This window comes from Phragmites australis, chromosome 12, assembly GCF_958298935.1.
Source record: "Phragmites australis chromosome 12, lpPhrAust1.1, whole genome shotgun sequence".
Taxonomy (NCBI): domain Eukaryota; kingdom Viridiplantae; phylum Streptophyta; class Magnoliopsida; order Poales; family Poaceae; genus Phragmites; species Phragmites australis.
Window position 1 is genome coordinate 402,841 of NC_084932.1, and position 70,437 is coordinate 473,277.

General features: G+C 43.3%; 6 protein-coding genes across 8 annotated transcripts; 3 read left to right on the forward strand and 3 right to left on the reverse strand.

Moving 5' to 3' along the window:
- Window positions 1-4,575: 4,575 nt before the first annotated feature.
- Window positions 4,576-10,973, reverse strand: LOC133887489 (uncharacterized). Of its 3 annotated transcripts, XM_062327464.1 has the most exons (13): window positions 10,723-10,973; window positions 10,442-10,502; window positions 10,076-10,231; window positions 9,744-10,000; window positions 9,581-9,649; window positions 9,288-9,426; window positions 9,026-9,117; window positions 8,308-8,466; window positions 6,966-7,659; window positions 6,512-6,872; window positions 6,327-6,438; window positions 5,705-5,785; window positions 4,576-5,532 (listed from the first exon to the last, which is right to left on the reverse strand). In XM_062327464.1, exons 2-13 carry the CDS (start codon window positions 10,500-10,502, stop codon window positions 5,452-5,454), a joined length of 2,262 nt encoding a protein of 753 aa, XP_062183448.1. In that variant the 5' UTR covers window positions 10,723-10,973; the 3' UTR covers window positions 4,576-5,451. The 3 variants fall into 3 exon arrangements, with proteins under 3 accessions (XP_062183448.1, XP_062183446.1, XP_062183447.1); XM_062327462.1 differs by having other exon boundaries at window positions 6,512-7,659; XM_062327463.1 differs by lacking the exon at window positions 10,442-10,502 and having other exon boundaries at window positions 6,512-7,659.
- A 10,258-nt stretch (window positions 10,974-21,231) lies between these two features.
- On the forward strand, window positions 21,232-26,283 carry LOC133886783 (protein argonaute 2-like). The gene is made up of 3 exons (XM_062326618.1): window positions 21,232-21,705; window positions 23,263-24,415; window positions 24,503-26,283. The coding sequence occupies exons 1-3, from the start codon at window positions 21,288-21,290 to the stop codon at window positions 25,950-25,952; spliced, it is 3,021 nt and encodes a 1,006-aa protein (XP_062182602.1). The 5' UTR covers window positions 21,232-21,287; the 3' UTR covers window positions 25,953-26,283.
- Window positions 26,284-29,134: 2,851 nt separating this feature from the next.
- On the reverse strand, window positions 29,135-32,855 carry LOC133886716 (protein FAR1-RELATED SEQUENCE 5-like). Its single transcript, XM_062326510.1, has 6 exons — window positions 32,782-32,855; window positions 30,332-32,360; window positions 30,131-30,249; window positions 29,962-30,039; window positions 29,824-29,883; window positions 29,135-29,615 (listed from the first exon to the last, which is right to left on the reverse strand). The coding sequence occupies exons 2-6, from the start codon at window positions 32,268-32,270 to the stop codon at window positions 29,505-29,507; spliced, it is 2,307 nt and encodes a 768-aa protein (XP_062182494.1). The 5' UTR covers window positions 32,271-32,360; window positions 32,782-32,855; the 3' UTR covers window positions 29,135-29,504.
- Window positions 32,856-34,944: 2,089 nt separating this feature from the next.
- Window positions 34,945-38,417, forward strand: LOC133886718 (asparagine synthetase [glutamine-hydrolyzing]-like). The gene is made up of 12 exons (XM_062326512.1): window positions 34,945-35,433; window positions 35,547-35,645; window positions 35,791-35,932; window positions 36,023-36,213; window positions 36,405-36,566; window positions 36,667-36,747; window positions 36,825-37,046; window positions 37,140-37,274; window positions 37,358-37,438; window positions 37,545-37,631; window positions 37,732-37,839; window positions 37,919-38,417. Exons 1-12 carry the CDS (start codon window positions 35,218-35,220, stop codon window positions 38,171-38,173), a joined length of 1,779 nt encoding a protein of 592 aa, XP_062182496.1. The 5' UTR covers window positions 34,945-35,217; the 3' UTR covers window positions 38,174-38,417.
- Window positions 38,418-48,620: 10,203 nt separating this feature from the next.
- Window positions 48,621-51,616, forward strand: LOC133886719 (fatty acid desaturase DES3-like). The gene is made up of 7 exons (XM_062326513.1): window positions 48,621-48,907; window positions 49,050-49,139; window positions 49,336-49,402; window positions 49,968-50,060; window positions 50,459-50,644; window positions 50,785-51,000; window positions 51,119-51,616. The coding sequence occupies exons 1-7, from the start codon at window positions 48,621-48,623 to the stop codon at window positions 51,320-51,322; spliced, it is 1,143 nt and encodes a 380-aa protein (XP_062182497.1). The 3' UTR covers window positions 51,323-51,616.
- A 2,820-nt stretch (window positions 51,617-54,436) lies between these two features.
- Window positions 54,437-60,075, reverse strand: LOC133886720 (protein DWARF 53-like). The gene is made up of 3 exons (XM_062326514.1): window positions 58,784-60,075; window positions 56,807-57,050; window positions 54,437-56,678 (listed from the first exon to the last, which is right to left on the reverse strand). Exons 1-3 carry the CDS (start codon window positions 59,935-59,937, stop codon window positions 54,702-54,704), a joined length of 3,375 nt encoding a protein of 1,124 aa, XP_062182498.1. The 5' UTR covers window positions 59,938-60,075; the 3' UTR covers window positions 54,437-54,701.
- Window positions 60,076-70,437: the final 10,362 nt, after the last annotated feature.

Sequence of the window (70,437 nt, forward strand, 5' to 3'; positions counted from 1 at the left end):
ACTTCTCCAATTCAGTCTAACTTTGTCCCTACTACGGTGACTTCTTCATATATTACATCTATGAGACCTACTAGCATATATTTTTGACAAACATGTTAGTCTCATTGACTATATTATCATTAATCATCAAAATCACAATCACGACCTAATAGAATTATTTTCGCTGCTAACATATTGGATTAAAAGAAGGGCTTGATCTATACAGTTGGATCTAGATCTAAAGATCTAAAAATGACTTAGTCAAATTAGGAGACATATCCAATATGGTATACTTAAGAAAGATTAAGATCATTGGTGATAATAATAGGTTGTTGCTGATGTTCATCCTTTCAAGTGTTCTTTTTCTACTGAATTGAAGGGATTGAACATGAATGGCTATCTATGTGGGGGCCTAACTTGTACGTGTGCATGGTGCACTGCAGTACAGTGCTCCTTTATCGCTCTTTCCTTCTTTTATATCTATAATATATCACTGGTAATGCGTCAACTGTTGTGCTTAAGTTAGCTAGTTAGATTAGATTGATCAAGAATTTCCAACATGCCAATGCTGGAAAAGAAGAAATTGAAGAGATAACGTAGGAAAGTTGAAAGTGGAGTGGTGGTGTGCATGCATGCTTTCTAAGAAAACACACATATATATACATAAATATTATTGTGTACGATCCATGCCGTGATTGCAATATCAGTGCATGATTATATAGTTGCATGCCAAGCAACTCCCTCTCTGCCTTGCTTCGCAACGATCTAGATCTACATCGGGAGAATAAAGGCAAGAAAGGGATCTTCCCCAGTGTCCAGCTACCCATCGCTCTATCGGATATGTACAACGCACACATCAGTTGGGTACGGCACACACGGTACATACGATCTCATAGGAAGGCATCTTCACTAAGATGTTGATGGAAAAACCTGTTGTGGGAATCTAGAGTTGCATTATGCACCTGGACAACAATATCTTATCAAAGATCTCGCTATTACATAATACTTCATTTCAGATGACTCTACTCCCTCTTGCCAGATAGTTTCTCTTACGTTTCACGTAAAGCGTCTGCAAAGACCCTATCTTTATTCAATATTATCATTTTCTAATATGTGACCTCATATCATCGGCCCTTTTCATAATAAGGGTGGAGAAACAAAATGCATAATAAAAATATCACCAATAGCAAAAAAATTAAATAAAAATTATTCAATTGTGTCTCAATTGTTTATTCCAAATTTAAATATGATAGTATGGCTACTGAGGTTTCGACAATTTACCTAACCTAAACCCATATACCACAGGATATCTGCGTTTGTGGTCATGCATGATGGTAAGTCATCGTGCATCACATTTTTGTTCATTTGCATGCGTACATGAGAGTCTGCCAGCTCATCAATCATATCGCCATTAGTTGGTTAGTTATTCTTCATTTGGACCATTTTATTTCCAGTGGATTTCCTTAATATATCCCTCCTCTTCTTTTGTTAACCATGGTTTTTTTGCTTCATATGTTAATCCTTCTTTTAGTGTAATGATTTTGTTGTGTACATATATTAGCTTGGATCAAGATGTCAGTTTAACCCGTTTGATAGCTAAAACCATATATAGTATGAGAAGTGCTATCTCTCAGCCTCCTATATTTGAATGAAATTTCACAAAATTTAGGTGTTATAGTTGGGGAATTGAGGGTTTGGGTGGGGATTTACCTGTGCCCAGCGTGGTTAGAAGGATTGACAGGGTGGCCCATAGGCCCGTTGGAGGTGGCGATCGGCGGGTGCGATGGTGAGGCAGTAAGGGCACTGCCCGCCGCGGTAGTGGAGGATCGCTGGTGGGTAGTGACGGGCGATGGGGATCACAAAAGTAGTTAGTGAGGCGGCAGTCTATGCCGCAGATCTGGTGGTAGGAGTCACAGGAGATAGAGGAGGAGGGTAGGACAGAGGAGCTTTGCCAGTGTTGAAGAAGAAGGGGTGCGTCCGCAAGGGAGAAGGAAGAAGACACGCCAGAGTTCTAGAAGGGGTGGAAGGAGGCAGCTCCTCAAGTGGATGTGGTGGTCGTATCGGGAGGAGTCTTGCAGAAAGAAATGAGAGAGATGGGGGAGGGATAGGGTTAGAGTAAGAGATTGATCTGTACGATTGGATCTAGATCTAACGGTCTAAAAAATAACTCAATCAACTTAGAAGGAGACCCAATATGGTATACTTAAGAAAGATTAAGATCATTAGTGATAATGATCGGTTGGTGCTTATGTCCATCCTTTCAAATTTCCTTTATTTTTTTTACTAAATTTGAAGGGATTGAACATGAATGGTTATCTATGTGGGAACCTTACTTTTACGTGCATTGTGCAGTATAGTACGATGCTCTTTTATCACTCTTTTCTTCGTTTACATGCCTTGCTTCCCATCACTATATCACATATGTACGTGTACATCACACACAACAGTTGGATACGTCACACACAGAGCATGTTCACTAAGATATGCTGATTAAAACACCTTCACGTGGAAATCTTAGTAACATCTCCCTTCTACAGGATGCTTCATTTCAGACAACTATAAACCCTCACGCCAAACGGTTTTCCTTACATTTGAGTAAAGTGTATGTGAAGACCCCATATCTGATAACAGATATTATGGACAGTTCTTATGAAAAGTACCGTCTAAGATATGTCATAAATTGTCCACTTTGTATTCATGTTACATACGGTTCTACATAGAAATTATCTGCTTTATGTTTCATATCACAGATTGTAGCTCATTTTCATAGCCGATTTAAGAATAAAACCGATTGTATTATGTTTAATAGGAATTATTAAAATACACATGCATTCATAACAAGTAGCAAAAATACACATGCAACATATATACACTCCGCTATTCATTGCATATATAGATTCATCATGGTCAAATCCAAAATGATACAAGCTAGCAAAATAGTTATTCATTCAGTGTGCAATCTATATTTTAGATCAATTCGTAGCAAAAACATTAAATTATAAGACAGAGCATTACAATGATATTACTTTTACAACCAATTTATATGGCTCCCCATCTCTACTACTACTTGAATTGAGAAGGGTTGAGTCAGAACGCTTGTAAAGCATCTACATGATTTCCATACATTATATAACAAGCATCTGGGTAACCATAAACATGTTCTTGACATTCGAGTCCAAGTTGAGTAAATCTTAGATTTTCGGCTGTAAAATACAACATACATACCAAGCCATGGATCTATACATAGGAAAATGATCAAGTTTCAATATTTGGAAGATGACAGTGTAATAGGTAAGGAGTGCCCCATCGGATGGGCCCACGCTACCATGTGTCAACCAGTGGATGAATACCCTTAAAACCACAGCCTTACCTTACGACCAAGACAGGATTTCGTCGACCAGCCCCCTGATGGTGTACAAAACCCAAGGCAGATACTCACCTAAACGGTCGAATCACATTTAATGACATTCACTTAAGTAGTTTTCTTCCCTAGGCACTCCCTTTCAGCGAGCAATGCATGGGCAGGTGAGTGTGCAGTGTGACAATGTTCTGTGGATGGGACAGGGCTTACAGGACGACTAGAGCAAGATGGGCATGCCTATCCCCGGTCATAAGGAGCTAGGAGTAGTTGGTTTCATCAGGTGTAGATCTGCCATAGTGTTTGGCACGGTCCGTTTATATACTTTTCTTTTTCCCCTATTATATAAAAGGGAAGGACTTGGTTTGTAATGGACATTTGATAACAAGTTCATCCAAACTATAAGAAAATAAACAGGACATAAGGTTATTATCTCACGGGAGGTTTGAAACTGGATAAATCCATGTGTTATTGTATCCCTTCGATCCAACCGCAAGAAACATAGATCAACGCGTCCATCGACATGTATACCCCAAATTCATTGTCAAGTATTATCCCCCGATAGGAGCACAAAGTACATCTAGCTATCCAACATCCTCATTTTCTAATGTGACCTCTATCATCGGCCATTTCATAATATTGGTAGAGAAACAAATTGTGTAATAAAAAAATACTCAGTTGTGCCTTAGTTATTTGTCCCAAAATTTAAATGTGATATTATTGATACTAGGGTTTAGGCAATTCGCTAGACCTAAATCCAAATACCACACAATATCATGTTTAAATTTGACTGGACACTACCATTATTGGCAGTTAAAAAAAACCCTAAACCATCTAAAATTTAACTAAAATTGCTATAAGAGGCAACTAGTCCACTGAAATCTTAAAATTAAAAGTCGCTGTCGGCAAGAGAGTAGAGTAGGTAAAATAGCTACAGTACCTTGATAATCCTATTCCAGTACAAGAGCTGCTTTCGTCGTTTAGATTGGAGGGGGAGTGAATCCACGTCATCCTCTACACGACAGTGATATCGGCGCTCGTCGCCGCCGGGGACATGGAACGCCGTGCTGGACGAGATGGCAGCAGCCGGGGTTCCCGCCAACCGGGTCACCTACAACGTCCTGCTCAAGGGCTACTGCCAGCAGCTGCAGATCACCAAGTCCAGGGACCTCTTCGAGGAGATCACCCTCATGGACGGGTGCGTGCTCAGGGACGACAGCGCGGGCGCGCTGGCCTTCTTCAACGAGATGCGGTCGCGCCGTCCACGGTGAGCTACACGACGCTGATGAAGGCGTTGGCGGCATCGGGGCAGCCGAAGGTGTTGGAGGAGATGGAGAGGGACCCGAGGGTGAGGGTGGAAGAGTACTGCCGGCCGGCTGGGGCTGCTGGAGAGGATGAAGGAGCGCGGGGTGCAGCCTGGCCAAGGGCATCGCCGTGGCACGGAAGCCGGGGGAGGCGTTGGTGCTGTGGAACGAGGCGGAGGAGGCCGACGAGGAGCTGCTGGAGATGGTGGCGTGCATGGAGGAGATCCAAGGGCATCGCGCCCAACAAGACCAAGTACAAGAAGAGGTACATCGAGATGCACTCGAGGATGTTCACCAGCAAGCACGCCTCGCAGGCGCGGCAGGACTGCCGCCGGGAGCGCAAGCGCTCGGCGGAGGCCTTCAACTTCTGGCTCGGCCTGTCCAACTCCTACTACGGCAGCGAGTGGCTGGCGGATTGATACAGACGACGACCCGACCTGATGCTGATGCTGATGCTGAACCACCAATCTCTACTAGTAGGAGTAATAGTAATATTCCGCAGTCAAGTCAGCATTGCATACAAAATTTTGGCAAATTCAAACTCACAAAAAGGGCTTTTCTTTATTGTGTTGTTGTTTACCAAGTGTTTGCTTGGGGCGTGATCTGAACAGTATGTTACAATTAAAAAGAGGAGAATGCATGGTGAGATCAACAAGCTAGGCTGCAGAACTACAAGGCAGTCAAGTTAGCTAGGACGAAATGAGAATCAGTGGCAGATAACAAGACTCCGTGTTCAGCTCTGAGTCTCTGCTGACCTTATGCGCCGTGGCTGTACCGCGACAGACAGAATGTGAAGGCCAAGAACTGCAGTTAAGGGGTACCAGATGTTGGGACGCTTTTGGAGTACTTAGTACAGTCAAATGGTCCGACATCTTGGGCTTTCCGTTTAACCTGCAGGGAGAGATAAAAGCTGTTGCATTATACACTGAACGACTCGTAAGAGAATGCATGTTCCTCAGTTAATTAAGCTACTTTCGGTCTTGGTTGCCTTCCTGAACAATAAAGCACCACTCGATGCATGTTTGAGAAACTGTATCTCAAATTTGCAATTACAGGGGCATACCGGTGACCATGGACTGGATTCTGGAGTAGTTTTGTCAGGAGGAGAATTTTGCACAGCGCCAGTCTTCTGTTCGAGAACTTCCTGACAAAAATATGTTAATAACACTCAGGTGTAGAGCTCAGAATCAAAATTCCAGAAATGGAACTTGCAAGTTGCAACAGGTTACTAGTTATATTCCTTTCTCGGCTGTTTGGGCAAAATAGAAGGAACAAAATGGTTGGTGCACTAGATTATCTTATTCTAACAGCTTATCCGTCCAGTTACTTGTTTGTAAATATTGTTGCTGATTGCCCTGATGTTCAACAGTAACTGTATATGCAGCATACACCAGGAGATATGGCAATGCAGGGCCTAAATTCACTAGCACCAGGATAATGAATTAGTGTCTGGGCATAAAAAACATGCAACAAGCACCCAAATATACAAAGCGAAAGCTGAATTGCGCTGTCTGTACTAAAGAATTGCATGGACATAGCGTGTTTGCAACTTATAAAATAAAGGGGGGAAACACAATAGACTACAGTTGTACACGACAGTATGTACTTTTAGGTCAGAAAACCATATCGACTATTTACTAATCAAAATGTGAAGTCTGAAAGTCACTTATGTCAAGTGAACTGACCTGCCCACGAGCCTCCATGACAGCAAGCCATTCTTCTGTAAATGGTACCAAGTTTTTCAGATGATCTTTAAGGATAGTATTTGTTCGTGATCTGTCCAGTGCTTTAGTCTTTCTGTAAAAGATGAGAATGAAACACTATCAATGTCAATAAACTGTATGCAGTCAAATATTTGATGCAGACTTACTCCATAAGTGATGCACCCTCTAGAGCTGACAACTTGTTTGTGTCAAGCACCATTTTGTCTTCTATGTCCGGTTCTACTGATAAAACAGGTCGTCTCTCCACACAAGGCATAGGTGCTTCATGTTTCATAGGAGAACAATCTGTGCTCCTACAATTGTGGTTATGCTCACACCCGACATGTAACAACAGGGTCTCCTTTACAACTAATGCATTGTTTATTTCAAGCTCCATTCCACCGTCAGTATTTTGTTCTTCTGATGAAGGAGGTTTAGATTCATTCTGCAAAGAATCATTCAAATCTGTATTCCTGTCAGCTAAAGCAGGTGTTTCATGACTTGAACTACCACAACGTGGCACCTGATCTGCACATATTGTAGATTCCACTGATTCCATTAGAGTAGAACATTCAGTATTCAGGTGATTGCTGGAATCAAAATCTCGCAAGAAATCAAGACCTGTAGTACAATTGTTGCCTTCAGACAAAGAAACTGCAACCAAGTCAATTGCTGCACTGGAACCACTGTCTGACTTGCTTTGACAATTGAGATCATTAGATGTGCATACTCGAGAGGCAATGCGAGAGGGTGACAATTTACTCCCCACAATAGGTTTGGTTGAGGAGCTAATAGCTTTAAGAGAGCAGGAATCCTCAACAGGTTCGATGGTTGAGGAACAAATAGATTTAAGATAGTAGGAATTCTCAATAGGCTCAATATCTTTGATAATGCCACTTCCTTCTACATGTGATGTGTCATTGTACACGATTGGCACGCAATTTCTGGCACCATCGTTCTTTTCTGAACTCAATGGCTGTGGAGTAGCTCCACTTCCAGCCAATAAGCAATCAACCTCTGGCCTTTCTTGATTATTTGCATTTCCAGATTTTACTGAGTATATAGTAATAACTTTTGACAAGGGTTCCTTTTCTGGACCCACCAAGGTGTTGGGATTGCTCTCTCTAGTTACAGGTAGAACAAGACTGGAAGCAGTGGTGCAATTGGTTGACAGCGGCTTTGTTTGACAGAGTCCGCTTTTTAGATCATCAGGCTGCTTATATCTGGGAGGTTTTACAACTGATGAAGTATTTCCAGCAAAGCACGTCCCCGCATTTCTTTTAGCAGCATCGCCATGTGACACATGAGCATTTTCCTGAAATGGTCAGTCAAACATTGAGGTTTTGACAAAAGAGCCCCTTCAAGAAAATAAAAATCAAATGACAAGTACAAAACTAACAGATTGCAAGTTAAAGAATGAGACATTTGGAATAACAAAGCCTTTGTCCCAAGCAAGTTGGGGTAGACTAGAGATGAAACCCACAAGATCTAACTAAAAAGATGATGAGAAAACAATAATGATAATAAAGGTACTAGCAATAGTAAAAAAAGTAATAAGAAACAGAATTTCGTAACAAATAACAGACATATTTAATTCTGGCTACACCAAAATGAAACTAAATGAAGTGTTTGTAGGATGGACATCCCTTCTTTTCAAACAACTTCCATATCATATCATGTGCAGTTATACATTACTATGTAATATTTAATGATTAAATATTCCCATACATATGCAGGGAACTAGTTTCCAAAGCTTGATTAAACGCGAGCAAGAACTTAGTACAGAATCACGCATCTATCTATGGCTCAAAATAGCTGTAAAAAAATCATCTTATTTTCATACCGCACAGAAAATAAAAAACAACACCAGTGCACTAAACCACGATAAAAAAAGACGTTTATTCTGAAAATGTAGAAGTATATCATCACAGGTGATTTGGTATGGAAGAACGTAACAGACTACCTGAGTGAAAAACCCAACTGACGGTGAAGGCATTCGAAGTGCTGATGGCTTAGCAAAAGTTGATGCAGTGATACCAAAGGAACTGGAGGGGCTGATTTGTGGATTTTTGCATTTCACAGAACCATAGGCGTCTTCATGTTTGGCAGTAACAGCAGGAACCTGCAAAAATTAATAAATTTGTTTAGGAACATTGTCAATTACTGACAAAGAATGCAGGCAGATTTGCCAAATGGGGATGCAAACCATATTATGTTAGAGTAAATCCTTGTGTGTAGTTAGGTTAATTTTTTTTTTTTTTTGCTGTTGGTACTGTAGCAACAGTCATCGGTCCCGTTGTTTTTGCTGTAAATAGGGCAACACCCCCATATACACACCTTTGGATGATGAGCTCAGAGAAGCAGTAGAGGCTGTAGAACTATAGTTTTTTGGGTGTTTAAAAAAACATTAGAAGTGGCTGACATCGATCATCTAATAGTAGATATTGCTAGCAGCTATAGGCTTTTGGGTGTTTGAATAAAACATCAGAAGTTGCTGCCAGCGAGAAAACTCCTGTAGTAAACTATTAGCAGCTTTAGGCTTTTGGGTGTTTGAATAAAACATCAAAAGTTGCTGGCAATGTTCAGTGTGTGCTCGCGTGTTCTCGCAGGATCAATTCCAACATATTATGCAACAAAATGACAAATTGAATATATAACTGATAACTAATGCTAGCACTCACCACATCCTTCTCTATGCTAGGTCCAGAAGATATAGAATCGATCTTCAATTTAGACGGCAGTCCAGGTACTCTATGAACTTGCTCAGCTTTAACTGAAAATAGCAGTATATTGAATCAGACAGCTAGTAATAACGCACGAATGCCAAAAGCTATGTCAAATAAACAGATTCTATCACTGGGAGCCTGCAAGGTCGAGTAAAAGGAAATGCCTGAGTTCACAGGAAACAAAGTTTCTTTAGAAAGGCCATATGCACTAGATTACCTGGAGCTAAATTTTTGTTTGATTTTGAAACAGTTGTCATAGATGAGGTACTTCTCAGGACCATAGGAAGAGAAGGTTGAGGCTTCTTCGGTATTCTTGACAACTGAGCTGTAGAAGATGAGTTTGGTACTTTCTTCTGTGTATAACAAAGTTAAGACTAACAGCATTTGTAGTTATGACTTATGAGACTAAAACGTGTAACGACAGTATAGACTGAGAAGTCAGCCCTACAGTCGTCAAGAAAAAAACTAAGGCCTGCCCAATCCTGTCCTGCCTAAAACTTGACAAGGATATGTAGATCCTGCTGGTACTCGTGGTATGCGATTCTGGATACTTCTTGCAGAACTTCTATTTTGTGTTCCCTGCAATTAGTTGGCCAGAACATAGCAATGTTGCTGGATGATTCTAATTAATGCGTCCATAACAAGTAAAGAATGTGCTGAGTGATGAACTGACCACAGATTCTTTCCATTCATTTCTCTGAGGTGTTTTCGCTGAAGAGAACAATTTCCTTCCCTTGTTTTCTGCGCTTCGTTGTTTTGCAGGCAATTTTCCATGTGAGTTCTCTGTGACTTCCTTCGGTACATATGCATTACCATATCTCCCAGACCGACACAATGGGGACGTTACACCAGTGACCCCTGGGCTAGGGCTCCCATTTGCCATCAGTTGGGAGCCAGTGAGCACAGAAAGCTCCGAATTATCCAAAACACCTACAAAGTTCACCGATGTTGTTGAGCCAGATCAAGCCCAAACTGCAGCGTAGAGTTGGCAAAGAATTAATGTACCTTGTTCAGTGAAGAAAGCAGGGTTCCAGGCAATGCTTTTCCTCAAGTTGAAACCTGCAGGCTTCTTCTTCCTCTTTGTAGAGGCAGACCCCTCTTTCCGCAAGGTTGGGCCATCCAAGAAAGTGTCTCCATCTTCAGCGATATTCTCTTTGTTGCCTGTGTTGATGAGCGGCAACGAGTATGTTTAAGATTAAGATTAGAATTGATATCCCTGAATTCATGGCTGGATGGTGTAAGGTGTACATAACCCATTCAGCCAAACTTTTAAGCTACCAGTGGGAGCAAAAGAGCACCCCAATTATTGGCAACTAAAACTAAGCAAAACCTTGCTATTTGCACTAACGGTGGCGGGGAAGCAGACGTCACCTGGGTCTCCTCCTCCTCCCACTGGATTGGATACCCGAATCAAATTGCAAGCCCCAGGCATCTTCCCGGTCCCAGGAAACCAAGGCCACGAGTCAGCAGCCCGGAAGAGATTAAGCGCCAGTCACTCAGAGAAATGGCAAACGCGCACATAATTGCGAAAACATTTCGGAATAATTTGCAACAGGACTGACGGCTAGAGCAGGAAAACCTAGCAAACGAGGGGCATGGAGAGAGAGAGAGAGAGAGAGAGAGAGAGAGAGAGAGAGAGAGAGAGGCCTCACCGGATCCGGCGGCAGCGGCGGGGAAGGGGCACGGCGACGCCATGCGCGGATCTCAGACTCGGTTGGGATTTTGGAATCCCGGAGGCGGCGAGAGGAGATGGGGATCTGAATTGCTCCAATTTCCTTTTTTTTTTAAGTTTTGGCTTGATTCGTTTGAAGAAGCGGGAAGTGCGGTTTTGGGAGCAATTGAGCATTGACCGTCTGATCCACATCAAACTACAATACTATTCCTCTTCCTCCGGTTCACACAAGATGACAGTGTTTTTTTTTTTTTCAAGGAAAGATCTATTAACCAGAACCAGAAGTCATACAGTCGACATGAATAAGATTTGCTACTACACTTTCCTCTTGCCCTACCCATGTACCAAAAGTACCATGGGTCCTGGCATAATTCGCTAATTCATGACTAACTTTATTCTGACTACGGTCAACTTTCCTAATCTCCAGACTACTTTGCCCGGTGACCATGCGCTTCACCTCCCTAACCATATGGGCGAATTCTAAGCAATCATCCTCATGAGATGTGGCTAACTTAATAATATTGACACAATCAGTCTCCACAATGATTGGTGACGAAGTAGAATGTAACGCCAACTCGATGCCTTCCTTGATAGCCATAAGCTCAGCCTCCAAAGGTTCTGTGCAATGCAGAAGGGGTATGCAGGCTGTGACAATCCCTTTGCCGTTACTATCGCGCAGCACCATGCCAATACCAGCACCTCCGTCCTGAACAGCAAAGGAGCCATCCACGTTGAGCTTAAGCCATCCAGGCGGCAGCCGAATCCACCCCTTGGGCACTAAATCCTTCCATCCATTGTCGCGCTTCAGTCTTCGAGCTTCCTCCAAAGAGAGTCCGAGAACATGTTTCCCCTTCTCCACAGCCGGATATGGGACTTGCTCGATCAGAACCAAGGATTGGGCATAGCTTTCCAGGAATCTCCGGGACGTCTCCACTGGTGGCATCGGCTTGTTGTGCACCAGCTCATTCCGAACATGCCAAAGACGCCATAAAAGCATAAGCAAATGCATACGCTCTGTATTAGACATATACTCCAGTAATGCAAGCAACCATTGCGTACCTGACAATTGTAACTCCTCCGGCGTGGGTAGATGCCAAACTTTGCGCATAGCATTCCACAGGTTCTGGGCACTAGGACATCGGCACAGGGCATGAAAAACATCCTCCTTCTCCATCCCACACACAGAACAAGTATCTTCTAAATCCAGCCGACGTCGTCATTTGTTCTCCCTCGTAGCCAAAGTATTGGTAGCAGCCTTCCATGCAAAGATGTGAATTTTTTGAGGCACTGGGCACTTCCAAATACAATCCCAAGCTGGACAAACCCCATCTGGGCGTGTGCTCGAAGCCTCACCACCAGCCCTGCACCGCTGTAGATTGACAGCCAGCTTATATGCACTTCTAACGGTAAATATACCATTTTTCTCGTAGTGCCACGCCAGAAAGTCTTCCCCAGCATGTCCTGCGGTTTTGATACTTAGAATGTCAGTTATATCTAAATGAAGGAACGTTTGAGTTACCTTCCAAACATCCCAATCTCCGTTGGCGTCCAAAAGAGCTGACACCCGCTTAATCCTGCAATTACCTTGATGACTAATGACCTTACGGGTAGTATCTCTCGGGATCCATGGATCTCTCCAAATTCTTATCTGATTACCATTCCCCACCCGCCAAATCAGACCTTGCTTCAAAAAATCCAAGCCATATTCAATAGCGTGCCACATGGGCGAGGCCTTTCCAACAAAAACAGTATCTCCCAAGCACCCATTCGGATAGTAGCGTGCCTTTAGTACCCTTGCACAAAGGCTATCTGGCCGCTAAATAAGTCTCCAGGCTTGGCGTGCAAGCAAGGCCTGATTGAAAAGCTTCATATCCCTAAAGCCCATTCCACCTCTACTCTTTGAAGTTGTCAATCTGTTCCATGAGATCCAGTGAGTTTTCCTTTTCCCATTTTCCACACTCCACCAGAAATCCCGTATCAATTTGGTAAGGTCCTCCAACACCGCCTCAGGGAGTTTGAACACACCCATAACATACACCGGAATTGCCTGAGCCACTGCTTTAATCATAATTTCCTTCCCCCCACTAGATAAAAAATTATCACCTCATTGGATTAGCCTTTTGCTCAACTGTGCTTGCAAGCTCTGAAAGTTTCCTTTTTTCATACGGCCCTCTGGTGTAGGTAGACCCAAGTATCTAGCATCAAAAGACTCATGTACAGAGCCCAGGATGTTCTTTATCGATTCCTGCCTATCCACCGGGCAGGCATCTCCGAACATGATGGAGCATTTGGTCGGGTTGATGAGCTGCCCCGTGCCCCTCGCATAACTGTCCAGCACTCTTTTGATATTGGTCGCCTGATAGTCACTAGCTTTGAAGAATAATAAGGTGTCATCCGCAAACAAAAGATGAGAAATCCCCGGCGCATTGTGGCACACTCGAACGGGAGAAATGCTCCCCCTCTCCACTTCAGCCTTAATCAATGAAGACAACCCATCAGCCACAAAGAGGAATAGAAAAGGAGAAAGCGGGTCACCTTGGCGAAGTCCTCGAGTTGGAACAAATGCATCCAATACAGCTCCATTGAATTTTATAGAATATCTCACCGAGGTCACGCAAGTCATAATCCATTTGACCTAACGGCAAGCGAAGCTTATTTTAAGCATCGCTTGTTCCAAGAAAGACCAGTCAACCCAGTCATAAGCCTTCGACAAGTCCAACTTATAAGCACAGAAGGACCTTTCTGGCTGCTTTGTGTTGCGCATATGGTGGACACATTCAAAGGCCACCAAGGCATTATCTGTGATCATGCGCCCCTGCACAAATGCACTCTGATTTGGCGAGATGATTTCATCTAGCAATGGCCTCAACCTGTTAACCAGACATTTGGACACAATTTTATAAAGGACATTGCATAAGCTAATAGGCCGGAAGTCTCTGAGCTCGATAGGGTTGTCAACTTTTGGAATCAACACAATGGAGGTATTATTGACCCCCTCCGACATTACCCTTGTCTCAAAAAATCTCTTCACAGCATGTATTATATCTTTCTTTACTATACCCCAATTTCTTTGGAAAAACCTCGCAGGAAAACCATCCGGTCCCGGGGCCTTAATCGGCCCTATCTGGAATAGGGCGTCAGCTATCTCCTCACTTGAGAAATCCCTGCACAGTGAAGTGTTCATCTCCCCTGTAACCTTTACCTCAATTAACTGGACTATATCATTTGGGTCAATCGAGGGATCCTTCATATACAACTCTTTGAAGTAGGAGACAGCCATCCTTTCCATCACAGTTTGAGCTGTCTGAACATTCCCATTAATATCACACAATTTGGTTATTCTATTCTTACGAGCTCTCCAGATCGCTTTGTTATGAAAAAACTTTGTATTCCTATCACCCTCTTTTAACCAGTTGATCCTAGATCTTTGCATCCAAAGCATTTCTTCTCTATACAGGAGCTCATTCATTTGATCTTGCACTCTTCTAATCTCTTTCCTGTCCGCTGAAACTGAATGCAACTCAGCCAACCTAGCTCTCAACTGTCCAATCTGTTTTCCCACCTTCCCAAATTTTCTCCTCCCCCACGCCTGCAAGGTATCCATAACCTTCCCCATTTCTTTGTTAATCTGTCCCAGATCCATTTTCTGACCAGTATCCCTCCATGCATTTGCTATTATCTCTGGAAGCTCATCATCCCTTTCCCACATAATTTCATAGTGTCGACTTTTGCTATTATTTGCAGCCGACCTTTCCTGTTTCAGCCGAACCAAAATAGGGCAATAGGGCAATGATCTGAGCAAGGAGATACAAGATGTATAACAGAAGCATCACTGTAAATATCTCTCCATGAATCATCTGCAACTGCCCTATCCAATCTAACCTTAACATTCCTACATCCATCTCTGTTGTTGTCATATGTATATGGGGACCCTTCAAAACCCAAATCCCCGAGTTCACACATCTGAAGAGCATTCCGAAACAATTGCATCTGGTGCTCGAACCTTAAGATAATTGAAGCATGCTCAAATTGCCAAAGGGCTTCGTTAAAATCTCCCACTACCAACCAAGGAAGGTTGGAACTCTGCTTAATGTCACACAACAAAGACCACATACGGTGACGGTTCTCAGTTCTAGGTTCCCCATATACACAAGTAATATGCCATAAAGGAGCATCATGAAAGGCACGGACATACGCATCAATATATCTTTCATTCATACCTTTTACTTCCACATATACTTGCTCATGCCAAAACAGCCCTAATCCACCACTACGACCATCACAATCGACTCCAACAAAACCTTTCAGCCCTAGCCTACTACGTAACCGACGAACCTTAATACACTTCTGTCTAGTTTCACAAAGGAAGACTAATTGGGGATTATTAGCTTTAACTAAAGCCACCAAATCACGAACTGTCGAGGCGTTCCCAATGCCTCGACAGTTCCAGCTTAAGCAATTCATTTCTCCTGACGGAGCACCCCCACGTGCTCCATCAGTTTACCAGTAGCCCCGGGACTGGTCGCTTCCTTACCCTCCATACTAGGCATAGCATCTTCCCACATCTCCATGTCTGTCAAAACCTCCTTGCCCGTTGGATTTAACTTCTTCTTCTTCAGTGCACCTCCTTTGGATGCATTTTTTGGTTTCACCACTAAAGCCATAGCTGGATTGGGCTCTCGTGGTTCCTTCTGATCTGTAGTTCTTTTACAGCGTGATTGACCCTCATCTTTGGCCTCAGATGAACCATGAGACTCCAGAGATGATCCGATATCCTTCAGTGTCGGAATCATCTCATTTGAGGTCAGGGGGTGGTCTGCTGATGGTCCAGCTAGCAAGGGATGACCTGTTGTATAGTCCGCCCCAGCTGAAGCTCCAAACTGCCTGGGCGATGTATGAAACCCTGCCTTAGCCAACCGGACATTGATTTGGGTCTGCAGGATATCCTTTTTGTCAACCAGCATTTTATCTACTTGCTCTGACAGCTCTTTGTCAATCTGCGAGTTGCCCATTTGCTCATTAGCTTCAAAATCATCTGTAACCCCCACACGGATAGGACTATCTACCTTCCCACCTTGTGTGCGGCCACCCCTACTCCTGAGTGAGGAAGAGTCTGCACTACCCGCGCGAGAAAAGGGAAGCTGGCAGCGGACTGTTGGAGATATCTCAGCCTTCACATAACTAGTCCACCTCTCAAATTGTTTGCAAGGTGAGCACCTCAATTCTGCCGAATAACGAAACATTGTATCCCTTTTTTCTGGTTTCTCACATTCCTTGTCCGAATGGCCCATAAAGCCACAATGAAAACAGAAGTATGGCACACGTTCATATCTGAGGTCAAAATTCCTTATCACCCCTTTGCCTTGGAACTTGACTTTTATTGGTAGCTTAACCCTGAGAGCCTTGTCAACTGGGAGTTCCACCCTGACCCTCAAGAAATCATGCTTGTTCCGTCCACTTTCCTCCACATCTACTTCCAACACCCTCCCCAGCATCTGGCCGAGAGTTTGGCCAGCACGCTGACACATCATCCCAAGAGGTAAATCGTAAATACGCACCCAAACTGGGATGGCATTAAGTGGAATCTCTGACGGGCTCGTGAAGCCATCAAAACCAGCAACGATAAGAGCGTCACCCCTGTGAATCCATGGCCCTCCCTTCAGCACAAAATTAAAGTCTCCTTCCGACCCGAAAGTGATGATGAAAAGATTATCCTTTAGGACCTTGAAACTGAAGTCCGCACGCAATTGCCAAGCACGCTTCATATCATCAAACAAAGCCGATGGGTTTGGGCGTTTCAACGAGTAGAATCTCGCAAGAACTGTCCACTGACCTGCCGCACGAGCATCTTCTTCATCAATTACGAACTCCACAACCTCTTCATCCTTTTCTTCAGCCTCAATTTCAGGATGGGAACTTGTGCCTGCATCGATGCTAAATCCTTCCTTATGCTTCTCTAGCCGCCCATGAGCCAATTCCTCACCATGTTCCTGCGCCGAGGTTCCAGTTAGGGAGACCAAAGCATTCGCTGGCACCATCTCCTTCCCGGACGAAGACACCTGCGAGGGCTTTATTGTGCAATCGCTGAAGGACGTCGGGTGGGCGATTTCCTCACCGGAAATCCCTTTGTCACCCCAATCCTCAACAGAAAGCACGGATTCAGCACCTACAGAGGACGTCGAGATGCCCGGGATGAAGATGAGATTACCAATCGCCTGGGCACGAAGCTTTGGGGGAAGGCGAACACCACCTGGAAGGGATTTGTGATCTGAACTCCCCGGCCGTCTTCCCTTGCTTATATGGTCCTCGGTTATCTGCTCTAAACCTGATCGGAGGCGAACTCGAGGACTTTCAGAGCTTGCCAATTCCATCGTGATCTTCAGGGATTCCTCCTTCAAATCGGCCCCCTATCTGCAGGTTCTTCTTTATCTCGAACTCCCCCTGGTGGGGGAGGCCACTCCGAAATCCCCACAAACTTCTTTCGCATCCAAACCACGAGATCAGGCGGATAGGCCCCAGATGCATCCCTAAGGAATAGACTCATCACCTCAGAGGCCAATACCGATGGCGGATTGGAGACGAGCTCCATCCAGACTTCCATCCAGCGCACGAATCCAAACTTCCTTCCAACCCATAAGTTGGGAACGAACTCCATCCTTTCATTGATAACAGAAGAACAGATCCTAGAGGCATCCCCAAGGGAAAGACTTAATTCTTCAGGGACTGACACCACCCTCAGATCAGAGATGGCTTCTATCCAGACTCCCATCCAGCGCGCGACGTCAGCGGCGCCGCCCGGTTGCCCAGGCGCCACCAGCCCTAGCCGCCACCTATTCATCTCCGCTTGAGACTCCTGTTTCTTCCCCGGTCTTTATCTAGTTTGATCACTTTTGGGAGAGTTCAAGATGACAGTGTTTCTTGATTCTCTCGAGAAATTCTTCAATGTAAGTCATAGCAAAATTTCATCTTGGGCATCGACATGTTCATCCAATTGACACAATATGAGATAATGTTGCTTGATTCTCCCTTGAAACGGACAATGTAACGTGAGCTATTACTAGCGTGTATGGGCCGCAAGGAGATAACAAGAAACTCGCCTTCCTACAAGAAGTCTAAGACAATTGCAACCACACCTCAAGAGAGATGGCTTGTTCTTAGAGATTTTAACCTTATCTATCAAGCAGCTAATAAGAGTAACACTAACCTAAATAGGATGCTGATGAACACCTTCAAAGCAACTCTAGACGACATGTACTTAAAGGAACTTAATTTGAAAGGACGCCAATTCACATGGAGCAATGAGCAAGTTAACCCAACACATACGTGGATAGATCGAGTGTTCTACACAACGGAATGGGAGCTCCTCTTCCCCACATGCTTCCTGTAGTCCTTATCGACCATGATGTTCGACCACAGCCCATTGCTCCTGCAAGGTGGGCTCGCCCAAGCTGCCTCATGCAAATTTTGCTTCAAGGACTTTTGGGTCCATATGGAGGGCTTCCACGAGACCATTCAAGTAGCTTGGAACAAACCAATGTTTGTCACACAAATTATGAAAATGCCTCCACACCAAAATGGGGCATGTAGCCAAAGCCATCAAACAATGGTGTAAAACAAAAATTGGAAACACCATACTGCAATTGGCCATTGCCAAAGAAGTTATCTTGAGACTAGATGCGGCCCAAGAGGAAAGGAAACTCACTCAAGAGGAAATTGATCTACGCGAAAATCTCAAGACCAGATGTGTTGGGCTGGCCCTTATTGAGAAGGCTCGCATCAGACAACGCTCACGTTTGACATCCATACGCCTTGGGGATGCAAACACCAAATTCTTCCAGTTACGTGTCAACTCCCAAATGAGAAAGAACTACATACAATGCCTCCAAACTCCGACTGGGCTAGCTTATTCCCACGATAACAAGGAGAAGGCAATCTGCGAACACTTCCGTCAGCACATCAACTCTACCCATTCACGGCCCATCACTTTTGATTGGCACACCATTGGATATTAGCCACAGAACCTATCCTCTCTCGAGGAGCCGTTCACCCAAGAGCAATTTGGTCAATGCCAACCAACAAGGCACCCGGGCATGATGGCTTCATAGCGCTTTCCTTCAAGGAATGTTGGGAGATAAGAAAAGAGGATGTAACAGCTGCTTTCAACCAGCTGTACAACATGAACGCGCGTAGCTTTGACCTACTTAACTCAGCACACATTATTCTCCTTCCCAAAAAGACAGATGGTATGAAAGTTGGAGACTACATGCCCATAAGTTTGATACACAACATCACCAAAATTTTCTCTAAGCTACTAGCAAATAGGCTCACCCCTCGCTTGGACGACATAGTCTCTTCTTGTCAAAGCACCTTCATCAAAAAGCGTTGCATCCAGGACAACTTCTTGTATACCCAAAACATTGTTCGAAGGTTCCACAAAACAAAGACCCCCTCTCTCTTCATGAAGCTTGACATCCAAAAGGCATTCGACACCATCAACTAGACCTACATGCACGAAGTGCTACAGTCTATTGGCTTTGGCCCTCGCTAGCGCGAATGGATTTCAATCCTTTTTGGCACTGCCTCTTCCAAAACCATTCTAAACGGCCAATTTTACTATCACTTGGAACTACTGAACAAAACCATTCAGTAGTGTGTCAGTAGTATTAGTAGTTGTTAGCAGTTCCTAGCAGTATCAGTAGTTTATTCGGTAGTGTCAGCAATTTTTGTTCAGTAGTTTTGTTCAGTAGTTCCAAGTCATAGTAAAATTGTTCAGTAGTAGTTTTTAGTAGTACTAGTAGTTTGTTCAGTGGTGCCAGTAATTTTTGTTCAGTAGTTGTTAGTAGTTTCAAGTAATTCAGTAGCTTCAGTAGCGGAGGCGGGCGGAGGAGGATGAGAGCGTGGCAACCAAGGGTGGCGCGGCAACCGAGGGTGGGGCGTGGCTGCACGCAGTTGCGGGGTGGGAGCGACATGTGGTGAGCGCGGGTGGGGGTAGGGGCGACACGTGGCGTGCATGGATTGAGGGTTGGGTGGGTGCCAGTAATTCTACAACTATAGTGTAGAATAGCATTCTACACATAGGACCTAACCCACCCAAACGAACCCCCTCCAGCCCACCCGCACCACACCCCCACCAACCTAACATAGCCCAGCGAACCCCCACGCACGCCATGTGTCCCTGCCTTGCCCCACCCCACACCCACCACGTGTCGCCCCCGCTCGGACCCCACCAGTCCCGTGTCCCCATCACGCGCTCGGCCTGGCGTGACCAGACCCCACCTGCCATGTGTCCCTGCTCTGCGTGCTCGGCCTCACGTGCTTGGACCTACGCCCGCCTCGCACATAACTACTGACCACTGGCGCATGAAACAGTTACTGCCAACTACTGAACAAAATGACTAACACTACTGAACAAACTATTAATGCTACTGGCAACTACTGACACAAACTACTGAATAATTTTACTATAACTTTGAGCTAATAAACAACTATTGAACAAAACTACTGATACTATTGAACAAACTAGTAATACTACTAGCAACTACTAACACTACTGACACAAACTACTGAAACAATATTACTATAACTTAGAACTACTGAATACTACCAGTGACTACAAACACTACTAAACAATTTTTCGACTGAACAGTTACTGACATAACTACTAACAACTATTGAAACATTCGAATCATAGAAAAAATATTGAAGTATTATTAGATGATAACTACTGAAGAATTATAGAATGAAAACTATTGAATAAGTACTGTGCTAGGTGGCAGCACAGATGCACGTGGGGACACGTGTGTGGCGCGGGGCGCGTGCCACCGCGCGAGACACGGGGCCGTGAAACACGTCGCGGCGCGAGCACGCGAGGCACGGAACCGTGAGACACAGCGCGGCGCGGGGCATGCCCCTCGCGGGATGCGGGCGTGCGGGCTGTGCGACACGTGGGCTGCTTTGTTGGGCCAGCTGTGTAGTTAGTTGGTTAGACTCGATGATGTAGAATAATATACTATACTATAAGTGTAGTATAGCACTTTCCTAAGGCCTTTCATATGTGGGAAAGGAAAATAATCTTGCAAGGTACAGAAGGTAGAATAAGTGGAAGGAAATTAACAGAGAAACAACTCTGGAACCTCTTAACCTATGCCATCACCCTATATACATGATATCATTATTAGCATTTATTCTAGAAAGGATAATGGAAGTATGTTGCAGATGACAACAAATAATTTTGAACCATGCAACGGATCTGACTCCACGCGGCAACATCCCTGTACGGAGTCCACAACGACTTGACTTGCATTGACTCGCCGATTCCAATTCTACCCCTGCAAACACCCGCATATTACCCTCGGCCGAACGTCCGCATAGTGGCATACCATCCGCTAACCCTCGAGGGGGCAAAACCGTCATTGCGGTCGCCACGCACCTAGTAATAGTATAACTACCGCTCTCCCACCCCGCCTGCCCTTTAGCTAAAGTACTAGCCCTAGAAACCAATCTGCTCCAAAATCCAAAACCCTCACCGTTTGATCGATCGCTGCGATGGACTACGAGCACGGCGGTGGGGCGCGAGGCCGCGGGAGGGGTCGCGGTGGCGGGCGTAGGGGAGGCGGCTACGGGCCTCGCGGAGGAGGGGGCTACGGGCATGACGGAAGCGGTGAGGGTGGAGGAGAAGGAGGAGGCTACAACGGGACCCGTGGAGGCGGAGGCTACCACGGGTCTCGCGGAGGCGGAGAAGGAGGGGGCTATGGCGCGGGCGGGCGCGGTGGGCGTGGCCCTGGCGGTGGCGGTGGACACGCGTACGTGTCAAGCGGTGGGCGTGGCGGGAACGCGTGGGCGACGTCGGGGAGAGGCCGCGGAGGCGGCCCAGGGGAGTACGTCCCGGTGAGGGCGCCTGCGCAGGCGACCACGGCGAGGGGGATCGCGACCGAGGATGCGGCGAGCTCGTCGGGGTCCGTCGGTAAGTGCTTTTCCGGATTTACTCGCACGAATTGTGCAGCTTCGTACATTACTTTCTTCGTGATGTTCGAAACCTGCTAAGGCGGTTTCCTGATGGTTGATTGCCCTGCTCCGATTGATTTCTCTGGGTCGAGGCGGTGCGTTTCGCTATGTTGGTTGATGGTACGGTTAGGCCAGTGGCGGATCCAGCCCAGGCTAGGGAGGGGTGCTGGGCCTTTTGCTCTTCAGCATTTTGGGTTGGGCCCGTGCTATGTGAGAGGAATTTTTAAAAAAATTCTGAATTTTCTCCTTTATTTCTCTGTGCTTCGTGGGCTGGGCCCGTGCTGCAGCCCCCCAGCACGGGCCCTGAATCCGCCCCTGGGTTAGGCACTGCTTATGTTGTGCAATTACGGACTTGTGCTTGCAATTTCCGCGTGCTCATTCTCATCAGGGGTTACCATTTGCGTTCTCTCGGTGCGAGATTAGTCCGTGATTGTTAGTGTTGTGCGATGAATTAGTTTCTAGAATTAAATATGTTCCAGATGCATCTGTGTTGTAGATGAGATGGGTGCTCCGGGTTTGCGAATAGAGATATAGAGATTCAAACAAGGAACATCTCTCTGTATGATAAGGTCATTTTTGTGAATTGGATGGATGCATTAGGTAGCACCATAGCAGTCATTGATTAGCCTTATGCACTTACAGGCTACAGCTTGTATACATAAGAATCTTTTGTTCCTTAGCTCGAGAAGGTCACAGTGAGGGAGGTGTGGCGATGAGCACGTACCCAAAAAAAAAACACTTTACACCTTTTGCAAACTTTATCCTACCCCACCATTTTGAGATCAGAATTGATCATTCGAGATGAACAGAACGTGAGAAATTAGAGAACAAAACCAATGTAGCTAGCATTGGAGGTTAATATTTTTTAGTTTTGCTATTTTTCAAGTGCTTGAAACTTGGCTTCCAATCACAACTGAGAAAAATAAGTTGGTTTCAAACACTTGAAAAAATAGTCACCCTCTTTTCTGGTTTGCCAGCTTCATTTCGAAGATCCAGGGTATATCATTTAATTCTCGTATCCTTAGATAGGAAACGTATTGAGAAAGCACTCAGAACTATTGCCGGTGAAAATTCAGGGCTCTGTGTCTTAAGCGCTGAACAATTCACCTTTCTCTTTTTTTCGCTTTTTCTTGGTAGTGTGTTATTCTATAAGTATGCTAGGCAGTTGTCAATATAAATTGAGTCATGCTATATTTTGGAGAGCGAATAGATGAGAGAAGTTGCACTGGGGCAGAGTTTACATTTTTGGAGTAATGGAACAAATAAAGATATGATTTGTGGAGGAGAATTTCCTACCTAAAACTGAATCGTTTTCTATATTTACTCCAGCATTTTAATTGGTAAATTGTGCATGGTACATTTACTCCAGCATTTTAATCTGGGCAATAGTTTCTAAGGAGATACTATAGTGTGTTTAACTGTATAACCTTTTTTTCTTGAACATCATGAAATATTACTGTTTTTCTCATGTAAGCTTGACGTTTGCTGTTTCTAACTGCTCTTCCTTTCCCCGTAGAACGCATTGTCTCCAGTGATTTGGCCAGAGTAGAACCACTAGCATCGCCACCAGTTGCCACATCTCCTGTTGCCACACGAGTGGCAATGCGAAGACCTGATGGTGGAGGCTCATCATTTCAGGCCAAGGTCAGACTTTTGGTGAACCATTTCATTGTCAACTACCGAGAGGCGTCAACCATTTTTCACTACGACATAAACATCAAGCTTGATCAAGCTTCCCCTAAGACTTCAAGCAAGGAGCTCTCCAAGGCAGAATTTCTTTCTGCCAAGGATGAGCTCTTCAAGGACAACAGCTTTCGGTTGCTTTCTTCATATGTTGCTTATGATGGCGGAAGAAATCTATTCACTTCAGCTCAACTGCCAGAAGGTTTATTCCGTGTGAGAGTTCGGTCACGGACCTATATTGTATCAGTGGAGTTCAGGAAGCAGCTGGCGTTAAGCCAACTCTCAGAGTTACCTGTGCCTAGAGAGGTCTTGCAGGGTCTTGATGTCATTGTGCGTGAGGCCTCACGCTGGCGCAAGATTATCCTTGGTAAGGGATTTTACTCACAGGACAGTGGTCAAGACATCGGGAAGGGTGTTGTAGCTCTGAAAGGAACCCAACAGACACTTAAATACACTCAGCAAGGGCTGATCCTATGCGTAGACTATTCAGTTATGCCATTTTACCAAGCTGGGCCAGTGCTAGATCTTGTTGAGAAATTAGTGAGGCCCCTAGATTACAGGACACCACTGAAAAAGTGGCAAAAGGAAAATTTGGAGTCTGAGCTTAAAGGCCGACGTGTAACTGTGATTCACCGAAGGACAAATCAAAAGTACACTGTTCAAGGCTTGACAGACTTGCCTGCCAGTCAGATTACCTTTGTGGATGCTGAATCCGGGCAAAAAAAGAGGCTAGTTGATTATTATGCTCAACAGTATAGCAAGGTGATTGAGTATCAGATGCTCCCATGCTTGGATTTGAGCAAGAGCAAGGACAAACCAAATTATGTGCCAATTGAGCTTTGCACTCTTATTGAAGGGCAGAGGTATCCAAAGGCAAACTTGGATAAGAACTCCGATAGAATACTGAAAGAGAAGGCCCTAATCCCTGCATTTAGGCGTAAGGAGGAGATTCTGGACTTGGTGAATGCTACAGATGGACCTTGCAGGTAACTGACCGTTGTGTTTCCTTTTCATTTAGATGTGAGAAATAACTGATGTTTATTATCGAATACTAATTATCATTTCATTTCCAGGGGAGAAATAGCCCAGCGATTTGGGATTTCCTTGGATGTTCAAATGACAAAAGTCATGGGTAGGATCCTTCCTCCACCCAACCTAAAACTCGGCACCTCCAACGGCCAGACCTGCAAATTCAGTATTGATCAGTCCTGCCAGTGGAACCTTGTGAAGAAGAGACTAGTAGAAGGCCGGGATCTTCAGTGCTGGGGCATTGTCGACTTCAGTGCACGGTCATCTCACTCCAGGCAGGAGCCCCTCAATGGAAACATGTTTCTTGAAAAGATCGTGAGGAAGTGCCGTGACCTTGGCATTCAGATGAAACCTGAACCATGTTTTGTGCACCTGTCAGAAATGGCAGTGCTATCTGATCCCAGCATGCTATACGAGGAGCTAAACAAAGCGAAGCAGGCTGCAGTGAACAAGAAGCAGAGGCTGCAGCTACTCTTCTGCCCAATGTCTGAGCAGCATCCAGGGTACAAGACACTGAAGCTGGTCTGCGAGACGCAGCTGGGGATCCTGACCCAGTGTTTCCTGAGCCCCCTCGCGAACAAGCCGCAGGGCCAGGACCAGTACATGACCAACCTTGCTCTCAAGATCAATGGAAAGCTTGGGGGCAGCAACGTACAGCTGTTCGACGCGCTCCCACGGGTCAGCGGCGTGCCTTTCATGTTCATCGGCGCTGACGTGAACCACCCGTCGCCCGGGAATGTGGAGAGCCCGTCCATAGCAGCCGTGGTCGCGTCCATCGACCCTGGCGCCAGCAAGTACGTGCCAAGAATCCACGCCCAGCCGCACCGCTGCGAGGTGATCAAGCAACTCGGTGAGATCTGCCGGGAGCTTATCGGCGTCTACGAGAAGCAGAACGGCGTGAAGCCGCAGAAGATCATCTACTTCCGTGACGGCGTGAGCGACGGGCAATTCGAAATGGTCCTCAACGAGGAGCTGGCGGACATGGAGAAGGCGATCAAGGTGAACGGCTACGCGCCGACCATCACCGTCATCGTGGCCAAGAAGCGGCATAACACGCGCCTGTTCCCCAAGGACAGGAATGAGCCGCAGACCAGGAACGGCAACGTGCCGCCAGGCACGGTGGTGGACACCGGCGTGGTCGACCCGTCGGCGTACGACTTCTACCTGTGCAGCCACAACGGGCTGCTGGGGACGAGCCGGCCGACGCACTACTACAGCCTGATGGACGAGCACGGGTTCGGGTCGGACGATCTGCAGAAGCTGGTGTACAACCTATGCTTCGTGTTCGCGCGGTGCACCAAGCCGGTGTCGCTGGTGACGCCTGTGTACTACGCCGACCTCGCGGCGTACCGCGGCAGGCTCTACTATGAGGGCATGATGTCGTCCCAGCCCCGGAGGAGCGGGTCGGCATCTTCCTCATCCACGGGGGATTTTGAAGTCGGGAGCTTTCCGAGGCTGCACAAGGATCTGGAGGACAACATGTTCTTTATCTGACACCAGCTTTTCACCGGTGTCGTGGAGCATGGTCTGGTAAAATTCTTACGGCAGCGCAATGTCGCATGTTTTCAACTCTGGTTTCTCGCTGGTGGTGTCGTTTTGTGTGTGTATTGTTAGTTCTTACTGCATTTGAGTGAAGGACACGGGTCTAACCATACCATAGGTGTTTGTTTCTGTCACCCCTTTTTCAGTCTGATGGTCTGGTCTATAGCCTTTATTTTTGACAAAACTCATGTTGAGTAGTACTACGCTACAATTTATAGAGTTTGTTACTGAAGACACTGTGTGGCAGTAGATCAACAAGGAGAAGGGTTCAGTTTTTGAGTTCTGAAGATACTGTTGTACATCACTGCGTCGCCTTTTCCTTCTGTGACATAGACATTGCAGGCTCCTGCAGGATAGCAGATGCGAGCTGAGACGCATCCGGCTCGAATTTTTTAGTTGCGAGTTGGACCCGGTCTGGTGGAGGGGGCGGAGTGGAGAAGCTACAGCCACCGCACCCAACACGCGCACAAAGTTGAAGAGGCTGCTAGCTCTTCCCGCTCGTGGCCGGCGAGGCAACGGCGAAGAGGCTCGACGGCATGACCGAGGAGCTCGCCGCCGCTACTGGTACCCCGTCCCTCCCTCCGGGTCCAAGCCCGCCCCTCGCCTTTTGGACTGTCCCCGGATTTTGTAGACATGTCTGAATCTGTCGTATGTGCGTGATCTTCAGATGATCTAACGAATCCGTCGTATGTCCGAATCTACCAGGCCCCTCGCTTCTTGGACAGGACAGGTCCCCTCTGGGCTGTGGCGTTCATTCTTAAATATTTACAAGGCATTGCTCCTTTGTTCTATATGATCAACGATGTAGTCACCTACCACAATTCATCCTGGTAATGCATAGTTGTTATCAAACAGGATTCCATGTTTCTTCCATCCTGTCTGATTCATGCCTTACCTATCTGCTAGGAAATTAAGCATATGCTGCACATACCATCGTGCACACCAACACAAAATCTACACTTATCTATATTTAATCTATACTTTTATAAAATACATGAATTGTGGTAGAACTGATTGATCTCCACCGTCCACCCAAATTGATCAAATAGTCGCCGTGTAAAGATTCTCTCCGTTCCTTCTTCCGAAAATACATTTAATCTTCCATTTTCGTCGTGCGTCGTCCCCTGCCCCCCACCCTGCGGTTCCTCAATTCACACGATTCCCTCCCGATCCCGTTGTTCCCTTCACCAAATCACGCTGCATAATTCCCCATCTGAAATCATGCCATCATTCCCCTCTCGATTCCTCAGTGACGTCGTTGCCCTCCCTTGAGCTAGCTCGCCCGTCATCGGGGCGGTGCTCCTGACATCCATCTCCGTCGGATTCGATCGTGTGGAGATGAGGGACGTGGCCTCGACGGTCATCTCTGGCCATGTGAAGATAGGGGACATCGTCGCTTTCTTCGATCGTGTAGAGGTGGGGGCGCCCCGTCCCCTCCACCAGCTGCACCGTCCCCGACCACTCAAGTGTTGTCGTCTCCTTTGACCACCTCTACTGCTCCTACGGATCCGGCACCCCCAAACCCGAGTACATAGTCCTCAACCCTCTCTCTGATGGTGTAGCAATGAATTGAGATAGAAATCCTAAGATCGTCAATTCCCAAATGGAAATCCTTCTCTTGTCATGGACACAGTTCATAAATCAGTAGCTGCCGTTAAAGTCTATACCAATGTCGCCATATTAAGGAGTAATGCACTTTAATCAGTATCAAGGCTAGACGTGAATAAAAAATCTCTACATTAGACCTATAGCATGTATCCATATTTTGTCAATTTTATTATTTCCTATGTCTACTTTGATTCACAAGGCTGGAAAAATAATTTCACTGTAATATACCATTTGTCTCTTGCTCAAATATTGTTTAAATACATTATTATTCTTGGTGCCTATATGATTAATGTGTATTAATGCCAGTATATGGTTCTATACTTGTATAATCATAGATTCACATATGTTTAATTGATGTTTGTTATTTTGTTTCATCTAAGTATCCGTGGACAAGTCATAAGGATACTTAGCATTATTTTGGATGTGAGTAAACTATCTTATTTTATGAAAAATTTTAGCTTCCATTACAATATTATTAATTTCATATATGTTACACATACACACTTACTAATAATATAAAAAGCACTAGTTGCTTCTTTCCGGTCCACTCCGTTTTGTCTACACAGAACAACCAGATTAATTTAATCAAACAGAGATCGATGTTATGCCATGTGTCCCATCTGACGGCTCAAAGCTTTCGGATCCATCGTTCCCCTCCCACTATAACAGTCGAATGCACACACCGATAACCACAATCAACATTAATGGCTTTAGTGAAGCATTAAACAGCTCAAATAAGATATTATTCCAATCAACATTAATGACCCTAATTAAGCATTAAATAATTCAAATAAAATATTACTCCCTCTGATTGCAAATATAGATCGTTTTAGCTTTCTCAATCATTCTCTAAATATAAATCATTCTCGAACTTTTATGCATTTTTTCTCTTTTATTCTTTTTTACCCTTGTTTAATAAATAATATCACTCTCACAAATGAATAAGTTATCTTTTCCAATACAGAATAAATAAAAGTTAATAAGATCATTTGATCTATTTTTTTAATCTTTATACATAAATCTAAAATAACCTATATTTACAATCCAACGGAGTATTTCATTCCATCTATTATTCCTACCATGCCATCTGATCACTCAGACAATCCAATCCAATCCCGTGATTTACATCTATCTTTGCTCTTTCTTCCCCAACCTCACGCATCGCGCTCCCGTACACCTGCCCTCTCCAAAGCATGACCACACATGGTCTGCTGGACGCTATCCCATCCCCACAAAGAGCTGTCGTCGGCCGAGAGCTAGCGAAAGTCAGGCTCATCAGACTCAACATGCATGCATTCATCCACGGCGGGGGAGATCACGGTCGTCGATGTCGTGGTGAATCATGTTGCCCCTCACTCCCTCACCTCAACGGGTCGACGCAACACAGTGTGATATCAAACATGTATTATAACAGTATCATATAACGAATACAACCATCTGTCACAAGAATTCGAGTTATATATTTCAAATCTAACCGAGAATTGCACGGGCCATTTTGCTAGTTAGTATAAGGTGAACAACCCTCGCTAGTTACAATCCCTGACAGAATATATTGTGCCGTAATAATGCATTCGGCATCGCTGGGAGCAACCTAATCTAGTATTCACAATTTTAGAGATAGCCAATTATATACATAAGCCCCTTTTGGGATGGACAACTTAAGGAAAATGAAAATTCAGCTCCTAGTACACCGAATTCCACCATACATATCTAGTTCTAAGGCAGCTCATGATAATGAAAATGGAAGATGAAAACCTGTCACTGAGAGACCAGCAGTCCTATGTTCTTTCAACCTAGGTGAACTGTGACCCTCTTGCGTGTTGGAAAGGATAACAAAGTGCCCAAGCAGGAGGCTATCACTTTTTTACCTACTGAAATTCTATCTAAGGTGGTGCATCAAAGAAAATCCCACACTGGTATTGATGACTGACCCTGATCACCATTCTGATTGTCGATTTGGGGAGTTGTCTCCACAAATTGCAGCGCATGCATATCACCAGGATATCCCTGAAGGAGTGTGCAAATTACATTTCAGTAAATATGGCATCTGGAGAGATATGACTAGATAGCAAAATAGCAGATTTCTAACATATAGTGCATCTATACCTTGACTGTATGATATTACTTTATAGTGGACAGGAAGATCAAATGAAAAGGGGAAAAAAGATAGGTGTATGTTCTCCACAAATGATGATAATAATAGTACAGAACTCACTTGGGTGAGATGACCATTCCCAGGAAATGGCTGCTGTTGCAGGGTTGAAACAGAGGAGGCCTGCAGGCACACGGAAACCTGAAAATCTTGATACTTAATCAACATAATAAGAAAATTAAATTAGAGACGAACACAGACCTGACCAAACTGATTCAAATTATCATGAAGGTTCTGTGAGCTACCAAGCCCAAAGTTGTGACCAAGTACATAATGTCCCTGCATGAGGGAAGTATCAGCTAATGCTTTTTTTTTTACTAGACCAACAAGGGTCATATGGTAATACTTGGCATCGTGCTTAAGAATTCACCTGCATTAATTGATCTGGGAGGAATGGGTTTGATGCATTCTTTGGCTCTGATTGGTTACTTCCTGGTGTAATATTCAGCTCTCCTTCTCTTGGTCCAGCCTCTGTTTCATCAGGTTGCCCTACGTCAATGGCAACAAAAGAAAATGTTTAGATTTACATGCAGAACATAAAAAAGTAAAGATAAGGGACCTATATACACACCTTTTCTTGCTTTCTTTCGCTTATTAGTTTCCAAATCATTTTTACGGCGAGCAACTTCACACTTCTTTCCAGTAGAACTCTGAGCTTCATTGCCACTACTAAGTAGATAGCCATTCTGGACCATGTGAGTTAACTGGTCCTTGATGGAAAATCCAGATGACTTGTCAGCCAGTGTAGATTGCAAAGTTCTTTCTACTTCTGCAAGAAGTTGATCTGACTGGCTTGCCATCAGAGCAAATGTCTCTATGTTCTCTGCAGCCTTGGCAGCAATCTTATAGAACAAGCGGCATAGAACTGAATAACGTCCTGGAACAGAAGATTTTGTGTCACTGTCAAAATTAAACTCAGCAATTTCATCCATTCTCACCAACTTTACATCTTTCCTCCACCTCTTCAGAAAATACTGTGCGGGAATCTCTTTAACATTTCTCAACTCATACACTTTTAATATATGGCAGCATAATAATCCAGCATTTTCAAATTTTTTACAAGTGCATGCAACTGTATCATCTAATGAGTCAAATCGCACAAGCTGGTCCTTAGTTTTGTTCTTGACGGTAACCATATATTCAGAAAGAGAGCCAAACTCCCCACAGCCATAAGCCATACAGTCCACACTTAGTTCATATTCCTTTCTAAATAACTCAAAATTTACTGGGGTATACAAATTCGCAGCCTGCCATAGAAATGGCAAAGATATTCTTGGCGCTCCTTGATTGGCTTGGTAATCAGCTTGCATCTCTTCTTGTCTCCTCTTCTCTCCTGAACTTTCAAAGAACTTCAGAAAAAGGGATATATCAGTATCGCAACCCAAGTACTCTTTGAGCCTAGTGCCAAAATTCTCAGCCTGTAGCATGCTTTTAATGTCCCCAGAGAATATTTGCAGACTGTATGGCAAGGCCCAGTTTTCCCGATCTTCATAAAGCTTAGTTAACCATTCATTCTCTTTAAGGTCGTATTTCTCCATTATCACATTCCATGTGTCAACAAACTCTTGTTCATCCTCGATATCAAATACACAGTGTCTAAAATCATATGTGAATTCTTCAGAAGTACTAAAAATATCTGCTAAGGACTTAACAGTCTCCAGGTATATTTGCCACACACAGGAACGGCGAATAGTACCAGGCCAAGTGAGACTCAGTGCTTCCTTCAAAGGCGCAGATCGATCTGTCAAAATTACCTTTGGTTGTTTCCCACACATGGCACTCTTAAAGGTCTCAAGAAGCCATTTGAAAGATTCAACAGTCTCATCATACAGAAAAGCAGCACCAAATATGACCATTTGCCTATGATGGTTCATTCCTAGAAACAAAGCTAAGGGCCTGCTGCAGTCATTCACTTTGTAGATCATGTCGAAGCAGATCACGTCACAGAAGTAGTGATAGTCCATGATTGATCTTGCATCAGCCCAGAAGACATTAGCCGCTTTGTCATTTTCATCCACCTGAATGGCATAATAAAACGAGGGATTGTCACTCTTCATTCTTTGGAAATAATCCATCAAAGCTCTGAGATCCCCTGATTTCATATCTTTTGTAGACTTGGACCGAAGATAATTCTTGTACCCTGGAGGAATGTTACTAGCATTTTGGTTTCCAGGTTGAACCTTGGTCAGCACTCTCTGTGACTTCAGCATCTCAATATCAAATGGTGCAGCAAGCTGGTGATTATGATCCTCCACAAATTCTGTTACTCGATATTTACCAATAGGTGTTAACTTAATAGCTATTCGTTCAGGGCAACCCATCCTTGTCTCTGGGCGAGGTCTCTTGGCCTCATTCTTCGAGCGAAAGCCCTCCCTAGAACAGACATAGACCCTTGACCTAGTGGCACTTTTAGAAGTTTTGTCCCACCATCCTTTTCGTACACTAAATCCCACATTTCCTGCATAACTAACATAATATTCGTATGCTTTTTCTTCATTCTCAAAAACCATTCCAACTATGGGTACTCCTCCAGCATTCGAGACAACTTCTGGTGGCAGTTCTGGCTCTTCTTCCAGCTTTTCTTCGGGTTTATCTGCAGTCTGGGGGAAAACAAATGCTCTTACCAGAATAGAAATGCAGATGACTATATAAGCTCATCTTTATACCACAACACATAAGCATCCATATCGTTAACACAAATCTTCACCTCTAGCAGTACTGTGCAAAGTTCAATATTGTGAACTTGGGATCACTGCGACACCAGTACAATGACCACTAATCTCCACATAATCTACTACCTACTACGCATTTATGCAGTCAATATACCCCATACTCTAGACAGTAGACACTGAAGCAAACCAGCTCAATTATCCACATTTTGGACACCTGAACTGTAGTGCATTAATGCTAAGTTCTCTCTAGATAATGGCATGGGAAAATTCACATCTAAATTAACCTATTTGTAAAGTGCAATCCCAAGTGGTTTCCCGTCCTTAAGAAACCAGATATCCCGGACTGTACCTGCACGTCCTCCTTGCCGAGGAACTTCCCACCTGCCCCCCTTCGCCGCCGCTCCGCCAGAGCCTGCCGCGATGGGACCTGCACGCAGCAGCAATAAAGTTGACATTTTTAATCCAATTTCGCTCTCCCAATCCAATAAACCCACTAAATCGAGCACCCATCATGCGAATCGCACCTTGGGCACATAAAAAAACTAAATCTAGATGGATGTGCTATCACTCATTGTTACTTCTCAAAAATTTAAGTCTAGATGGATGTCGAAAGTGAGTGATACCTACAATCATATACGGCACTTTGATTTGGACAGGAGAAAGAAATATTACATAGATCGTGAGTGGGGAGAATACTTCCCAAGCACTGTACTAACCATGAGCCCAGAAAACAGACACAACTGAATTTTGGTACACTGTGAGCAAATTATTACAAACCAAATATATTTACATGGCATAAATTCAAAAATACAAACCAAATGCGGATTATTTCCGCACTAAAACTAAAATCTGCACTACAATGACACGAATCTGAACGCAGCATTTTCATCATTCAATTCAAAATATAAACACATGAAACCCAATGTCACAGCCCAATTATTGCATTTCATGTCATTGAGTATTTATAAGCATCATGTTTGATTTTGTGAGGAATTGTTGAATGCATTTAAATTCAAAATCAAATTAATGAATTATATGAGAAATGATGCACCATGAAGTAACTCCGATCTAAACTTTACTACACAACTAAGGGCTGCCGATAATTTTAGAAATTAGTGTATGAAAAGGGGGAGGAGGTAGGCCTGAGAGCTAGTAGTACAATATTTTGAATTTGATTCTGTGCCAAGGTCTTCATGCGTCGAGACTTGTCCGAGGATACATATTTCGAAAAGTACATGTCATGTGATTTTAAACAATTTTTGTAGAGCTATCATTTTTTGTAGCACTAATTTTTTACATGCGCAATTGAAGTTATATCTTTCTCATCACAGTTGGTTTCCTGACATTTCTTCAGTTCTCGTTTGCACGCTTCATCACCGGATTTTGAGAACATGCTTAAATATAATATGTACGTATAACCTTGAGGCCAATACAAGTGTCTCATTCAAGAAAAATTTAGTGACGATACTAGTGAATTCATCACCCATTTTTTTATCTGTGCATGGTTGCTCCTCATCACCTTAGGGCATAAAAATTGTCATCATGTACACATGAAATTCCAAAAATAAAAACTCATATGACATGAACAGAAAGACAAAATTCATTTTGCACACGGACAACACCAATCCATTTGGCACAAAAAAGATAATAATGCGCATTGCATATAGATGATCAATACACTTGTTGTACTGCCCAAATCATGTACTGAGGTATATATATGGTGCAATTAATTCATGTACCAAATCATGTGCAGAACTCTCAGCAATATGTGAAATTCATGTACTCCTGAAAATTGCACAAAAGCTGCTGAAAAATTATGTCAGCAAATATGTACATGCACACAATGCCAGCGCATGAACTATGTCAGACGTACAAATTTGAAATTTGCATGTACATATGAAAATATTCGAAAATGCTCATCGACCAAGCAGAAATCAATCCGAACAGAGGCTTCTTCCCCACGAAAAATGCATGCATATATATATGGGACAAGAACATATATAAGAAGAGATAAGGTGATTGATCGCGAGGTAGGTACATATACATACATGTTCATCCATGTGGCCCGTGTGAGTGTAACTGGATAAGACCTCGCTAGCGGGAAGGCTAACTGATTGAACTCTGAATGCAGTGTAGGATACATGGAGTAGTAGCTAGTCAGCATGCATGAAGTGTGATTGAACTCTGAATCATATCCAACACGTACTATTGATGCTTATCCATATCCCTATCCAACACCGACCCGAGGTGAAGCTAGCTCGGTCTGTGTCTGCTTCCCGGGCGGACGTCCACGTAGAGGACATGGCCTGGGGACGCGAGGAAACGCCGACGCACGGAAGAGATGAGCACGACGTACAGTACAGTCAGCTAACAGCGACAGCCAGGCCAACACAAGTTGTCAACTTCTTTCTTCTATTGTTTTGATGATATACACAATCTATCCGTTGTATTTAGTTTCACATCGAATATTAATGATGATGAAGAAGTATGATATAAAAAGTGGAGAGGATGGTTTTTAGGTTGAGTTGGTACAAGATAGTTCGTGGTTTCAGTTGGATATGTGCGTTTAGTAGGATATTGAGATCTGAGTTAGGCTAATATTTTGAGTTAATTTGGTATACAACCTAGCTCGCTCTGCTGCTGCTCCTGCCCCTGCTCTATAAATAGCTAGAGGACCTCACCTCTCTCGACACCAGTTAAGCAAAGCAATTAAGCAAGCTCTGCTTGTTACTCCTACTTGCTTGTTAGTGACGAGCTAGCGAGGAGCAGAGGAGAGGAGAGGAGAATGTGCGGCATACTGGCTGTGCTGGGCTGCGGCGACGACGGCAAGAGGCGCGGCCGCGTGCTGGAGCTCTCGCGCAGGCTCAAGCACCGAGGCCCCGACTGGAGCGGCCTGCGCCAGGTGGGGGACTGCTACCTCTCCCACCAGCGCCTCGCCATCATCGACCCGGCCTCCGGCGACCAGCCCCTCTACAACGAGGACCGCTCCGTCGTCGTCGCCGTGCGTAATTAAGCGAGCCCCAGCTGCATGCATGCCATCTCCTTATAATCACATCATTAATTGATTAATTAATTTGTATACGCAACTCCGATCCGATCCGATCCAACTAACAGGTGAACGGCGAGATCTACAACCACCAACAGCTCAGGAAGCAGCTCTCCGCCGCACACAAGTTCAGGACCGGCAGTGACTGCGAGGTCATCGCCCACCTCGTGAGTCACACTACTCACTCTTCATTTCTACCGATTACCGAGCAGAAGCAGAAGCAGAAGCAAAGGAGAAGCAGGACTGATTTTCAGGTAGCACTCAACCGAAATGAATCACCTGTCACTTTTTGCTGCATGTATATGTACGTAGTACGAGGAGCATGGCGAAGGGTTCGTGGACATGCTGGACGGCGTCTTCTCCTTCGTCTTGCTCGACACCCGCGACCGTACCTTCATCGCTGCGCGCGACGCCATCGGTGTCACGCCCCTCTACATCGGATGGGGAATCGATGGTAACTGAGTCGTGTTCCCTTGCGTGCTAGAGCTAGTTCTGTCGTTCTGAGGCGAAGCATGCAACCTGCTTCGTTCAATTCTCTTGTCAGGGTCGGTGTGGATATCGTCGGAGATGAAGGGGCTCAACGACGAGTGCGAGCACTTTGAGATCTTCCCTCCTGGCCATCTCTACTCCAGCAACACCGGCGGCTTCAGGAGATGGTACAACCCTCCCTGGTTCTCCGAGGCCATCCCCTCCGTTCCCTACCATCCGCTCGCTCTCAGGAAGGCCTTCGAAAAGGTGAAAGCGCGCAGTCATGCTCATGCAAGTACTAATTACATTTCAGAACCTAGCAAGATCAGATCAGTGTTCCATCGCACGAAGTATATATGCGTCTCAACATCAGAAACCAGCACCAAATTTCAGAACCCACCGGCAAATTACAGTGGGTCTAATCTAAATCTAATCATGCCTTGACTTGTTTGTTTCAGGCCGTGATCAAGAGGCTTATGACTGATGTCCCGTTCGGTGTCCTGCTCTCTGGTGGCCTCGACTCGTCATTGGTCGCAGCTGTGACAGTTCGCCACTTGGCAGGCACAGAGGCTGCAAAGCGCTGGGGCAATAAGCTGCACTCCTTCTGTGTTGGCCTTGAGGTCTGAAAACTGAAACCAACACATATACATTCAACCGAACCTTCCTACTAAATCTCCACAAATTGCACCAAGATTCTGGTAATTATCTTTTGTTTTGCAGGGGGCACCTGATCTGAAGGCTGCCAAGGAGGTGGCAGATTACCTGGGCACCGTGCACCATGAGTTCCACTTCTCTGTTCAGGTGCCAACAATTTATATACAGCTTCATCAGTTGATCTCGATCATAATAGGTAACACTGATTGCACCAACTGTTTCAGGACGGCATTGATGCGATTGAAGATGTGATATATCACACTGAAACATACGACGTGACCACGATCAGGGCAAGCACACCGATGTTCCTGATGTCGCGCAAGATCAAGGCGCTTGGGGTCAAGATGGTCATCTCCGGTGAGGGCTCAGATGAGATCTTCGGAGGGTACCTCTACTTCCACAAGGCCCCCAACAAAGAGGAGTTCCACCGCGAAACCTGCCAGAAGGTCACTGGAAATAGTACAAATGTTAAGAGAAATAGTAGAAAGGAGATGGATACATCTTCAGATACCCTGACTGATATAATTGTTGCTCTGCAGATTAAAGCTCTGCATCAGTACGATTGCTTGAGAGCCAACAAGGCAACTTCTGCTTGGGGTCTGGAGGCTCGTGTGCCGTTCCTGGACAAGGAGTTTATCAATGAGGCAATGAGCATTGATCCTGAGTGGAAGATGGTACTAATCTGAGGAACTTCATAATAATAGAATTTTGAGAAGGGTGCACTGCTTTGAAGCAATGGCCATTTATGATGTTACAGGTCCGGCCTGATCTTGGGAGGATTGAGAAGTGGATACTTAGGAAAGCATTTGACGATGAGGAGCAACCATTCCTGCCAAAGGTAGCATTTTTTAGTTATCTGTCTGCTACTGAAGTTTCTGTAACATTCCTTAATTCAGATGTTGCTGGAGCAGTGGTGTAAACTTATTTTTGTGTGGCCCTTGCAGCATATCCTGTACAGACAGAAGGAGCAGTTCAGTGATGGTGTTGGCTATAGCTGGATCGATGGCCTAAAGGCTCATGCAGCATCAAATGTAACATTACCATTTGAAGTCGTGATGATTTTGCCCAGAAAAAGAAAAGGAATTGCTTGTTCATGAAAAGAAAGCAGCTTATATGAAATTACTTGCGCAGGTGACTGACAAGATGATGTCGAATGCAAAGTTCATCTTCCCGCACAACACTCCGACGACAAAAGAGGCCTATTACTACAGGATGATCTTTGAGAGATTCTTCCCTCAAGTGAGTAAATCATGAGCATGAAACAAGTAAAGTAATAACTTGCATTGGCACTGAAGCTGCTGGAAACATGTACCTGCAGAACTCGGCAATGTTGACGGTGGCAGGGGGACCAAGCGTGGCGTGCAGCACGGCGAAGGCGATCCAGTGGGACGCGCAGTGGTCGGGGAACCTTGATCCCTCGGGGAGGGCAGCGCTTGGAGTTCATCTCTCCGCCTACGAATCAGAATCTGATGAGAAGCATCTCCCGGCAACCATGGCTGCAGGAGCCAACGGCAGCAAGAAGCCGAGGACGATCAAGGTGTCAGCGCCGCCTGGCGTTGCCATCGAGGGCTGATCGATATTATTATGCTGCCCTCCTTAATATTATGCAACAAATAATTAGTGAAGCTGCGATTTGCTAGGAAGCATGCGCGTTGTAATTAACAAGTCGTGTAATTCTGAATCTATTGGATGACGAGCGAGGAAGCAGCTGGAGATACCTGCGTGAGTGCGTTAATTTTTGCAATAAGAAGGGTGTCATGTCCTGGACTCTAATCCTTTTTGTGGCAAAATCATGTACATTCTGGCCTCGACCTTTCTTCTTCTTTATTTCTTTTTCTTTCTTTTTTTTGGCTTCTTTCTGTTTTACCCGGGTACTCTTCTTATTACTATAATCAGTCTTTTAAAGAACATGTACACAGTCGAGTTTATACGAATTTCAAATGAGCACCAGCGGAGGAGCTACACTGATGGTAGGATGCTAATTTAACCTGATTACCTATTTACTCATTGATAAAAACTGTTCATCCGACTAGGCTAACCGCATTTAAGAGGCGGTAAGGGCCACTGCTGCGGTAGGCATTTATTTTTAAAATCTTTCTAATAGGAGTATATTTATTTAATATTTTAAGTTAGAAAATATAAAAATAAAAAAACTCAGCAAAATACATCTTATCCTTGTTGTTGCTGTAGCCGAGCAAAACCCATCGGGCCTGAGGCATTTTATCTTTTCTCCGTCATGCAGCCCAAACCGGGCAGCTCATCTAACTTGCCATCCTTCCGATTACTTGCCCGGGCTTCATCCTGTGGCGCGTACTGGGTTTGCTCCTAAATTTTTTTTTAGACTGTCTCAAGCGCATATGGATTATAATAGGAGGATGATTCTTTTAGACAGCCTCGAGTCTTTAAAATATTCATTTGCTGATTTTTTCGTTGATATTATTTTAAAATTATAATATATCTTACTGTCAAATCTTATATTTTTAGAAGCTCCTTTAATTTTTCATTCCGCTTTAATTTTTGCCGGAGCACTTTTAACCTAGAAATAGACTTAGCTTTTAGTTAGCCCATAAATAAATTTAAGTCTAGGGTAATCATGTTTTACACTAGAATTGTACTTTAGTCACGTATGATAATCTCGTTTGAATGTATGATTAATTCTTTTATTAATTAAGAATAGTTTTTAGAATAACTAAAGGTTAGCTTAATAATTAACGCACATAGTAGATTATTAATTTATGTTTAGTCTCTAGATGTAATTAGTCGCAAATCCTGGAGTAGTTTAGTCTTTATAGCTTAGAGGATAGATGTTTTGTCAGTAGAGTTAACAGTAGTTTAAACTAGAATAGCTTTGCCCGTATAGCTCTTTAGTAGAGACCAGGGTTTAAAAAACCGACGGTAACTGAGCAAAAATCGCAATAACCGACCATCTTGATCCGGTTCGGTTTCAGAAACCGAACGGTAACCGAATTTGAATTCAAAAAATTCGAATAATAAATAAATTCAAAAAAATCTTTAAAAAACCTAGACACAATTATAAGACCTTGTGCGAAATTGTTTTTTCAAAAATAATGTCGTTTGCATCATATTCTACAGGGAGGAAGTTTGAAAAAAATGAAAAAAACTGAAGCGTGCGGCTCAGTTATTAACTCATGTTAAGGAAAAGTTTAACATGTAAACACATATTTTTCTTGTGTAAAATGTATCTTAAGAGGATCTTTAAAATTGATTTCACTTTATTTAGAGTTGTATTAATTTCTCTATAATTTTTACAAAGTTCACAAGTATAAAGTGAATATGTTAAGAAACAGCACTGTAATTAACCTTTTCATGTGTACTATTATTTTTCCTACGTAAATAATAGTATAAACAAACTAATAAGAGTAGTTTCACTAATTTTTGAGATGTGATGGGTCAGTTATGAATTAATCTAGTTGCAACACATTTACACAATCCTGCATGTTACAATAACTAATTCATGAGTTCATGTATTTTTATAAGATATAGGATCACGTAAGAAGACTAACAAAATTAGTTTCATGATTTTTGGATTAGCAAAGAGTAAACTATGCATTTAACTTGGTTTAACAAATACATTTTCTCACAGAAAATTTTGAAATTTTTTATGAGTATAAATACTTTATCATGTAGATCATGTTAAAAAAAACCAACAAATTTTGTTTCACTAGATTTGAAGCTCAGATGAACTAGTTATTGATTTTACAAGATTGAGATATTTTTTAGATTTTTTCGTTGAACTTCACTGAAAATCGAGAAAACCACTCGATAAATCGAGAAAACCGAGCGGTTACCGAGAAAACTGAGCGGTTACCGACAATACAAAAAATTCAAAAAAACCTCTCGATAAATCGCAAAAACCGCTCGGTCCAAACCGACCAGTTACCGAGCGGCTAAAATCGCGATTTTTTCCCCAAATTTCAAATTTTACCAAATAAATTTTGCCCAAATTTTTCTAATTTTCGATTGGTTACCGCGGTAATCGCGAATTTTCAGTTACCACCAGAGCTCGGTAACTGAGACCGAGCTCCGATCGGTAAGCTAAACCGTGGTAGATACCAGAAGTTCGTAGAATCGGTCTTCAACCTAGGTAGATTAGTATAACTCTCAGCATCCTGGAATATCTCGTAGAGATATACATACATATATGTACCATGTATATATATATATATATATATATATATATATATATATATATATATATGAGAGTATAGCTTCTACACATATTAGTACACGTACCTTCACATACACGTAGGGTGTGTTTGGTTGCCCGAATATCCTCAGTCTGGTTCGTACGAGTCATACAGGCTAAGTTGAGTCAGGCTGAGTTGATGCATGAGGGTTTGTTTGGTTGGCTGCATGTGCTGAGTCTGGCTGAGAAAAGATTGTGTTTGGTTGCCCGCATGAGTATACGTTGTATTACAAAGGAACTCACTTTTTTACCAAATAATCTAGGTTGAAAATATTTTTATAAATTAGTACATCACAGGATAAGAATATTAGTGAATTTTTTATGATTTTTGAAGAATTTTAATTAAATATTGACTTAGATTTTTTGGATCAAATTAATTAAAATGGGTTACTAGTGAGCTCTAGTTTGCTCACGAAAATGTTTGGAATTTTTGGATCACTCTTGTACAACTAAATAAAATCTAAAGTTAAATAAAAAATTATTATGCACTGTATTTTTGCATCGAGCGAGCTAGCCCCGGCGCGTACGTCCGATTCCGGCGTACGCGCGGAGCCAGGCTCGCTCGATGCTTTTGCACGGGCGGGTGCAGGCGAGAGAGCAACCAAACACGCGCTGAGCAGATACGTTTGCACGCGCGGATGCAAGCACGAGGAGAGCCGACCATCCAAACACGCCCGTAAAGAACCTTAGTTGTCGATTAACGACAGTTAAGCAAATAGAGTCTCACCTAGATAACTATAATACTTGATTAGGCTTTCTCCTGAGTTAATAAAATGATTAGATTAACAATTTGATTCAGCTTCACTAGATAACTGTAACATCCTGAGTTTGAGCATGTTTATTTAGTTGTAAATTTAGCTCCAAATTAAAAAAATTTAGGGTTTATTAAGCTAACTAAGGTTAAGAAGATAAGTATGTGGGTATATATATACATTCATGTACATTAGATGTGCTAAGTTGAATAAGTGTTCCAAATAGCACTAAAGTCAATTTCAAAGTAATCTCTGCATTAGATTGTTCATATGTTTTGGTTTGAGATTCTTATGGTTCTTTGTGTGGTGGTTTGAAATTAAATGTCTCTCAATTTCAAAACCTACTCTTAGATTCTATTCAGCTCAAATCCAATTCAAATTCAAATTCTTGGATTTAAATCATCTTCAAAAGTCTCGAGATCCAAGTCCAATACACAAATCAAATATGTTTATTTGAGTTGACCCTAATCCAAAGTCAAAACCAAATTCAAATTCTCTAATTTAATTTATTCCAAAATCATTTTCTTTCTCTCATTCTTTTTCTCCTTCTATTTTCTCCCGGCCCGATTTCCTCTCCTCTCTCTCTTTCGGCCCAGCAGCCAGCCCAGCTCTTTTCTTTTCCCCCCTCTCGCGTGCCGCGCCCGGCCCACGCGCGCCCGCGCCGTCTTCTCCCTTCTCCCTCCTCCACCTCACGATCGCGCCGCGCCGATCGCCGCTCCCCTCCGAGAAAAATCTCCCGACTGGCTCCCCGTTCTTCTCTCTCGCGCGGGCATCCTCTCTCCTCCCATGCCCTGCACGCGTGACTTCCGCAACCCCCGCCCATGCTTAGCTGGCGCAGGTAGCCCATACCCTGGAGAAAAAGGTGGGCGCCGGCCACCACCTCGTCGTCGACGTCCTCATGACTCCAGCACATGCACCACCTCCCTGTGCTCCCTCACCCGTCTATAAATAGCACAGCCAGCCCTTCTCTCGCCCTTCTTCCCCATTTTGCTTCGCCACTGCGCTCCCGTCGTCGCCATTACCGCCACCGCGACCTTGCCGTCATCAATCCGCTGACCACGTGCTGCCGAGGAGCTTCAGGACCTTGCCACCGTCCTTGTGCCGCCATCCAATCGCCGGAAGCCCGATGGGAGCTCGCCCGAGCCAGTAGCCAAGCAGTGTCGTCGCTGCCTCTTTGACAAATCGCCGGTCATCGCCCCGCCCGTCGTCGTTCCTATGATAGGTGAGCCTCCCCGTTCCCTCTTGCGCCCACTTAGATGGCATGTAGGCATTCCTCGGGATTCCTAGTGCGAAGGCAGAACCTTTTTTACTAGACTTCGGGTGCGTGCATCTTGATGAGTGAGTGTGTGGACTAGATGTCCATGTGATGAGGTTCCTAGCTCAATCAGCCAGAAGTTGTGTGGTACTAGAGGTACACCAGATGTGATAATAGGGACTGCGGAGTGAGGTGTAGCCCCTCCCAGGACCAAGAAACCCCAGATACAGCTCGTCACTGGGTTTTAAACTACTTAAAATATTTTAAAGTCGATCATAGTTGATACAATTGGATATCTGCATAAACTGTTTTACGCTTAAATCTAAACCGTAAAGCTTTATCCTTGAATAAACTCTTGATGCATCTATCAACATCTTGAAGTAGTTTAGGGCTTGCTGAGTATCTTCTATACTCACTCTTGCTGTCATTCCGATGAAGAAGCCAATGTCGACTTCATCAGAGGTAAAGCCGGGGATGAAGAGTAGTCTCTGAAGTTGCGTTCACACCATCGCTGCTTGTGGCTTGGGCTTTTGCTTCCGTTATATGTTTTGATAGCAGCTAGACCATTCTTGTAATATTCGGTATGGATTGTAAGCCTTTTGTACCCAAAACCTTACTATTTGCATACGAAGTTTGACTGTGATACTATAACTGTTATACTGTGCGTATCAGTTATGTAATCCAGGGACTAATACAGGAGGCACAGAAGATCCCGGCAGTCTGGGGTCTTACAATAACCTCGCTATATTCTATATGTCAGTTTCATATAGCTAAGAGTCGCTGATCGTCTTCCTTCTAGGCTAGCTTTTGTTGTTTTCCTCGGTTGTTCTTTCACTTGGTGTTCCTTTGGTTTTGTTCTAGTGTTCCTTTGCTTAGTTGTTGTACGCTTTTCATCATTACTCTGCATAGGATCAAAGCTAAGAATCTAAGCAAGGACGCGAAGAATGAACTAAAGATGGGACCCGATGATGAAGAACCTGGGTGTCGGGGGATGATCCCTGAAAATGAATCCGGGGAGTACCGAACAATGGGGCGTGTTGATCTACATTTCTTGTGGCTGGATTAAATGGATCAAGAACGCAAGGATTTATCTAGGTTCAGACATCACGTGGGATAATAGCTATAAGTCATATTTACTTTCTTATGAAATGGAGGAACTGTTTCTCTCACGTCCTTTACAAGACGGGTGCTTCCCATTTATATAAGGGGGGAAAGGAGAACAATACAAATGAACTGTACCAAGTTATGTAGCAGACATACTCTTGAGAAAGCTAACTATTCCTAACTCATCATTACAGAGGGTATGCATGCCCAACCTGCTTTGCTCACCCTACATGCCTTGTCACGTCTGTCGAGCGCTATTATGCTCAGCTGCGAGGCCGTCTTATAGCGTTAAATATTACGTGATGGGTCACTCTGATTTTACATCTACCCACAACCATACTAACCGAAAGGAGGTGACTGAGGAAGAAATTTTTTTAAGTATATGGCATTTAATATGATTTGACTGGTTACGTGTGTACCTACCCTGCGACTAGCATAGTCTGGTCGCATGGTCTTCTCCTTCGACAAGGGGAATGGTCGACTGAGCCTAGCCCTAGTCATAGGGTCAAGCCGTGGTCTCGAGGATATCAACAACCGACTGACATTTGGCAGCATTAGGTCCGTCTTGTGGGACATCCCCTTACCTATTACACCAACACCAGAAGACTCAAACGACAAGGCCAAGTGAGATTTAACCTTTATCTAGGCAAACCCTAACTCCTAATCATGCTGATTCTATGTTTACAATATAATAAAATGATGAACTAAAACATGATACTTATACATAAATGCTATATAATAGTTTCTCTTTAAATACTGGTGTTAGTTATAACCCATGTACTGAGTCATACTACAATTACTACTCGCAATATTCAAATAGTAATCCTAGAATACTCCTAATACATAATATAATGATATTGGATAAAACCTTATCAACTAGTATGCATAGAGCTGGTTACTCTGCTCTCTTCAGAGACGTTTACTCTCTCCTCAAAGAGTACTTAATCACTTATTATTATGATCACTTGCTTTACAAATGAGCGAAATGTATTAAGGTGATTGATGGTATGTGTGGTGGAAAATAGTGTGGTGTTAAGAAAACCCAAAAAACCACTTTGGCGGGAGTGAGCAGGGTAGTCCTCTGAAAGTTAGAGGCTATCAACTGCTGGTATTCCTTTGAGAATGATGCCTTCTGGTAAGCAAGTCCTCAGGGGAGGATTGCTAATATGAAGATGCTTGCCCCGGTCGTGTAAGGACCAAATCGCTGAGCTGTTGTGCTAAACCACCCCGTGCAACCATGCATTCTGTTGTGGGAAGAACTTGATCTCACACGCCATTAGCTGAGCTCAGTACTCACCTTGGAGGCAGGGGTGCAACGATAACTTAGAAAAAGACTCATTAATATGCACAATACAAGGGCTAGCTGGTGACAATGCAATGGCTAAGTTTGAGCCATGATTAATCCAATATTCCCGACCCATGTTTGTCCCATGGGTGGATCGCGTAGCACAATGCTGGATAGATACGGGGTCTCGATATGATTCACTCATCCGCTTATAACGGATTAGAGGCTTAGTATATTGTGTGGGTACAATATACAATCTCTACATAGTGTAAATCTATTCGAATAGTCATGTCCACAATCATAGATATGTGAAGTTACAGGTTCACAATGATTAGATTTGCAGTGTGTCTATCCCTTGAAGTGTGAGTGGGCGGTGAGCCCATACTTTGGAGAAAGCCGGTTGGATGCCATTAAAACTGGTTGGACTAGGTATCAACCAGCTAAAAGATGAGAACTGCAGGAGAACGGATAGCTTTCCCTCAGTGCTAATAATTTTTATCAATTAAACATGACTTTTGTTTAACTAGTTTAAATTAAGTGTAATATCTTAATTCACAATGCATGTAAAACTGACTTTACACCTAAATTATAGTCCTACGGCTTACTCCTTTATTACTTCCCATATGCATCTACTTAACTTGTTGAAGTAGTGTTAGGACTTATTAAGTACATTCCGTACTTAATTTTTGTTGCTTTCAGATTATTGAGATGGAGATCAACCTCGATCCAGATGAAATTAAAGAGAAGAAGTTTAAGATCGTGTCCTCTCTCAAGTTGCATGTGGCATTGGTTGTTCTATTTTATTCCGTTGTAAGCTCTTCTATCATACTGATCTGCTATGGATCTTAGTCCACAAAATAATTGTTCGCTCTTTTTAAATAATTATTTTATTTAATATATATATATATTTAATATTATTTTATTAAATTAGATACGTATGTGCTACTTGATATAAGAACTGACATACAAGATACACGAGAACCCGACATCCAGTTCCGACAATTACCTAGTTAGGGACATTGAATTATTGCTTGTGCTTGTTACTAATTTCTCTGTTTGATTAGGACACTCACCTGCCTGGAGGTTTCGTGTGAGCTTTCTCATGAAAAATGTGTTTCGTCCCTCGCACACGCAAGGTCAGTACGTCCATTTATTTTCTTATGATATGTGGTGCCTGCAAAGCAAGGACCTTACTAGGTGACCAGAATGCACGGTACGTGTTTATTTTGCAGCTAGCTGCACTCTTTCTCCGACATGGACATATGTAAAGATCTTCAACTGTACCAGGTTAAAATGATCGGCACGAGGTAGGGTATTTTTGTCTGGTCCAGACACGGCACGCCCTAATGTGGAATGAGCTGGGTTGGTACGACACCAAGTGTCAAAAAGGTGTATATATATATAATGGTTTGTATGGTAAAACTCTTTTTTATCTAAATTTTTGAAGAAAATAATTATATGATTAAAAGTGATTCCCTATAATAAACTCTATGAATAAAGTAATTTTGTATAAGGAGTGAATTAGAAGAACCTATTTTTTTTTAGTTTTCGGCATCTAGTTTATTTAAAGGAATCATTTCCACATATTTCACTCTTATAGCTAAAATTGAAAATTGTTGTTAAGCCTAACTCTTCTAATTACACTCGATAAGCTGCTCAGAGAACTCTACCAAACATACCATTAGAGATGCTGCAGACAAACTTTATAAATTTTGATCATTAATATATATAAAAGTATTAAGATTTATCACATAAAAATAATATTAGTATAATTATCATGAAAATATTTTCACATGATTATATTTTTTATAAATTTAGATAATATATGCTTAAAAACAATAATCAAATACATACATTATAGACTATATCAATAACATAAACTACAAGTAAAAAAAATAGAAGTAGTGATAACTAGACTTCCTTTCTCTTCTCAAGTTGTATTGACGAGGAAGAAGCCGAAGCAGGAGACCATGATCGGAATCCTACTGACAACATACTACATTCGCACGCGAGGCCAACAAATTAAACTAAGGCGACAACATCACATCCCGGACTTTCGCACTCCTGTACAGGGCCGTACCGCAATATATTGAGGCCCTGTGTGAAATTAAAATTACACTCTAAAAAAAAGATATTTTTTCTCGAATATAATTTATATCTACCGTTAAAACAGAATTAATGTTATATGTGGTTAATATTTATAAATAAAAGAGGAATATTTGAGAAATTCATAAAAATATAATAATGTCCGATCTAGGAGAGTTGTGGTTTGTGAAGAGTCTATTTATATTCTATATGCTATATCATAGTATCTAATTTGAACGGGTGATAAAAATTCAGTTGCACCTAAAGACTACAACATGCTTAATATTAGCAGTATAGTTCTATCTAATCTTCGCATGAAAATTCACAAGAGCTGTTCACAGTGAGATGAATAGCCAAATTAATAGGCTGCTGACCTAATTAATAACCTAAAATTATAGAAATTAACTTTAGTAAAATAGACCTGATAGCTATATAAGACCCTTGTAGGATGGGGTCCTGTGCGGTCGTCCATCCTGCACATGCTAATCGACGGTCTTGCTCCTGTATGAATATGGGTAGCTAGGAATTGATTTATTTTTTTCAATAATTAAAGATTTATGACTCTTATTGTTACATTAAAAAAACTACTACCATAAAAGAGTTTATCTCTAGTCTCTGCATATCTAAAATACATATAATCACATCAGTTAATTAAATAAAAACTAAGTATAAAACTGCAAACATAGCGGACAGACTACCTATCTAAACTAGATCTAAAACACCACATTATTGACCAATTAACTAGCTAAACTAGATCAAAGATAGTGAACACCGTCACATAACAAACTTATGGTGGATGTACTTAGTCTAACATCACTCGGATATAAGCCCGGGACATACCACAGAAGCACTTGCGCGCTACAAATTGTGCGTTATATTTCTGCAGAAAGAAAGGAAGACATGGATGGAGAAATGATATATTTTTTTCTGAAAGAACGGCATGGGATTTGCCTATTTTATTAGAGAAGGAGTAAAAAGATACCGAAAAGAAAAATTATAGGGCATCACCAAGTAAAACAACATGTGCAGAGTCTTTGCCACTACTAGCTAGAAACAAAGCGAATTCAAATAACCAACGTGCCTTGGAATTGTTTAAATTGTAGCTTGATCCTTTTGGCGACCTGTACCAGATCTCCTGCTAAGCTTTGGAAAGTTCTATTATTTCGTTCTTTCCAAATGCCCCAGGCCGTTTAACAGTATTCTTGAGCCAGGCCGGGCCGGGCCGGGCCGGGCTGGCCGAGCCCTGGATCATGTATGGTGCGGGCCTGCTTGCTTGGATGGATCGCTTATAAGTAGCCTCGACGCCCACCGACTGTGGCCACGGCAACGACGATGAGGCGCCCGGTTGAAGAGGCCGTGGCCAAGGCGACGGAGGACAGCCAGTTCTTCGACGCCGGCAAGCCGCCGCCTTTCCGCATCGGCGACGTCCGCGCTGCCGTGCCGGCGCACTGCTGGCGGAAGAGCCCCTGGCGGTCGCTCTCGTACGTGGCGCGCGACGTGGCGGCGGTGGCGGGGCTGGCGCTCGCGGCGGCAGCGCTGGACAGCTGGGCGCTGTGGCCGCTCTACTGGGCGGCGCAGGGGATCATGTTCTGGGCGCTCTTCGCCCTTGGCCACGACTGGTGCGCGCGCTCGTCGTATTTTTCTACTGTCGCGTACAAATTAGCAAGCATGCACGCATGCATCTCGATTAGGAAGCAATGCAGCATTTATAAACCAATTAATCAGTGACCAAAATCTATGTGATTGCTGCTTAATTTGCAGTGGCCACGGGAGCTTCTCCGACAGCGGTTTGCTCAACAGCGTGGTGGGCCATCTTCTCTTCTCCTTCGTCCTCATCCCCTACAATGGATGGTACCTAAGCTAGCTATACATCTCTCTCTCTCTCTAATTTTATTCAATCGATCGGTCAAGGCATCTAGGTATTTCTTCTGCCTGTAATTTAAAAAGTTGAGTACACGGAGAATCATATTCTAGTGATTTACAAAGTTGAGTACACAGAGAGAATTCATCCATCGGTCTGGTTGCATTGATATGTGCGTCCGTGCAGGAGGATCAGCCACACAAAGCACCATCAGAACCACGGCCACATCGAGAGGGACGAATCATGGCACCCGGTTAGTAGTTACTGCTCACCTGCTGATCTCAACTGTCGCGACAGGAAGGAATCACAATCTTTAATTTTTATGAAGATAAATAAATTAATTAAAATCGTTATTAATTTCCCAGAGTATTAATTTGATATCACACGCTATAAAATCATGATGAATCTGTAACATATATTAAAGGTTTGAGAATCGACGACCTCTAAGGATCTAGTTTCTGTAACATATATTAAATCCATAAACTAATTACTTTTTTTCATAAACCATAAGTAACTTTTCAGATAAACAGTTTTCCAGAAAAAAAACTATAAGTTTCAGTTGCGAAACAGGACCTATATTTATCCCGTCCACACAGGCAAGTGGATCTGGCCTCGTGATCTGTAGATGCTTCATGCCTGGATTGGGTTAATTTTTGTCCCACTTAAGTTTGACACACATTTGACCATTCATTTCTAAACTAGCTACTTCTTTTGGGATTTCAGTTCCATTTGCCTGCTCACTTTTAAGTTTTAACTAAGTAACTACTGATCGATGCTATTTAATGGTTGTGCAATATGAATGCATCTGGAGCAAGCAGATCACGGAGAAGCTATACCGGAAGCTGGGAATAAGCGCCAAGCTGCTACTCTTCACGCCGCCGCTTGCACTGTTTGCTTTCCCCTTCTACCTCGTACGTATCGTAGTAATTCATCTTCAGCAAGCCGCACTATTATCAGGGGCAATGGACTATTCACCACCTACCGGATGGCGGATGAACAGTAGCATCTGGAAAAGCACTGAGAATCTGTTTGAATTGCACCAGTTTTTCTTGTCTCAGTACTTTCCTAGTGGCTACTGTTCATCCGTGTCACTGCTAACTGGCCTGGTGGTATTTGGGAGTTGAATTTTGGGAAGATAGCATTTGGATGTATGCCATTCGGTAGAGTCTATTATCATGCATCTATCTGAATATATACGTGCATGCACAAAAAAAATGTCCAGTCCAGTCCAGTCCCAAACTGAAAACCAACTGATTGAAAATCAATTGGACTAAAGACAGTTTGATTTGATGCTGTCCCTTCCCTGCAGTGGTACAGGACACCCGACAAGAAAGGCTCGCACTTTCTGCCGAGCAGCGATCTGTTCAGCCCCAACGAGAGGAATCATGTGGTGGTGTCAACCACCTGCTGGTGCATCATGCTCGCCTCGCTCCTCGCCATGGCGTGCGCCTTAGGACCCCTGCAGGTGCTCAAGGTGTACGGGGTCCCATACCTTGTAAGCAACCACTATTGTCAGTCTTTGCAGCAGCTTCTAAGCAACTCCTGCTCCATCTCAAACTAGCTAAGTATTTTTAAATTATAAGGTAGAGATTAGCTAGGCAAGGCAATCGACTGAAATGAAACTGGATGCCGCAGGTGTTTGTGATGTGGCTTGACATGGTGACGTACCTGCAACACCATGGCCACCCCGACCTCCCCTGGTACCGCGGCGAGGAATGGAGCTACCTGCGCGGGGCCCTGACGACGGTGGACCGGGACTACGGCTGGATCAACAGCATCCACCACGACATTGGCACCCATGTGATCCACCACCTCTTCCCCCAGATCCCACACTACCACCTCGTCGAAGCTGTAAGTTCATTACAAGAACGTCATTCTACTGCTGCTTCTCTGCTTCTTTCTACCGCTGTTCACTGCATCTGAGTACTGACTGAACCTGCTTGTCCTGTGAAATGAAAACGAAGAACAGACCAAGGCGGCGAGGCCAGTGCTGGGCAGATACTACCGGGAGCCGGACAAGTCAGGGCCGCTGCCACTTCACCTCTTTGGCGTGTTCCTCAGGAGCCTCAGAGTGGATCACTTCGTCAGCGACCATGGCGATGTCGTCTACTACCAAACTGACCACACCTTGAGTCGTGGCGATAGCTGGGCCGAAACCGAGAAGCTCAAGTAGTGTGGAAGCCTGCCCTGAACTACATACTGAAATTCGAGTTGCAACCAGTCGCACAAGAACACGTGCTATCCTGGGATCAAGCTTGAAGCTTTGAGGTGATTAGCTATTCTAGATAGTCATGCTATACAGGGTTTCATCTGGCATTGTGGTGATGATAGGGCTTTCTGATGTTGAGCCCCTTTACTACCCTGTTACCTGATACTCTTGTGATGCCATTCACAAGTATGGTCGGCTATTGATGCTTCTTTTCCCCTGGCTAGTTGATGGTTGTCTTGATGGCTCTATGCCCCTTTCCTTACTGTCGTCCTGCAACTGAGTTTATGATGGGTTTGATGTGTATGCGCCCCTCTGCTTGGTGATGGCTTACTTTCAGTGATGTTTGGCCTCGCTAGTGCCTGATATGGTGGTGGCTTGTGGTTTGTAGTGTCTTGCCCTCTCTGTTACTTGTCCCGATGATGGCTTGAGTTATGCTCTATTGCGGGTTGAAGTTGGTATAAGGGTTTCCCCTGTTGGCTGCCCTTCTTGATAATTCTGATACTTGTGCTAAGTTGTTGGCTGCCATGAATGTCATCGCTTGCCCTCTACCGCTGCTGCTATTACCCTTTTGCATGTGTGGCTCGGTTGCCTGTGGGATGTCGCTATATTAGGGGTTGTAGATAGGAGTTCAGAAACGTTGCAGTTCACCGGGCTCCCGAGAGGTTGTAGCTGGTGAACTATCATGTAGCTGGACTCTCTCTCCCTCTATCTCTTTGTGGTACCTGAGGCTGCGACCGATGATGATGGGCTACAATTTTGAGGCTTGTGTGATCGATGATGACCCAGGATGTATAAATAGTCCATAAAACTCACGCTAGACTGTTTGTCCCGCCTTATCCTTTTATTTATTTTTCGCTAACACTCACTTTACTTTATCGATGATGTGTGTGACTATAGTCTTGCAGACTCAGAGATGACTTGACGACGACCAGTAGCAAAGCAGCTTAATCGAAGGTTGCCCGGGAAGCCGGACGTAATTAACCAGAGGTCTTGCGAGACCACGAGAACCAGGATATATGATCGCTTGAAGACTTAGGCAATAGCGTGTGAGTTGTACGTGTGTGTGAGCAATTGTAATCGGATGAAACTGTACTTTATGATTTTGATAATGATTGAATAAAGTTATGTGTTTCTATTACAATTGTCTCTATTTCTTTTTGTATATTGTGTGTATATTGGCATGCCCGTGATGCAGCGATATACATATACAACAATTCGAATACAAAAGCGCATGTTTCGAATCCACGAAACAGCAGATAAAGTATCACATACGGTTTCTTACGATCTGTCACTGATAAAAATACACAGTGACGGTTACTAAGGAGATGTATCTGTAACATGACCTCCCTTATGGATGTGCCAGAACTCACAAACGGCTTTTAAAAATCTGTCTGTGTATATGACAAATGCATAGACAGTTTTGAAGAAAACCCGCATGTGCTAGTGTCACAGACGGGTTCTATCTAAACCCATATGCATGTTAGGGCACAAGACACGGACGATGTTTGAGAAAAATTTTGAGAAAAAACCATATGTGAAAAGATCATAGACGGGTTTTATCTAAAACCGTATGTGTATTCGGGCACAAGACACAAACGATGTTGAGGAAAATCCATCTGTGATATTATCAGAGATGGTGTCTTCTAAGATCCGTATATAGTTAAAAGACCCGGATAACTATTCAAATGTGACCCCTTGCTTCCCAGTACCCTCACTAAAGTGACGATAAGTTCAAGAGACTGCTCATCTCCCTCACTCTCCTCACGAAACTGCTAGTATCACTCGCTCTCACGCTCTAGTATCCGAGTGCTAGTATGATTTGATCTATGTAGTGTAGTGTAAGGTAAGGGTTTGATTCGATTTGTGTGTTGTGTAAGGTAAGAGTTTGATTCGATTTGTGTGTAGTGTAGCACAAAGTTTTGAAATTTAGCAAACTCACTATTGTTGTACTCGTTGTGCCGTTCAACATCTCGTACCATATGGTCCATATTCTCCACAAAATCCATTTCACCGGGTGTAAGTCCCTGATCCACACTGTCGGTATAGAGGGCCTAATCCAACTCTCCCTCGTTAAGGTCTTTCTCGTTATGTTTGTTCTAATATGTATAATTCTCTTTAAATCCACGCATGACCAAGTGTGTATGAATATTGTCTGATTTTGAAAATTTCTTATCCTTCTTGCAGTCGTGACATGGATAATACATTGTCATTTTACCACGATCTTTCATATCCGCCAAGACATTACTCATGAAATGCTTCACCCCGCTCAGTTACTCCGAACAAGTTCGGGTCTCAAGGTATATCCAATTTCTGCCTGTCATCCACAATTAATGTAAAAATATTCATTCTTCATTAACAATTACCTTAATTTCATGATTAATTATGCGATTAAAAATTTCATACAAATACACTAGAACTGTGACATCTCACAGTAGATCGGGTAAACCTAGTATCAAATCTAATATAAATATAACTCATTAGTACTAAGATTTTAGATAAAGATACAAAATAACAGATTATAACTTAAAGCACAACAAATCTACTAAATAGGGGTTAGAGGAGAAGAAAAGGAGAAGAAAAGGGATGCAAACCTTGAAAAATCTAGCACCAATTTAAACTTCAAATCAACAAGATATTAGAAAATCTCTACCGAAACTGATAAAAATTATCAACACTGTGCGAACAGAACTGTTAAGTAACTATTCGCCCGTACAGTGACTGATCAGGTGTTAAAACAGATCTAAGTAATAAGTGACGAGTGATAATATTACTCATCACTTATTATTTGTTATAAGTGATATGTAATATTACGACTTATCACTTATAACTGACTTAAGAAGACAGCAAAAGCAACAGCAGGCTTGCTACGAAACGAAAGCGATGTTCAGTATATCTATCTATCTATCTATAAAAACAGCTCGTTTACATGGTGAATACGCACGCGTGAATTATATATTGGACACATCTATGTTTAGCCACACCACAGGCACACACATAGACAAGTTGGCCAAATGCACAAGGTAACCTGCTTATGGAACTCAACATGAGCAGCCTACAATGCACCACCATATACCTATATATACATGGATCAACCTAGCTTATATTGACAACCCACAGTAAACGATCCATCATTACAATATACACTAGAAAAATGGCGTGCCTTTGGACTAGACTACGACTACAAACGTACAGCTAATTGGAAGAACCCCGAGGCATCAACATGAACTAGACTACGACTACATACGTACAGCTTATTCAGCGACAAAATAATGATGATATACTACGGTGGGTTGGCTAACCAATACTTACAGCAATCCAATCCCTATACCAACAGATATCATTGTCAATCTAGAATTATTCTTGAAGGAAGCAAGGCTCCAAAACCGTCATCCTTCAGTGGTGCATCCTCGCATGCGACCAGTCTCAGAACAGAGTTGCTCACATTCTTACACTTGAGCTTCAGCTGCTCAAGGCTCCTGGCAAATACGTGCTCCAGCCACGCCTGCACAGGCCTCTTCTCTGAGTCCGATGCCCATGCCGCTGCCAGTATTTGCTCCATAGCCCCAACATCGATCTCCAACCTGCACTCGGAACCCAGAATGCCGCTCATGGTATTGCTGAACTCCCGCAGCATGTCCTCACAAAGTTTACCAAAATCAAATGGCTTGAAATTGATTGACTCATCAACTGATCGCAAGAGGTTCTCAACAGATCCATCTGGATTGCCGGATGAGTTGTCATGGCTGCTGCTATCGTCGTCGTCATCATCATGGGGTTCAGCCTCGTTGAAAGGGAGGTTCAGGTCAAATGGAACACTTGATGCTCTATGCAGTCGCTTTGAAGTGCTCGGCTGTTCTTGTAGCTTTTCTTGCCCATCAGAAATGTTGAGCTTTCGCTTACTGACAGAACCTGAGTGCAAAGATGCTTGAATGTTGGTGACAGAATGCCTTGAGGAAACTACTACTTTACCTCCAGGGCCTCCACTGATGTTCGCTGCACCCGGTTCAACTAAGATCTTCAGTTGATGCCTGTGAGCTGCAAGAACCTTTTCTTCTGAGAAAGCATGGTCCTCTTCCATCCCAAGAGAGGCATCTTTGCATCCTCGGATCATTCGTGTAGACAACACCACAATTGAGTCATTAAGGTTGACCATCCTCCCCCCGTGCGAGTTGCAGAACCTACCAGTCTCAATGGCACTAGACAAACTCTCCTGAACAAGGCAGTCAGCCTTGTCGATATTATCAAGGAAGATAACTGATCGGCGCTTCTTTCTCAACTCCTCAACAATACAGTCTGTGCCAGTCTTTCCTCTGAAATTGGAATCACCCCAGTCCTGGAGACTTAGGTCCAGATAAATCAAGTTCTCTGAGCTGCCATGCATCAGCTCTGCAAGTGCTGCAGCAACTCTCCGCTTGGCTATGCTGTCGGGGCCATGAAAACTAAACCATATGTCATTCTTCTTGTTTGCACCACGGCGCCTCTCCATTGACCGGCACCGCACAATGGATTCACAAATAGCACTCAAGGCTTCCTCCTGCCTTGCAACTGCCTTGAACAGGCGTTCCACAAGTAGCTTGTAATTGCTCAAATCAAAGCTTTGTGCTGCGAGGGGTGAAGGCCTCCTCTGCCATTGGCCAAAGGCAGAAGTGCTTCCTGAAGCTGCTGAATGCACAGCACTAGGTGATGTTTGACCCCAATTTGAGGAAATCCTGGAGCAAGAGTAAGGTTGTACAAAGAGCTGTGGAGGCTTCAGATTTAAACCGCCCACCTTCTTGGGCATCAGGTGGATAGACCCGTTGGCATCCTGTCCATGTTTACACTGAGCAACACTTGAATCCTTGGAAGAAGATTCGCGAGGGGTGCCCAAAACCAAATCAGTCGCAACAGGTGCAGGAGATGATGGTGACGCATGATCTTCACAATTATCACAATTTGATGAGTTGCTATGTTGGGATTGCACACCCCTATCTTGAAGGTGTTCATCACTTTTTGATTGCCTGACTTGAAGTTTCAGTACAAGGTCTTCATTCCTTTGGCTGGAGATAGATGGCGATGAAATACTCTTTGCAGTTGTGTTGGTATGTGAAGCAGACACTGCAGAAGGTTTAACTACCACCCTTTGAAGTGCAACTACCTCTGGACCTTTGCTTGGATTTGCTGCTCTTTCCCTATCATCTGGAACACCAATGTAATGTGGAAATAACTGGTTCGGATCTCTATTGATCCTCTGGCAGCCTTGGTGGAGCTGCAGGCAGTACTCATTCCACTTCTTCTGTAGATTCAAAATTTTTGAATTCAATACCATCTGATCATCTCTAGCCTGCACTGAAGAAAAACTGTGCATCTTTTATACCAATCATATCCAAAATTATTCAACTATCAACGTGCTGTACATGTTGCATTCACTATTTAACTTCAAAATTCAAAAAGATAGAAGTGGCCTCACACCTTGACCGCATCAAATCCATTGTTAGGACCCATCATGCTGCTATTCTGCAGCAGGGAAGGTAGACCTTCCTGGTGGGCTTCAGCTGTAATGCCACTTCCTCTAACAATAGTTGCAACTTCTTGCTCATATTTATCGTTGCACTGTTGACACCTCAGGGACTGAGGGCAAGAATTTGCTGCAAGGCTGTTTGCTTCATAGGTATCGCACAAAAATCCTCCAAAAGGAACAAATGACTCCATCAAGCTGCAAATTACAAGTTTGAAACTGTTAGATCCAGTTGATGCTACTGAACATAAGTGAAAAGTCCTTAACAGTAGACATCTAGTGGATGTCACTTTGTAATGAACAGCACTTGTAAACATGTAATCTCTCGTCAGTAACATTTTCCACAAGAGATGGAAACGCCATACAAGATTCAGGATTTTGGATCACCCAAATTTGTTTACACAAATACGAAGAACGTGTATAACTTCCAGCCAGATTTAGCTGTAGATATTCCTACATCGAGAAGATCATCTAAAGCTGAAGCCATTAAACTGCAAGATATGGTTCAAATCAAACAATCTTTAATTCAGGATACTGCTGTGTTTATTTATTACCAAAAGTATCAAGGTTGAAAGGATGGCTCGTAATTAGGAATCACAAAAGAAAAGACTCTACAAAAGAGATCGATCAAGGTAGAACAGAGCAAATGGAGTTCATAATAAAAGCCAAGCCAAGTCCTGCTTCAATCAAGTGCTCCAACTCTGGTTCTTCCTTCAGCTACTTAATTATCGTTGAAATTATGCTACGGATCAAAAATCATAAATAACGTACAGTTGCTACACATCTGACCCCAAGTTCTAACATGTGCATTAGAGATTCAGACAGCACATGTGCTTTAGCACAAGTTTTTGCCATTTTTGGCATGAAACTGTATTTCTTCCGGTGCACAACCTCAACTCTCTTTCTTTTTTTATCAAGCTCTAAATGGTAACTTCATAGATGCTATATAGGCAGTGAAACCTCTACTTTAAGCCATGCATATGTAGTAACAAACATCCAAAAGATCAAATGAATATGGGAACATAGAACTCCAAGCAAAGGTTAAAAGTGAGCAAACACATCCTAAAAGCTAAGGAATCAATAAAGAATACAGGTAGCAGCCATCAACACAACATCCAAAACAACATGACATGGAAGGTTCAGATGCCATCAGGCCCATCAACTGACAACTTGTTTCCAGAAAGAAAGTGGAGAGACATCTAGTCTAGTGTAATAATCGGATTAAATCGATCATGTATCCAGAAGAAACGAAGAATGGAGTAAACGTGGAGTGCAACTGGAAACTCAAAGTCACAAAAACTATGGCAACATGGATTTAAGTCTGTATTCTGCACTATGAACTCAATCTCCAAACAACTCCGCATTATTCAATGGCCATAGCAGCATAAACTGCACAGCTCAAGATGCAACACGCATGTCTACTGGATAGATAACTAACGCAAGCATATCACCACTCCAGATCAAGCTTCATCAAAAGAAGTCTGCATCGTGGAATGAGTAAACCAGTAGAAAAGGACAGGACAGAACAGAACAGACAGAAGAAAAACATTCTAGTCACCAATTACCATATTTAAAGAGCTTATTGACCAAAATGCTCTACTATCCTGAGTGTTCAAGAAAACAAAATGCTCTAATACTGATTACAGTATTATAAAAATGACTCGGGCCATCGGACATGTCTGAAAAATAGTCATGCTACAACGGGCAAACACAGAGATCCACACTCTACAAACATTAACCTAGTCAAGAACATAAACTAATCACAGTACTTGTGCTGCTAAGCAGGCATAAAAGAAACATCCTGGTAGGAGTAATAAGCTAACTAAGCACAGCAGTCACCGCGCATGGATGCTAATCAAATCTTATGCATAACAAACAAATAAACAATTCATGCGAGATGGATAGAAAAGCGAGCGAAGAGGATTGTTCACCTTGTACTTGCAGCTGCAGCAGGCTTGGACAAGGCAGCGACGGTGGTGGTAGGAGGCGTGACTCCGCCTGCAGGACGCACGGCGGTGATTGGCAGCAGCTGGAGCTCCCAGTCCTTATCGACGAGCGGGAACTTGGAGAGGAAAGTGAGGTAGGTCTCGTAGGTGGCCGACCACCCCATAACCCAGACGCGCCCCGCTCTGTGCATCTCCAGCACCCGCGTCACCTCCGTCACCACCCGCTGCCCACTGTCCTGGAGCTCGGCCTCGTCGGGGACCAGCTCCTTGAGGTCTCCGATGCTTACAATGAGACCGGAGGTGGCCGTTGCCGCGGCCATGCCGAGGTTCGTCTGGCCGATGGAGGTGGGGCCGACCGGGAGGATGCGGTACGGGGACGCGGCGGCGAAGTCGGCCGCGGCGGATGCGGCCCCGACGCCGACGAGCATGGGGTTGCGGCCGCGGGATAGGATCTCGGCGATGCGGCGGCAGTTCTCCTCCCCGGCGCCGGCGCCGGCGGGCGAGGGGACGCCGGCGTCGTCGGCGGCGGCGAAGCTGCAGAGGAAGAGCGGCGGCGGGCGGGCGCGCGTGGGGAGGCGGCCGAGTAGCGGCATGGGCGGCGCGGGGCGGAGGATGGCGAGCTTGATGTCGCCGCTGCGGAATCCGGCGTCAGCGAAGACGCGGCTGACTAGGGGATCGTCGAGGATGGCGAGGACGAGGTTGGAGAGGTCGACCTTGACGGCGGTGGGGGGCTGCGCGGTGGTGGCCTGGTGGTAGAAGTGGAAGGTGTCCGGGTTGCGGCGCTGGTTGGCCTGGGAGCGCTTGATGGCGGCCATGAGGGAGTTGGAGACGGGAGGCTCCTCGTTGGAGGAGGAGGAGGAGGAGGAGGCTGAAGAAGAGGAGGGGAGGCGGTCGAGGGAGACGGCGAAGCAGAGGTCGAGGGCCTTGAGCTGGAGGCGGGGGGAGTAGGCGGCGCTGCGGGCGCGGGCGAGGGCGTCGCGGAGGAGCGGCGGGGCTGTGGGGGCGAGGAGGGAGGAGATGAGGTGGAGGGAGGTGGTCTGGGCATGGGCGCGGCGGCTGGCGGAGGCGACGGCGGCGTCGAGGGCGGTGACGGCGGCGGGGGAGAGGCACTGGCGCGCCGCAGCGACCGGCGTCGGCATGACTGGTCGGTCGGTCGGTCGGGGGGGGGGGGGCTGGTTGCAATTAGCTTTTACTGGGCATGGGGGCAAAATGTAAACATAGAAGGTGCGATTTGTAAAAAAGTGAAAGTTGAGGGGTGGAGTGGAGTGGAGAAGGAAATATCTCCAGCTGCTCTGCCTCTCCTGGCTTATATATACTGGAGTAATATCTCCAGCTGCATTTCCTTTTCTCTTTTTTATCATTTCTGAAGAAAGAAAGAAAGGAAATAGCAGCAGGTGTTGCTGCTGCTATTTTGCTTTGCTGTTTAGGTGGGCCCCACACGCGAGCAGCCGGAGTGGCCAAATTTGGTGGCCTGCTCCCATCCACACTAGCTGAGTAGCATACTAACACTATCATCAAGCTCATTTTAACTAGCTAAGTACAAGTGCATAGAAATAAAAATATAAATATTAGAGTAATAATATTAAATTTAAGTTTAAAAATATAGATACGATATAGAAACATCGCTGAATGAATACGTTGAGAGCGATGCTGTAATTTGATTTTAGATGGGATCCAAAAATGAAGAATGAGATTATCTGTTAATTTCTCTTCTAATTTTTTATTTATTTTTATTAATAAAATGTGTCTCATATCCGTAGCCGGTAACAAAGCGATGATACAGGAGGACAAGGATGAACGGTAAAAGTAGATAACCTATTCGAATTTTATAGGTTTGGTGAGATGGAAACAGATAACACTGGAATCAACTCGTATTTTATATAAATAGAGATTACGTATGTGTATAACCTAGCTTAATTATACATGTCCATATTAACTATTTTTGCACCCATACATATGTAACAAACCAAATATTATACATCTTTCCTCCTATCTTAATAAATATCTTCAGAAATTACTAGCAAAAAAACCTTAAGTATTACTCACAACCTTCTCTCCACCAATATCTCCAAAGTGTATTTCCTGCTCATGGTCCAGAAGAAACATTGGCAGGCAGCGTGGAACAAGTTTCCTAGGTATGCATGATTGCAAGGTATTCCTAGGGAAGATATTCCACACGCTAGAGGTGCTCGGACCTTCAAAAGTTTCAATTTACACACCAGGTATGTTCCACCTTCTGTTCAAGTCAAGATATTGACAGTGACCTCCAACAAGCTAAAATCGGAAGAAACATGCACTCAGAGTGCACTTTTTAGATAAAGAGCATTCTATTTCATTAAAGTAATAAAAATATCTTAATTTTTACATCTATAAATATACGTAGCCGATATTTATTATAAGGATTAAAGTAAACATGCTGCCATAAAAGATTTAACAATTGACCCAAAAATACTAAAATATGAATGCAAAATAACATCAGAAACATATCATATTACTAAAATGTAATACTTCGGGGACTACCACAAGCCTGAAGTGCTACAAATCTATATATGAGGCCGTCGAACAATAAAATTTCAGCAGTGCCTCCTCTATAACTAGATGTATAACTGACCAAACTTCAAATAGCAAGAGATAAATATATCATCGCACTAACCGTAGTAAGCACCCTAGCAAGAGGAACAAGCCTCAATCAAATTTTCATGTCACAACGAATCAGATATACAACACAACAACTAAGAGGCATTAAACTGACATTACAACCAGAAGGTCAATAAGTGAAGGTGATCTATGCAAAAGTCATGCTGGTATCCATCCTGCATGCTCGACTGCATCTCAAGGCGCACCTGTAAAGGTAGCAAGGGTAACATTTAAAAATCTGAGCAAGTAAATTGCTTTAGCAAGCTATTTAGCTACAATGATTAAATATTTATCTTTAACAAAGATAATAAGCTGAATATTTTAGCAATATCTAAAAACATGATTTGCTTGATAATACATACAATAACAACCACATACTATCATCCGCTAGCTATGTTTTACCATAGCAGTATCAACTAAAATAGTATTAAAGACTTCCTTACAATATAAAAATGACATCGAAATGATTAAAGTAAAGTCATCCATACGAAATGCATATGACATTCTCTTTCTCACCCTCACCCTTACGCTTCCTCGAGTAACGTAAGGGTGTGTACCGTAACCTTTCTCGGGTAACATACGATATTGTACTAGTACGGTCGCGATCATAAACGGCAACATAACTTCCAATACATGAGATGCATATGTATGACATGATTTATGCATAGGTAACAACATAACTTATAACATTGCACATTATGGTAAATAAACAACCTTCAAGCGATAAATCTTGCTTACTTCATTTCTTAATTCAAGAATTTAAGTAAAATTTAAAAAGTACATTTAGAAAGTAAATATTAAAACATCATGTATAATTGAATGACATAATTTCAACATAGATATATGAGTCATCCTTCGCATTCGAGGAATATAAACAACTGCAAGAGAGAAGTCTTTTACCTCATAATCTAGGAAAAACATCAATTTTTCAAAAGGCATAAGGTAATTCACATGTTCACATTTAATTTAATAAATTATTAGTAAGTACGGCAATTAAAAGATTGAGATAACCAAATAACAAGTTAAAGAGTAGTCATCTGCTACATTCACTTATCTTTACTGACGACGAATGTGGGAACTAGCTACGTCTCAAAGCGACACCACCTGAGCAAGTGCATGAATTAGCACCAAAAAATCGCAATAATAAAAAATAAAAGGAGACACTCATACGCCCGAAAACCCCACAAACACAACCGTGATCTACGGAAAGACATCTACCACTTAGCTTGCAAGACGTCAAGTGAGAACTTCCACTAACGAGGTCAAAGACCAAAGAACAAAACAACGATGCACAAACTAACTCTTGCTGAGTGACAACACTGATTTAACAATTACTCACAAACTGCTTAACCAAAAAGAACAAGACCAACACCAACAGAGAGAAATTGACGCGGCCTACAACATACATTGTAACCTGCATATTGTCAAAAATGGCACCTATTAAACCTCAATTTCTAATTAATCGTTGCACGTAAACGTATCATCGAAACACTAATTCGATGACTAAATCGATCGCCCCCACACATCTACAGGCTTCTAAGGACTAATTAGAAGTAACCTTCATAGCTAGAAAGCTAAATCAACGACGGATTCGGTGATTCCCGCGAAAACCCCTCCTCCTCCTCCTCCTTTCTTCTTCTTTCTTCTCTTTTCTTCTCTTCTTTTTCTTTTCTTCTCTTCTTTCTTGCTGTCAGCCACCCCCTCCCCCACACGACCCATGCTACAACCCCCTCTAGCCTTGGCCGGTCAGTAGCACACCGGTGATAGTGCGCAGCGCCGATGGGTTCGAGCACGGCTGGTGAAAGTGCATCTAGCCCTTATGTGTGATTTTGATAATTAATGACAATACCTATATACTAACAATATTGTTGAGAATTATCAGTAGGTTGTTCTATAGGTGATGCATGGAGAAGAAATATGCATCAAGATGAATGAGCTCTAAGTGATGCTCGGATAAGTTAATGATAATACATATGGACTAACAATATTATTGAGAATTGTTATTAAATTATTCTATAGAACATGCATAAGTAATAAGATATGGATTCATTGAGGAATTCCATAAGATCAAAAAGAATGCATCGATGTCATTGAGCTCTTAATGACGCTCATGAGGAGAAGAAAAAGCTTAAGAAGATTGGCGATAAGCATGAAGGCTAAGTCACTTGTGGAGATCAAGTAACTAAAGTTATGTCATTATCAATTAGATTTTATAGATTAACTCATGTGCTTTGTGCTTAAGAGTGAGTTGGGTTAGAATCCATAAATAAACATAAGTTGAATTGAAATCATATATACCAAGAGTGAAGAATAAAATTAGACTCCATATATGATAAAGTGAATTTATTGAAGATGTCGTATACAAAATGGTTTTCTATGGCAAGACGGTGAAAGGCAAGCAAGACTCGGCTGCGATATCGTGTGAGGCCATGGGAAGGGTAAGCAAATGGTTTGGCGTCGAAGGACCAAGACGGTGGTGAAGAGCGAGTAAAGGCTTTGTGCCGATGCCGTGTGAGGCCATGGGAAGCTATAGGTGATTCACACTAATCACATGAAGAAGCAAGACGAGATGGAGTGACGACGATATAAAAGTTGGCAACCTTCTAAGTTTGAAGGAAAGAAACGATACTAGAAGGTATTCAAAGACTCAATGTGATTCAAACGTGTTTTATTTTTAAAATTGAGTAAAGATATACTGCACTATCAAGAGAGATGCAACATAGAGCTATTTATCGTGTCTCAGTGCTCAAAAGTTTCTAACCAACCTAAATATGATAAACACATCAAGCACAACACATGCACCTAGGTTAGCCTTAACCTTTTTCAGATGTGCAAATGCGGACCCTCCGCATTTTTATGGATAGTCCGCACTTGAGCAGAATTAGGGTTAACTGGGATGTGCGGAGGGTTAGCACTTTTGCGGAGTGTCTGCGCTTTTACGGAGTGTTCGCATTTCAATAGATGTAACGGCTAGTTTTGAGGGGTTGGATATAAATATCCCATCACCCCCTCTTTGAGAGCTGCCGGTGCCTCCACGAAATTACCCAAAGCCAAATAGAGCTCTCCCCACTTCATTTTAGTGTGATATTTGAAAAGAAAAGTGAGTTGGGTTGAGAATTAAAAGATTGAGTGCAAGTGAGCTAAATTCCATCTTGAGCACTTAAGTTCATCGGCAAGAAGTTCATGAAGTGTTTATTACTCTTAGGGATTCAATCCCCTAGGCGGCTAGGTGGCGCAGGTGAGCACCCAAGGTTATGGTGTGCCACGAAAGTATGTAAAGGCTTCGATTTCATCTCCGCAAGAAAAGAAATCGAGAGTAGAAGTCAAGCTCAAGAGTGATCGAGCTTGGAAAGGAAAAGGGTTGAGAGAGACTCGGCTCAAGGTGACCGAGCCTCTTAATGGAGATGTAGGAACCTCTAGTGGAGGTGTCCGAACTTCGAAAAACAAATCGTGTGTCTCCTCCCTTGTTTCTTATTCTTGAGTTCTTGTTCATTATTTGTGCATATTACTCGATCTACTTTATTGTGAGGTTTGAGCTGCAAGTACTTGATGAAATAGGTTAGAATATATCCACTGGTGCTGGGTAATTCGTGAATTTGATCCACGTTGAGTTGCATAGACATCTACTTAAGTTTTTCTTGAAATCTTCAGAGTATCCACAGATTTTTGCTGAACCTCCGTAAATCTACGGAGGTTCCGAAAAAATATGCGGACTGTCTGCATATTGCTAATCTGCTGCATTTAGTTTATAAAAATTTTGAGGATACATTTATTCACCCCCTCTAGACGACATCAGATCCCTTTTCAGCTAGGCGCAGGGTGGAGCGACGGGACGGCCAGGCGTGACTGGCGGCAGGCGGTGGTAGCCCGTGGGACATAGTGTGGCAGCACCTAGGGTTGGGGCAATAGATGCGTCGGACAGCTCTGGGTGGGGATCGGGTGGTGACCGATCTCTATGGATCTTATCTGCTTCTTCTTTTTATTTTAACTAACTATCTAGATTCATTAGGTTCACTACGAATTTATGGAGTGTGCAAACGATACGTTAGATAGTAAAATAGAATGTCTCGAATAAATCTACTGGTATTGCTACTGTACAGTGCCTTGCTTGGTGGGCGGTACAACAAGTGGAAGTGATGTGGCTGCTGTGCTGTGCTGTGGTGTGCATGAGAGCTGCAAGAAGTGAGATACGCTGAATAGCTATGCCGATGCGGAGAGGGAAAAAAAGAGTAAGAGGAATAGGAATTTGAAAGAAAAAGTCTGCCTTTTGTCACCTGTCCAAAAGGACCTTTCCATGGATAAGCATCTTTTTGTCTTTTCCTCCTCCTCAACCGAATAGAATAAGACATCTAATCGCTTGCTATCTAGCTTAAGACGTACTAAATCTATGTGGCCCCCAACAGGATCAATTCTAATGTAGCAGCAGCAGCAGCACAAACTGTTTATATCCTCTCGATTAACCTTTCCTTCTCCCCCCTCTTTTTTTTTCTTTTTTATTAAAGTAATTAAGTCCTAGAAAAAACAACAAGGTCGATCAACATATATACATGGGATGTGTCAATGTGTTTTCTATTAAAAATTGACAAATTTTCAACAGTCTTTGTTTCGTGCAGTATTAACCAATGACACGGCCTGTATATACAGATTCTACTCTTAAATTAATCCAAAACTGTTGGAGGTACAAGAATATATATTATTTCTACGAGCTATGAACAAGCAGGAAATCCATTGTTTTCCACCCGATATATACATACATGATCTTGCTTTCAACCTGTCATGCAAATTAAATTTGTAGTGCAGGCATCTGGATCTACCAGTGCTCATCCTGCTGTATATGCTATGCTACTTTCTACTTTCTAGTCATGATCACGATGACCATACCAATAGCAAAAAGATTGGATTTGGACGTGTACCGTCCGCTCTTGCGTGTCCACTTGGCAAATTTACCACAATCATCCAATGCTTTCCTAGAAGATCCCGATCCTTGAGTAAATTAAATGACAAACAAGTTAACATTACTTTCATTCTCTCCTCAATTTTCTATTTATTCATCCACACCATTTTGTGGGTACGTATATTAAAATGGTGGTAGTATTCTATAAGGACTAGTTGATACCTCTTTTGTCTCTTCTCTTCTATATATGTACCAGTACTTAGAGTAGTCCTAATCACTAGCTTAGATATAAGAGGAGGTGGTCACGTCCCTGTCAAACACTTGTGCATTATTGGTGAATAGGGTGGAACGATGCTCACTCGATCTCCTTTGGGAGATAATCATGATGTTAAAGGGCCGGAACATGTGAAAACGGCAAAAATCACAACTAAAAGCATTATAATGAATTATTCAGGGGTCCCCGGCCTTTCGCTTAACAAACGGCCAAACCATGGTGTGGTGTAGCTCGCTAGTCATAAAATAAGTGCCGGTTGTCGAGTTGGATGAAGGTGAAGGTGAAGGTGAAGTTGGCCCCTCGTCGCTGGAGCAGGACGACACGGCCTCCCTCCGATCCGCCGCGGCCAATGCTAGCTAGCTTAATTGACTTGGCTGCTCCAGCGACCGAGAGGGATCAGAGGGAGATATTTGGACGGTGAACCATCAGCATGCAGCCACCCATAGATGGATCATGGATGGATGTATATGATGGAGCTGCCCAACTTGGAAAACAAATTATTAAAACATCAAAAAATGATCGACGCAATTGCAAGTATATATTTCAAGTTAATAATGTATCGCGTTGGCACTTTTCCCTGAAGGTGACTTAATTTTGTCCGTCCTGCATGCCTGCCCATCTCTTTTCTCCAAAAGAAAAATTATATATGGATCTGAGGACATACCGACGCGCGTCGTCACCATCCATTTGTCCATTAGATAGATAGATAGATTCAGTGTGCAACGTAACTGTTTCTTTCGGCTGGATGTTCTTGCAGAAGTGATGGTAACTTCAGAAAGATTTGTTTTTGCATGCCTTCTTCTCTGGCGTACGTCAAAGCAGAGACATATGCTTTCACACTTGTAGCCACAATATATTTCTTTCCTTTCTCTAGTGCCATATTAAACTTGTGGTACGTTGATCCAATTTTCAGTCATGAAGCCAAATGAAATTAGCTGTACTATGACGAACGCATGACTAGTTATTCTTGAAGATGATCAACCAGCAACACACACAAGACTACAAGTAGCTTGGATGATTGGATTTTAGTATTAGAGCGCTCACAGCCAGGGATTTCTAAATTAAAACTTCCGATCCGGTGGTAAATAAGGAATGCAAGAAATATCTCCACCAACAGGCATTTTTTCAGGAGAAAGATTCAGAAAGGTGTTAATTCCTATCTTTTCATAAGATAAGACTAGTTTTCTAGAAAGAAGTAGGTACAAAATAAGTTTTCATAAGACTTCGTAGAAGGAAATACAAGAGCAATGTTAGTTTTCCTTTGTCATAATACAATCCACTACTGTTATGTTAGCACAGATGTACAGAAAACCTGCAGATTTTTTTGACTTCGATCGATCACAAATTAAAGAACACCGGGCCATGCATGCATCGCGTTGGGAAGGGCACGTTTCAGCCACAATCCGAAGCTGAAACAAACAGACAATTTTTTGTTATAGTTTTTTAAAATCTGCTGGTTGGATTGTGGGAATCTGAGAAACTGATTTTTCTCAGCTTTTGATAGGTTGTGAAAGTCCATTTTACTAAACTGTCCATCAAAATTTTTTTAGAATCTATAATAAAAAAGCTTTTCACAATCCAGCTTTTTACAATCCAGCTTTTCACAATCCAGCTTCTATAAGCTGCTTTTCAGAATCTCCAGCTGAAACAAACAGGCCCTAAGTCAACCTCTACAGTCTACGTACTCTAGCACGATAGAGAAGCAGCCCTTAAGACCATCTCTACCGTATACTTTAAAATATTATCTTCTATAATATTATTATAGCATCCTCTAATACTATTATAACATCTCGTATTTTTTTTCCATCTCTAGCAACTACCGAATTTAAGAAACCAAGTTGAAATATTTTTTGATTTACTTATGATGAATGATTAATATTGGTATTTATTTGGTTTGATGATCTTCGATTTTACATGAGCTTTGATGCGATTTGAATTGATTTAAGATTTTATTTGAGCATATTGATTATAGACTAACTGGAATTGAAGTTGGAGATATGTATTGGAGATAATGCAACTTGGCAATCGACGACGAGATGATCGGGGAAGTGGAGTGCTAAGTGCCGGACGATAAAGGAGGCCGGACGTCACGTCCTAAAACCGTAGTCATGTAATTAAGTCTAATTATGTGTCATTAGGGTCATAATTAATTTCGGGGTAATTTATTTTGGAACGCTAGTGCAATTCGTTTAAAGTCAATTAGATGAAAGAAGGTAATTTGGGAGAGAAAAGAATAGAAATCACATTAGAAATGTCTTGTTTCTTTAACACGTAGGCCCCACCGAAGTGGGCCAACCACCCCTCTCTCTCCCTCGTGGATAGTAGCTACCTCACCCACCCACCCCCTCTCTCTCTCTCACTCCCGTGCTCCCAACCGGCCCAAGGAGCTGATCGCTCCCTCTCTCGCTCCCTCTCTCAAGCACTCTCTCCCTCTCCCCAAAATCTGACCTCAAGAAAAGGATTTGAGGTATTCATATGGTACTCACGTGATCACGAGCTCATAAGCTATTCATCCATCCAATTCATTTTTGTTTTCCCGGAAGATTCAAGCCGGTTTTGACTAGTTTTGGTGTTCTTGGTTGAAGAACGAGGAACACCGGCGTTCTTCCTCTTTCCTAGTGTTTTCTCCATCCTCCGATGGTCACCAACCTCCACAAGCACCATGGGTAAGTCCCTTAGGCTTTCTATGGCAAGAATGCATGATTTGGTTGGTCGATTTTGAGTTTGGAGCTAAAGTTGTGAGTTCTTGAATTCTTGAGATTTGGAGCTAAAATAAGGATTTGGGTGAGATTTGAGTTAGGAATCATGTTGCTAGGTTGGTGAGTGAGTTCTAGACTCTATAAACTATTCCAAACATGTTTCTCTTTGGCTTGGAGAGGCTCACAAATCAAATCGACCGAGTTTTCCCCCCTCGAAGAAACCTCTCTAGACAACCCGAATACTCCGGATCAACCCGGATAGTCTGGGTAGCCCAATGAAAACCCCATCAAATTGTATTAAAAAATCATACGGAGTTAGTGTGTAATTTAAGTCTATAACCCTTTGTATAGTTCATATACATGTTTGTGTAGCATAGATTTAACCTGCGAGTGAAATCGACCGAGGAAAAACACTTTAGAACTCAACTCGATCAGAACCCAAAGAGTCATAATTAAACCCGGAGAGTCCAGGTAGATTCATTTTGGAGTTAGCAGAGAGCCCCACTCAGAGCCTCACCCGGAATGTCTGGCCTGATCCGGAGTATTTGGACTCACCCGAAGGTTCTAGGTTAATCAGAAAATGGCTAACCGAGACCCCAGTCCAGAGGATAGCCAGGAGGTTCCAAAACCCGGAGTCTCCGAGTTCAACCCGGAGTCTTCGACCTCCTGTTACTTTTCCGGCATTATTTAGATCACAAGTTTCGTTATTCCTCCATATGTCTTACACTTTTAACTTGTTGTTATGCATGTTGTAGCATACATTGTGCATTTAATTCATGCTTATCATTGCACACATTCCCCTTTAGTGAACAAAGAATCGGAGTGTGTCGTGACCGTGGTTGAAGGCGACGCCGATCTACAGAATTCTACGAGTGTTGCAAGAGTAGCATTAGGCGGTCACCTGAGCAGCAAGGCAAGCATATAAGCATACTTCTCCTAATAATTTGGATCTTGTATGATATAAATTGATAAATATGATTTATGTATGTTATGTATAAGTTCGAGTTGTTGTTGGGTTTGGTATGGGTAGAACCTATATTAATGCATTACTTTCCCCATCTTGAGTATTGGAATTCCATATCCTTGTAGCTGGGCTTTAACTTGATGATGTCTAATTCAAAGGCTAACCGAATTA

Bases quoted from the DNA above. Each gene is read 5' to 3' on its own strand.
- LOC133886720 (XM_062326514.1), bottom strand. From the start codon at position 59,937: ATGCCGACGCCGGTCGCTGCGGCGCGCCAGTGCCTCTCCCCCGCCGCC. The intron at 57,051-58,783 runs GTGAACAATCCT...TGTAATTTGCAG, and splicing joins GCTGCAGCTGCAAGTACAAG to CTTGATGGAGTCATTTGTTC. The intron at 56,679-56,806 runs GTGTGAGGCCAC...TCTTCAGTGCAG, and splicing joins ATGGATTTGATGCGGTCAAG to GCTAGAGATGATCAGATGGT.
- LOC133886718 (XM_062326512.1), top strand. From the start codon at position 35,218: ATGTGCGGCATACTGGCTGTGCTGGGCTGCGGCGACGACGGCAAGAGG. The intron at 35,646-35,790 runs GTGAGTCACACT...ATATGTACGTAG, and splicing joins GCGAGGTCATCGCCCACCTC to TACGAGGAGCATGGCGAAGG. The intron at 36,567-36,666 runs GTCTGAAAACTG...TTTGTTTTGCAG, and splicing joins CCTTCTGTGTTGGCCTTGAG to GGGGCACCTGATCTGAAGGC.
- LOC133886719 (XM_062326513.1), top strand. From the start codon at position 48,621: ATGAGGCGCCCGGTTGAAGAGGCCGTGGCCAAGGCGACGGAGGACAGC. The intron at 49,140-49,335 runs GTACCTAAGCTA...GCGTCCGTGCAG, and splicing joins CTCATCCCCTACAATGGATG to GAGGATCAGCCACACAAAGC. The intron at 51,001-51,118 runs GTAAGTTCATTA...AACGAAGAACAG, and splicing joins ACTACCACCTCGTCGAAGCT to ACCAAGGCGGCGAGGCCAGT.
- LOC133886716 (XM_062326510.1), bottom strand. From the start codon at position 32,270: ATGGTTTTTGAGAATGAAGAAAAAGCATACGAATATTATGTTAGTTAT. The intron at 30,250-30,331 runs GTGTGTATATAG...CCATTGACGTAG, and splicing joins GCGAAAGAAAGCAAGAAAAG to GGCAACCTGATGAAACAGAG. The intron at 29,884-29,961 runs GTCTGTGTTCGT...GTGTGCCTGCAG, and splicing joins ATTTGAATCAGTTTGGTCAG to GCCTCCTCTGTTTCAACCCT.
- LOC133887489 (XM_062327462.1), bottom strand. From the start codon at position 10,502: ATGCCTGGGGCTTGCAATTTGATTCGGGTATCCAATCCAGTGGGAGGA. The intron at 9,650-9,743 runs GTCAGTTCATCA...AACTAATTGCAG, and splicing joins ATGAATGGAAAGAATCTGTG to GGAACACAAAATAGAAGTTC. The intron at 7,660-8,307 runs GTAGTCTGTTAC...TGACCATTTCAG, and splicing joins CAGTTGGGTTTTTCACTCAG to GAAAATGCTCATGTGTCACA.
- LOC133886783 (XM_062326618.1), top strand. From the start codon at position 21,288: ATGGACTACGAGCACGGCGGTGGGGCGCGAGGCCGCGGGAGGGGTCGC. The intron at 21,706-23,262 runs GTAAGTGCTTTT...CTTTCCCCGTAG, and splicing joins GAGCTCGTCGGGGTCCGTCG to AACGCATTGTCTCCAGTGAT. The intron at 24,416-24,502 runs GTAACTGACCGT...TTTCATTTCCAG, and splicing joins GCTACAGATGGACCTTGCAG to GGGAGAAATAGCCCAGCGAT.